General features: G+C 40.6%; 1 protein-coding gene across 3 annotated transcripts; it reads left to right on the forward strand.

The window, feature by feature from the left end:
• LOC109725324 lies at nt 8,148-39,128 on the forward strand. 3 transcript variants are annotated; one of them, XM_020254478.1, is made up of 3 exons: nt 8,148-8,369; nt 8,459-8,551; nt 38,622-39,128. In XM_020254478.1, the coding sequence occupies exons 1-2, from the start codon at nt 8,274-8,276 to the stop codon at nt 8,516-8,518; spliced, it is 156 nt and encodes a 51-aa protein (XP_020110067.1). In that variant the 5' UTR covers nt 8,148-8,273; the 3' UTR covers nt 8,519-8,551; nt 38,622-39,128. The 3 variants fall into 3 exon arrangements, with proteins under 3 accessions (XP_020110067.1, XP_020110066.1, XP_020110065.1); XM_020254477.1 differs by having other exon boundaries at nt 8,459-8,546; XM_020254476.1 differs by having other exon boundaries at nt 8,481-8,546.

Consider the following 61,518-nt stretch of genomic DNA (forward strand, 5'->3'; position numbering starts at 1 on the left):
AACGCGATCTCTGACCCCAATCTCACTAGGGACTGTGAACACACCCGTCTCAGGGACTGTGAATACACCCGTCCCGCCTGTCAAAACTATACAGCTACCTCCACACTAAACAGTCCCTGGAGAGTAAGTCCAACTAGGACACATCGACACCAACGCAACAGCACTAAGTCCGACTTCGGAGTGGCACTCGTAGGCGCTACCCAACCGAGTATGTAAGCGTATCTCTGTCGAGCTCAATCAGGCTCTCACAAGCAATAGTTAAGTAAACATGGTCTAACAACCAAACTCACATGCCCTCGATATAATCTGATGCAAAAACAGCAATCTGGGTTCACCATCAACCTCAACGGCACCCGACAGTCCGGAACAGCCTAATTCTGCTGTAAAAATAAGCTCGACATCCCGGCACGAGCGTAAATACATTCTATACTATCCTGGATATCTACCGCCTACAAACTGCGGTGATACAAACAAATTACGGCTCTTAGAGCTAAATCTGATAGTTTTAACATATGACCGTGTAGAATCAGCAGTTTTTTCCTAAGTCAAATCAAAGTCCAACATATATTATTTAACTAATAGTATAAGCCCCAATTTAGATTTAGAACCTCCGTAAATCAGTAAATCGAGCAATTAAACATGCTGTATAAAAACAGCGAATACATGTCGACAACTACTAAACTTAGGAAGAAATCCGTGTAACTCGGTAAGCATCACATTAAACCCACCTCTAACGCAAAATTCACGGCAGCGAGAAGTTCACGAAGTTGCCGACAACCCTGCTGTAACCAGCCGAAAACACCGAGGACTAGCAACCAAGCAACTTCGAGGATCTAAACACCAAAAATACAAAAAAATGCATTATAACCCTCAAATTTCAGCACCTAAGCTAAAACCTCCACTTCCAATGTGAAAATTCACCTAACAATCTTCAAATTGGGTGAAAAAGGTCCCAATTCCAGTAGACTATGTTGGAGTATCACCCTCTGGTTCAAAATCTCACTTCCTCCAAAGATTGCATCATGAAAACCCAAAAACAACACAAATCAGCTCAAAGCCACCAGCAGCAGAGAAAAACCTAAAATTGACTAAGCTAATCTCAATCAAATTCTGTCAAAATGGGCTCCACGAATTTCTCTTGAAGTTCAAAATCTACCAAACCAAGTTTCGTGGCAAACAGAGCTTTCTACGTCGAACACGAGTCAAAACGCCGAAAGTCGCTACTGGAATTCTGCTGAAACTGCAGTCTTCAAGGTAGAAAGTGTGCAATTTGGAGAAATTAGGAGTAATTTGAGGGATTGCAATGCAAATTGGCCTTCACTGTGAAGAGGAGATGAAAAGAGTTCACTGGGGACGAACTCTAGCTATTTATAGGGAGGAGAAATTGTCAGATAAGCCTAAGGTACAAATAACACAAACCTGCTGTCCCTGCAGAAACGGGCAGTTTCGGGCGCCCGAAACAAGGTTCTGGGCATCCGAAACATCCAGGCTACACACTTACTCCACTTTGGACCCACATCTGGGTGCCCGAAATATAGGATCCGAATTGGCTTCCAGTTCTGCTCAGACCAGCACTCAAGTTCTGGGCGATCCAAATTCAGTTCTGGGCGCTTGAATCTGGCAAAACTCCAGTTTTGCTTATTTGAGTGCGCCGAGTCCATTTCTGCATCCATTTCATGCAGAAACGACTCCGACTCAGATCGACACTCTCCAGATGTGTCGACCAGTCACTAATACTATAGCCAATTCTATCCAAACCTCCGGAACACTACATCGGTGTACAGAAATTAATACAACTGAAAAAGAGGAAAAGCGACAATTATCATCTCTCTACTTCTCTCCTCGTCAAGGTATTTCTCCAAACAATGTGAACCATGCATCATGCATAAGCTTTTTTTGGTATTTCATCGAGCATTTGACATGCACACAAGTAATATGCAAATTGTTTTCGACATTTCATCGAATACTTGGCACGCGTACATGAACAATACAGCATGCACAAATTTTTTTGGCATTTTGTCTAACACTTGGCATGTGCACATAAACTATCCATCATGCACAACTTGTTTTTGACAAATTAAAGCAAATTAAAAACAACGACAATCAATAATTTGATTGGAGCTTTCCGTCGATGGCTAAGCGTCAAGCGGATGATCGCTGTCGTCGTTGTCGTCGTCTATCGCCGACGGCTAAGCGTCAAGCGGATGATCGTCGTCGTCGTTGTCGTCGTCTACCGCCGACGGCTAAGCGTCAAACGGATGATCGTCGTCGTCATTGTCGTCGCCACCTTTACCGCCGATGGCTAAGCGTCAAGCGGATCGTCGTTGTCATTATCCGACGGCAAAGCGTCAAGCGGATCATCGTCGTCGTTGTCGTCATCTACCGCCGACGGCTAAGCGTCAAGCGGATCGTTGTCGTTGTCGTCGCTACCTTTACCGCTGACGGCAAAGCGTCAAGTGGATCATCGTCGTCGTTATCGTCATCTACCGCCGACGGCTAAGTGTCAAGCGGATGATCGTCGTCGTCGTTGTCATCGTCTACCGCCGGCGGCTAAGCGTCAAACAGATGATTATTGTCGTTGTCGTCGCCGTCTTTACTGCCACTTATCGCCGTCGTTGTCGTCGCCCTTACCGTCGACGGCAAAGCGTCAAACGGATCGTTGTCGTTGTCGTCGCCACCTTTACCGCCGACGGCAAAGCGTCAAGCGGATGGTCGTCGTCGCCTTTCTCCACCGCTCATCGCCGTCGTTGACGTCAACGCAACAGCAGCAGGAGGATGGTCACCTCCTTGGTCGATGATGGCGCCACAACAGCAAAAAGGAACAGGCACCACTTCGGCATTAATGACGACGGGGCAACGACAGTTAGCTACGGAGTAAGAATGCCAACGAGCGGTCTTATTTTATTGGTTGGCGACGACCCGGCGTAGTAGAGGTTGATGACGGCATGTGTAGCCCGGTGTGCATAGAAAGCTCGATGTATAAAGTGCCTTGACTAGGAGAGAGAGAAAGAGAAAATAAAAGTGAGAGAATCTAAACCCACCTTTCTATTTGGCTCTTTTTTTTATCCAAGTTTTCTTTTCTCTCTTTTTTTTTTTGTGAGTAGAATCCCCTTCCATATTTTTTTGTTCACTTATCTTTATATAGATAGAGGGTGGTGAAGGTTTATGGTGTAGAGAAGAGTAAATAGTGGAGAAGTGGAGGAAATGATGGAAAAGTGGAAGGAGTGATGGAGAAGTGGAGGGAATAGAGGGAAAGTAGAGGGAATAGTGGAGAAAGTGGAGGGAGTGATGGAGAAGTGGAGGGAATAGAGGGAAGTGGAGGGAGTGATGGAGAAGTGGAGGGAGTGGTGGAGAAGTGGAGGGAATGGTGAGAAGTGGAGAAGGGAGTGATGGAGAAGTGGAGGGAATGAGGGAAGTGGAGATGATGGAGAAGTGGAGGGATGGGAAAGTGACATGGTGGAGAAGTGGAGGGAATGGAGGGAAAGTGGAGGAAATGGTGAAGAAAGTGGGTGGAGTGATGGAGAAGTGGAGTAAATGATGGAGAAAGTGGAGGGAGTGATGGAGAAGTGATCTTTTTTTTATTTTTATTTTTATTTTTATTTTTCTAACATTTGGATTTTAAGCTGACCCAAATATAAAAAAAAGGACTTATAGTTTGTGAATTTCATTATTAGATTAAGATTCTAATTTTTTTTTTCAAATTTCACCCAATAATAGAGTTAACAATCTAACTTTTTGTTCGCGAGCCAGCTAATGTTCAGCTCGTTAATAAACAAACCAAGTGCAAGCTAGATTTTTGAACTTGGTATTTTAACAAATTCGATTCATTTAATAAACCAACGAACACGAACTAGTCCCAGCTCACTGGTGTTCAGCTTGTTTACAACCCTAGTCCTAAACATACAGCGATATTGCTCAACGCATCAAAATTTTGCATACGGAACTGTAGAGAATTCAAACCCATAGCTGATAGTTTCGTGGAAAGGGGGTGGTCTCAAACATTTTGTTTCTATTTTCCACCTGTCTTTGCGAGATAAGGAGGAAATCTATTATGTAGTAGTCACACCACATTATCTATAATCAGTTAATTCTATCTTTTTTTAAAAAAAATAAAAATATAATAAAAATATTTTTTAAAAAATTATAATAAAATAGATAAATTTTAAATATAATATGATTGATTGAAAACATCGTAATTGCAAAATGACTGTCATATGTTTAACTGTTTGGAATACAAAGAGGACAAGGCACTTATTAAAGAAAGGGTACCAGTGCATGTGAATGCCCACTACATTGAGCCAGTGAATTAGCTGCAGCTATGAGTGATGCTTTGGGGATTATGTGTGAGGATGCTAAAGTAGATATTAAGCCTTTGAACTTTGTCCAATTACGCGCCAGTGGTCTCTTTTTCAAATTCAAATAATTGAACACTTTCTTTTATTAAAAAAAAAAAAGCTATATTTGTAAAAAACTTCAAATTTCATTACTGTAGTTTCGTACTTTTTTTATTTTAGTAATCTGTGATTTAAAATATATCAATTTAATACCCTGTTTTTTATTATTTTTTTTATTTTTTTTTTGAGAGATAGGTAGCACGCTATCCGCTTCGTTTATTCCATTTAGAAATAAACTTAGCTGGAAATGTGAATCAACTAGGATTCGAACTTGGGTCTCAGGTACCAACCATCAAGCCCTTTGTCACTTGCTCTAGGGACGGCTGTGTTTTTATTTTTCTCTTTTGTTTATTCTCTCTATTAATTTTTTTTCGTTAAATCAGTGATAAAGTTAAAACTAAAAGATACTAAAGTGAATATTTGATAAACCTAGGTGGAGTATTTGAAGTGTTTTGTATATAATTTAACGAAATTAATATTGACGGAGGAGCTGACGAAAAAAAAAAAGAAACTATAGGATACTAAATTGATACACTTTAAAACACATGGTACTAAAGTGAAAAAGTGCGAAACCATATGAATGGTATTTGAAGTTTACCCAAAAAAAATTAAAATTAAGGCAGTTGTTAGGCTTCATTTAATGAAGTTTAATAACATTTTTATAAAATTAGTGAGTAAATATTAGTCCTTGAATCACTTGAATGTAAGATCTATAACCCTATAAATAGCATTACTTTTTTTATCTTCAAATCTTATTTTTTATTGATGATATACACGCCCTATTCATTCAAATGCTAACATATATTTCAGTAAAAACGTACAAAAATTATTTGAATTATGAACCATTTTGAATTAGTTATCGAACCTTTCAAAAATTTAATTTTACTAACAAATCTTCCAATTTATTTGATTTTAATAAGTCAATAAAATTTTGACTTCAAAATTTGAATACGGTGTATATCTTTATATATTTAGTTAGTATATTTTTTACATTTCTCACAAATATAAATTGATTAAAATAAGTGATTAATTTAAATTTTAAAGTCAAGCTGACTAATTTAAATCAAATAAATTAAGAGATCAGATAATAAAATCAAGATTTTTAAAATGTGGATAGTCAATTCAAAATGATTCTAAAAGGTGCTGTATATTTTTATCTATTCTTTCACAAGTCTAATTAGGTTTGTTTCTTAAAATAGAAAAAACAAAAAAAAAAGTGAACCATTAAATGAGTCCAAATTTATAAAGTGCGAATGTAGTATTTTTCAACAAAAAGATTAGTAAATATTAATTGCACTAATTTTTTTGCTAAATTACAAAAAAATTTCTTGTAACTGGCATTTTATTTTTTTTCTTTTTTTTTCTAATTTTAAAAAATCTATATTTTGCTATTTCAAAATTTTAGAAATATTTTTATAAAATTATGGTGCTAATGAAGAGGACAAAATGATCAAATTACTTTTATATTTATTCTAGAGAAAAAAACATTTCTAATATATTTTTATTATTTTGAAAAATAATTATAATACAAATTATACGAAATAGACGGAATAGCGATAAAATACTGGTAGCAGGGGAGACTTATGTGACTAACAAAATGACCAAGTCAATTCTTTTGCTTATTCTAGAAAAAAAAAAATCTTTTACCGTTCGGGTATAAGTAAGCACTAGCTATTACAGGGATAGATACAAGTATGGGATACGAAAAATAGCGTTTGGATAAATATTGTGTTGTTTTCGGGGATAAAAAAAGTAGCGTTTGGATAGATAATATGGAATAAGAAAAATATTAGATAGTTTTATATAAAAAATGGAGGTGTTGGTGGGAATAGTTATACCGGTTATTATAGATAACTGAGAACTACTATTCTCGGGTAAAAAATTAGCGTTTGGGTATAAAGGGGATAAGGGCCTATCCCTATCCCTAAGTTATAATATATATTTTTATTATTTTATTATAAATTATTGGAAAAACTTCAAAAAACCCTTCTGTGGTTTCGTAGTTTCTCACTTTGCCTTCCTGTGGTTTAAAATGTATCAATTTACTCCCCTGTTGTTTCTTTTTTCTCTTTTTCTTACCAATTTTATTATTTTTTTTCTTAAATCAGTGCTAAAGTTAAAATCAAAGGGTACTAAAGTGAATATTTGATAAATTTAGATGGGTATCTGAAGTTTTTTGTATATAATTTAATAAAATATTAACGAAAAAGCTATCAAAAAGATAAAAACGAAACTACAGAGAGGTAAATTGATACATTTTAAACCACATGGGGGCAAAGTGAGAAACTACAAAACCACACGGAAGGTTTTTGAAGTTTTTCCATTATTTTATATGAAATACAAAAAGCAGTGACGAAATGTGAGAGAAATGAGCTAAGGTATCGTTTGGTTCGAGGATAAGCAAAAAGTGACAATTCCAGGGATATGTATAAATTGAGGTATAAGCGGGGATTAAATCAATTTTGCGTTTGGGTGAAAATTGGGTTATTCTTAGGAATAAAAAAAATAGCGTTTGGTTAGGTAAGATGAAATAATAATTAAAGTGGGTAGTTATAAATAAAAAATAATAATATTACCCTCCCTCTTATTATATTTGAATTTAAATTTTAAATTTTTAAATTTAAGATTTTAACTTTGAAATTTTAAAATTTGAAATTTAAAATTTAAAATTTAAAATTTGAGAGTTTGAGATCAAATTTAAATTTAAAAAATATAAAATATAAAATTTTAAATTTTAAATTACCATGCCAACTTTGCTTAGTGTTTGGCAAAAATTTATAAACTTACTAATTGAGAACCTTTTGAAGCCTTATCCTTAACTCAAGGAATATGGTGCCCACTATTTTATTTTATTTATTAAATTTATTAGATGGGAATGCTTTTTTTATCCTCATCTTTGAAAATGGACTCAATAAAGAAATGTGGGCCCATTTTTTTATTTATTAAATAAGAATGATTTTTTTATTTATTAAATGACAATGGCTAAGTTTAAGTTAAAATAAATTTTAATGTTTCTAGAAAAAGTATATTAATTAGCCGAAAGCTTACAAAATGTTTTATTATTGATCGTCAACATTTTCATCACAAGATACTTGTTTCTTTATTGATTTTTTTTTTACTTTTTCTTTTTAAATTATTATCTTTCTCTTTTTTTACCTGTTATTTAGTAAAATTGTTATAGTTTTGATGATGTGTTTCTGTCAGAAAAATAACTTTCATATTTCTAAGACTTAGTTTGGTATTTATCTAATGCTATTAAATAAAATAGAATTGAGAAAAAAATATATAGAGATATGCACCGATGAAATAGTAGAAAATATATCATAACTAACTCATCGCAATATGCGAAACGTAATATTATGTACGAAAATAAACAGAATATTTTTCTATCGCTCTTTTTCACCGCACATAACGCAATCTTTCTACAACCCCAAACGAAACCTAAGTAGTAAAGAAATTAAATAACAGCCTCATAATTGAGTTAAACACAAAAATTGTAAAACCAAACAAAACTGCTTCCTTCTATTTTAATTACTAAAAACTTGCCTATTCTGTATAGTTTATATTTTTTTTTTCCCTTTTTTGTTAAATTTTCTGTTTTGGTTGGTTTATGTATTTAATAAAACAAGTATGTTGTACTAAAATATTTACTTTGTTTCTTCTGATATTTTTTCCGCATTTATTAAAAAATTTATTTTATAAATAAAAATAGTTTATTATTTTAAATTATTTATTAAAATTTTTTTTTTTCGCCCACAGCCGAACGTGCCCGTAGAGTAGGCAAATCTCCTTCCTCTTTTTCCGGTTGGACACAAAACGGCATAACACCTTTATTATACAAGATTAGGCAAATCTCTGCAAGTCCGTGAGAAATCGGCCATGGCAATGGAGCCACCGACGACTTCTCGTCCGTGGATATCGGAAGCGGTGCCCCTTCTTGTGGTGGTTCTTTTGGCGGTCCACGTCTCAGCCTTGGTATCTCCTCTTCCTCTATACCTCTCCCATGATTTTTAAACCCTTCAGTTTTAGGGTTTTATTTTTAGATTACGTCCCCTTTGATTTAGGTATATTGGATTTATAAGTTAGCTTCGGAGAAGCCGCCCCCGCGGAGAAAGACGCATTGAGATCCCCCTCGACATCGTAGTGTGTACGGTAAGGTACCTCTCCGATCACTATTGGCGTACTCCACGCTCTTATATTTCGTCTAAAGAATTATGGGTTTCTTTTGGCTAGTATATGAATGCTCCTTTTTTTGCCGAGTATTAATGTTCTTCGTCATGCTGCTGGGCAGTTCCTACAATTATGAAGCTATTCGAGTTAGGTGGCAAAGATCATGTGATTTTTTTTCTTTTTTTTTTAATTTTTTTTTAATTTTTTTTTTATGCATGAACATCTATTCCGGCACATCTCTCTAGTTTACTCAAGGGCAACAACAGTAGGAGGTAGATGAGACTTGTGATTAAATGTCTATGACGCCATACATCTCTCACGTGTTTACATTTGTTTTCGAAATACAATCCCAAAATATTTCATTACAATTTCCTTTTTCTTTCATTACATTGTCCAAAAAGGGGTACATCTTTGGAGACCTCACAATGGAAGGACTCTATCTACTAAGTTAGGCTCTTTCCTCTCTCCGTCGCGACCGTCTCAGATGAACCTGAAAAATATTAGAGTGAGTTCCCAATGGGTACGACCACCTAAGTAAAAAAGCTCGACCCACTAGGTTCGAAGGAGGCAACATAAACATTGGTTATTGAATAATGGATAATCACTTAAGCATACAAATCTATACTATATGCATTTAAAAGTAATCATGCTTATACCTCTACTCATGATAATGAAACTTACTCATGTCATGTACACTATCTTTTTCTCACTAGTTTCATTATCCTAATCATATCATCTGACTCTATCTTGAGTCAATCACATATGGAATCGCCGCCTTCGTCTTGGCATTAGGTAGCAGAATCATCGCACCACTTAGCCATAAGTCTACAAGTCGCGGAATCGCTGCGTTCATTGGGTACCGAGGAATGGAATCGCCGTCCCTATTTTTGTTGCAAGTCCATGCGTAGTGGAATCGCTGCTTTCATAGTTTCGTCAAGAGTCCGTATGTCTCACCCTATGTTGTCAACCTCTATGTTTAATGTCATTCATGTTCAAGTATCTATCCTACTACTATGTTTTCCACCTATGTTCAATGGCACTATAGTTTTGAATGTTCACATGTTCTCCACCACCCTAGAAAATGTCAACCTACATTTAGTCCATAACATAGATATGCAATATAACAATGCATACATTACTTGTCAAATCGAACACCAAATCTTTTTTGTTTTGTGAAATCAAGTTGTCCCACGTGTTTCTCTAACCTCCAATTAGAGTTTCAAAGGGTCAAATAATTTTTAAACCCTCCAACAACAAAAATCTTTTTTTTACCCGCGTTTTTCAAAAACCATGGCAAAACCCAAATCCCATGGCAAATTCTAGAATTTGTAGTTTAGATTTGCCTAGGGTTTGATAAAATCTGAAATCCAAGGGCTAAATCCAAAACCATAACTCAAAACCCTAAAAACTCACCTTTGCTTCAGGCTCTCCAAGCTTTTTCTTGCTCCAAGAAGTTTGTTCCACTCCTCCAAACCTCCTAACTTGATCTCTTCCAAGCTCCAAGGTGGGGAATGGTCTCTAGTGAGAAAAAGGGAGATGGAGAGTGAGAGAGGGAGATAAATGTAAATCAACAATATTTGGTAACACGTACTCACAAATAAACATGTTGTCTTCACATAAAAAGATAGATGTAGACATGAAACCAGTTGATTTAAAAACATATAATCACTTGTACACAAAAACAGCAAGAAACATTAATATTTTTACAAAAAAGCCAAATAGTGCGTAGTTCTTTGGTGCATTTATAAATGTTATAACAATATTAACAATGCGTTTAACTATATTATTCCACAACCCGAAGTTCAAAACTTTAACTTCTACTATTCCATAATTGCTCAATGATAGTATTGTGAAGACTCTCGCCACATCTTGAGTTATCCGAGCGTGCAAAATTTGGCGAGTCTTCTTCGTCAACGTCTGGAGGTAGTGGGTCTATCTCTTCATTAAAATATCTATCATTTCTTTGTTGACGTTGAATAAAGTTATGTATCACACAATATGCTATAGCAATTAGACATTGCACTTTATAGGGAGATAGTGTTACGTATTTAAAATCTTGAACCGCTTCTTTAATATGTCAAAAGTCTTCTCGACAACATTTCTTAACTGAGCATTCCGATGATTATATAGATCTCACAGATTTCAATGTGTGCGGGCATATGTTGATTGAGATGATAACGCTCTCCTCTATAGGGCACAGGAAATCTATCCGTGTTTGCGTACTCCTAATTTACTAATTAATATTTATCTGCGAACATCGACAAACAATATTATCACAAAAATTGTAATAAGAAGAATTGATATTCATAATAATAAACATGCAATAGGCTATTTACCTTCTGGAACTGTAAAACCACCATTTTCGCAGGCCTATCGAAGTATGCACATATCTGTTGCAAAATCTTCCCAACCAGTGCATACAAATAAAAAGTTATGATCAAAGGAGACTACAACCATCATATTTTGAGATGTAAACCCTTTGCGATATCGAAATCGTGGTTGTTTGCTTCTTCGCACAATCACATGAATATATGTTCTGTTGACCTCTCCAATTGCATTCTAGAAGGCAAGATGCATAAAATGTACTAATTAGAATAAAAATTGCATCCATAAGAAGCAAATATTGCATATATATTATTGAGAATCAACCTTGAAAGGATGAAAATTAGGATTATCCCTGATTCTTGGATGTATTACTGCATTACTTTGGCGGCATAGTTAGGTATTCATTTTTCAACATCACAATACCTCGTAGCACATTGTTGAAATGCCTACTAATTGTTTTTTCCGAATTTTGGAATGTTTCTGCGATCACCCTATTAGCCACACCATGTCCTATGCAAAATTAAAAAATTGCTAACTGCTCATCAGCAACCATATTCCTTGTGCCTCTTTTCAGCCCCCGGCCAACTAGCACATCGCGGAGCGCAATGAAGATAGTTGTCATCATGCGAAAGTGATTGTACCCTATTTCTGAATGACCATTTAAAATATCACAAATCATTTGATGGCTAGTAAAATATCGAGTACGACATTGTTGTTTGCTCAATATATTACAAACTGTCATATAGTCTTGGTCAATGAGCAACACGAATACTCGATCCTAGTAGTTATCATCCTCATCCAATATTGTCATGCGATTGGCTAATATTGTCGAAGAAAAAACAGAACGATATAATAACTCACCCATGTCCGCTGTAAGAAATACAATGTTATCAAGTAGATATTGCAAACTATAAGACAAGCAGTTACAATGGCATATGGAAATTTAGTACAATACTAACGTAATATGAGAGACAACTTCACGAAAATAACACAAGTATTTAACATGACAGAGAAAACTTCACGAAACATATTATGATAAAATATATAACCTTCACAAATATATAAACCACATGTCTAAGGCAAACAGATAGATAAGCAAATCACGTGTCTAAAACCGACATATAGGAAACGAGTACCATTACATATCCCACGAGTGAACACAACGCCTAAAAATCTAAGACAAATGAACATCAACCAATAAAAGTAGATCGCCTACAAGCCTGGAAAATATTGCTTGTACAATATGTTTTGCATGGCCACTTGGCTGTCTATCCATATGATCGCAAGCTTGTCATTCATGGTTATGAACAGTTGTATATTCTTGTCGTCTTTTAATGCATCACATGCAGCCAGGACTTGTTCATTTGTGATCCTGGCAAGTATAAACTCTGCTCATGCACACTTCAATCGAAGAAATATTTGCCCGATTGATGACCTCGCTTTGATACATTTGGCATACAAGATCAAGCTTTTGTTTTCCTATTTCAACCATTTTTGCTACGGCTTCGGAGGCTATGTTACACTTTTTTCTTCGACCATTGAATGAAGATGCATATTTGCCTGGAGGAAACGAGGACTTTGGCCTGTGGGGATCGAGGTCTTTTACTAGCAGAGCTAAGTCCAGATCCGCTAGCACTTGTTCCAGCATTTGGTTGCACGGTGGGAGGGTTAGGAGAACGTGAGGTATTATTGGCTGTGATGTTAGCGTTCATAGGTGAGCTTGATAACCTTGGTTCAAAGGGACTTGGTAAGAGATTAATTGCTGACATTCAAACTCCAATGATAGTATCATCCTTACCGGACGAAGATAAGGATGAGCTATTAATTGTAGGAGTTGCCACCATTATAGAGGTAAATTCATATTGGCCTGTGGCTGTAGTTTTTTCAGAAAGGAACTCAATGTCCTTATAGGCCGGAAATGGTTTATCCTTACACTTCGAATATGTCGGATTCTCCCGAACAAAGATCATTAACAGTATAATAGTAGAATAATACGCTATCCAAAGAAATTGAAATCAATGTAAATAAATTTTACAGTTATTATTACATCCCAGTCCCTAGGGTCACCTACAGTGGGTATATTATTCACATAATCCCAGCCTCAACCGCTCTTAGTTACAAGACTTTGGTGGGTCATGTAAGTTCTCTTGAAAACCTTGAGGCGATTCCTAATTTGATCCTTCGTGAGGTTCTGGCTTGTCTTAGAGTTGAAATCGCTAATGTAATGATCCTAACCCATGTTAAGTTAGTAAAACTATCATTTACGTAGTTTCCTAATGTATGTTCCTCCATTATCAGACTCAACAAAATTGCATCCAAAATTCCAAATTGTCTGTCCAATTTGCAGGTGCGCGTCCAACTTTGATTGCGCACTCTGCTACCACCTTCTATATCTTGATTTGGGATTGCATTATTATCCGACCCCCCACTTTTCTTAAGAAAGGACGTAGACATTTTCTTGAAAGGACGCATTTGTATTTCAACGAATGAGAATTTCACGAATATTTTATAAAGATCGACTCATGAAGATTATATCAAATATATTATGACAACATAATTGTGGATCAAATCATAACACAGTAGCATCAGATCTGTATGAAATAGAGGTATGTAAAACAAGGGAAGAGGCAACTATATAGCATCGTATGTACATACACATGTTGTTCTATGTCTAGACACAAAAGCATCATACTACATTAAATAGAAGTGACAAATACAATTGTAGACAAATACAATTGTAGAGGCACTCAATATAAAATAGCATCATATCTGCGTTTACATGTTACACCAAATGTCCAACAAGAATCCACAAAGATCTAATATCAGAACTAATATTACGAAGTCCTTGCTAATTTGAGCAAGTACCAGACACAAAAGCTTGAGATATACTTGAAATAGAGGTGGCAAATACAAATGACGAGATAAATAAACATGAAATAACATAAGATGTACATATATAGGTTTTACTATGTCCAACAAGTTAACACAAAGGTTCTACAATTACTAACCCATTTGAAGATTCCCTATGCACAAAAGCATCAGCACATGACATTGAGGTGGCAAATAGAAGATAAGAGGCAAACAAACATGAAAAAGCATATGATCTACATTTACAGGTTTTACTATGTCCAACAAGTATCCACAAATATACATGAAATAGCATATGATGTACATATACATGTTTTAGCAGGTGCTATAAGTTGCCACATAGGTGTATATGTACTTAACCCCTCATTGAATTGAAATAACTTACGAGTAGTTCCCAATGTAGAATTGAGATTACATGGCCGAAGTTTCCAATTATGGTGTATAGGGTCATGTGGCTCAAGTGGTTTCCAACTAGCATGGGGCTGCACAAAATTGTACATTCATGCCATCCATCATATGCTAATAGAAGCCGACATCATCTCTAAAATAGTATTTGGAAACATTTATGTCACGCCCCGGGACCGATCCCTTTGGCCGGTCCGGGCACGTCGAACAGACGCCGAACGGACAGAGCCTCCCCTGTCCGCCCAAGGCTCAACACATGTACAATTCAAGCAAAGAGAATGCACAAGCGAAAACATACATAATAGCTTACACGAGGGTAAGCAATAGCCAAAATGAAAGAATTCTAAACTATACAGCCATACAAGTAGAATGATTAACTTTTAACCATTTACATGCATACAAGTAATTTTCTCCATTACATTGCTTTTCATCATTTCTTTTCTTTACATCACATTTCCTCAAAATAGAATGCTTACATTTACTTCTTTAACATCTCAAATCATCAAATATAAAAGATGATATAAAGGTATGCAACTACAAAATGTCAACCCAACTTGGCGGTCACTGTCTACGGTGCGATACCTTTACCGCGGTCGTCCGTCGGCTCACTCGGCCCCGGCTCTGTGGAAATAGTGGGGTGAAAACTACAACGAAGTTCCCAGTGGGTTCGGCCCCAATCTCGCCGACTTTTTCACTAGGTCTAACTCAGGCATAATAGAAGAAATAAGCAGATAGATAGTAACCAAGCTATACAAATGCAGTTAATATGCTTGAATAAAATAATCATTGATTATGCTCAATTGAATTACACATGATGAATGCAAGTTCTGAATCTCGAAACTCAATCTCATGGCTAACCTGTAGGCGTCGCCCTCAATAAACTCACCAACTCGTAATACCAATTGTCGGGTGAGATTACTACAACCCGACAGGGACCGTCCTCTGGGGAGTATTACACCCAATGATGATTACTCCGGAGCTCATCGCTCGAGGGGTGCAACCGCCCTCAAGCCAAGACGTAAGGCGAGTATAATCCAATCCTTAACTATAAGGATTCCAAGTTCAATCCATTCCCTAGCTATAAGGATGAAATGCTCATATGACCCTTAACTATAAGGTGGTATGTTATAATGTCAATTCTCATATTTTTCTACTTTCTTTAGTGTCATTTACACCACTTGTTCTTTGTTCCCATTCTCTAGCATTCAATTCTCAATGATGCCACATACACTAACTCTAGTGTTCCTTGCATTTTCTAATGCCACTCGATCTACTTGTCATAGTGTCACATTGTTCTTTTCCTCGACTAGATTTTGTTATCACCAATCATGCATACATAGGGTACATAGGTTCTCAACCATCTCATAATGCATTTGTATTCACAACATGCAACCATTGACATGAATATCATCTCAATCACCCTACAATGCATGCAACAATACTTGCTCATATGCTCAATAAGTGACACATTAGACATAAGAGGAATTTCAAAGAGTTTGGAAAGCACCACCCACCTCGTAGGCTTGCTAAGGTGCTCGGGTTCGAATTTCACGATTTTTTTAGCCGCCTACTTCCTTGCCTGCGGCAAAACGAAGCCAAATTAGGCTTTTTCGCTCATAACTTCGCATAGACTTTTCGTATCGGCGAACCGAGCGCACGAACGCGTCGGAAATTCCCCCAATTAGGTTTCTATAAGATCAATTTTAATCTAAACCCATCCAATGCAAAAGCCCTAAATTTGGGTGCCCTAGCAATAGCATACATACAAAACCCTTATTTTGATCTCTACCATAAGCAAAAGAAAGCTTAAATACACCAAGAGATCCTATCAAAACCATTTCTAGGTCCATTCAAACCCATCTTAGGGTTCTACCATGAGAAGGGGTTGAAGCTTACCTCTAAAGCTTCCCTTTCTTGCACCTAGGAAGAAGAAGAAGAAGAAGAAGCTTGTTCCCTCCTTAGCCTTCTTCTCTACCAAATCCTCCTCCTAGCTCCACCTCCTTGAGAGAGAGAAAGAGATTCCTAGAGAGAGAGAGAGTCTTGAGAGGGTGTGTGTGTGTGGGAGAATGAGAGGAAAGAGCTCTCTTTCCCTCCTACTTAACCCCACAATTGCATACTTGCATTTAAGCCCCTCAACTCTCACCTCAATACACTGCCCAAACTGGGCACTTTTCGGGCACGGGGACCGGTCTCTCTAGCAGGGACCGGTCCCCGAGAGCACCATGTCGCAGTCTGCGCAGTCAGGGTCCGGTCTCCCGCTGAAGGACCGGTCCCCGTAAGCACATTTTCGCGCAGACTGGCCTTTTTCACTTCTCACGCGTATGGGGACCAGTCTTCCCTCGAGGGACCGGACCTTCAGGGACCGGTCCTTCCTGAGGGACCTGTCCCCGAGAGCACTTTTGGTGTAGACTGGTTTTTGCACCCCATACGCGTACGGGGACTGGTCTCTCCCACCAAGGACCGGTCCCCGAGAGCTCAAAACTGCAGTTTTGCAGATTTTCACTCTAAATGCTCTCGAAGACCTCCCATAATGTACTTTTTGCATTTTCGACGCATTCGGCCTTCCCGAAGCGTCCCAACTACGCACTTTGGTCGTTTTGACTAAAATTCGATAATTTATACCGAAGTTTCGGTATATTACAATTTATTTATGCTGCAACTTTATAGTTCTCATTTTCATGAAATCAACCAACAGCTCAAATGCTCAAATAATGGAGTCAACATGAACACAGGTTTTGAATCAGGTAAGCATGTACATTTCTGAAGAATAGTACAAATAAAGTTCCCCGATAAGACAATTTTATAGTAAACATAACACAAGTACGCACTATTTTGAAGAATTGCCAGACACATGTACACTGAATAGAAGTGGCAAACACGAGTGAAGAGGCACATAGACATGACATAACATCAGATCTACATATACATGTTTTAAGAATTGTGGCATTCAGAATTTTGTGGCTCATGTGGTTTCCAACTAGCATAGAGCTGCATAGAATTTTACATCCATGCCATTCATCAAATACTAATGGAAACCGGCCTCATCGCCAAAAAGCGATTTGTAAACATTTATTTAGATTTAGGTAGATCATGCTTCTCTTTTGCACCTCACCCTTCAAAAGTTAGATTTTGTCATTGGGTTTTTTTTTTGTGCTTCAGTTTAGCCTACTAAATTTGTCACAAGACCTGAGTCTAGCTACATTTAATTAACTAAAGCCAAATCAATAGGTCTTAAGCTACATCTAATTAATTTTTTTTTCTCCGTGTGCTTTAGTTTAGCTCAATAAATATACTACACCCAGGCAAGCCCAAGCCTAGGCAATTGAGTCTGGCTACATCTAATTAGCTAAGCCCATATCAATAGGTCATAGCTGCAAATAAATTTAGCACACCCTGGCAAGCCAAAGCCCAAATCAGTTGGGCTTCAAATCTTTCTTTTTTGGGGTCCTTTGTTTTATCCCAATAAATTTATTATAAATTTAAGCAAGTTCAAGCCCAAATTACAAATATAAGCAAATTAGAAACCAAAGTGAAAAATTAGGCACAGGTTAAGGACAAATGGTGTAATTAATATGAGAGATAAAAGGGCATGAAGATGCAAACTTATTAGCATTTAATAATAACCTTAAAAAGTGAAACAGTGCAAAGGCATATTAAAAAAAGAAAAATTTTGGTATATGAAAAACGAATAAGGTGGGAAACTATACTATGGCTGCAAAATGAATCGGGTGTGTTGGCATTCGGTTAAACCGAATTGGGTGCGCCTATGATCTGGTTCGATTCGACGGTTATTATGTTGTCTAATTGGACTAGACTTAATTTCGCTTTTAAATTGAAAAACTAATTAGAGATAAATTCTAGCCACATTAGGATAACAATCATAAACCGATTCGGCCTAATCTCTTACTTGCCTATTAGGGTTTTGGGATTCCTTATAAATATACGGGCTATTCTCTCATAACATGAAGAACTAATAGAGAAAAATACTCATAAATTCGTGAGTAATTTGTGAGCCATTTTGTTAGAGAGAGAAATCACATCCTCCATTAATCTATTGCTTCTAGAGGGTCTTGAACGGTAGATTGGAGATCGTGTTCGTTCGTAGTTCGATCTACTACAAGTTTGGAGCTTTAGAAGACTTTCGTGGACGATCCAATCGAGGACACGNGCTTCTAGAGGGTCTTGAATGGTAGATTGGAGATCATGTTCGTTCGTAGTTCGATCTACTACAAGTTTGGAGCTTTAGAAGACTTTCGTGGACGATCCAATCGAGGACACATAAATCAACCTCTACATACCATACGGGCTTATCGCGTTCTAGCTCGAGTCGCTTCGGCAAAAGGTACGAACAAATACTCCCGCTCCATTCTACATTGATATCAGAGACTTATTAGGTTGATTTCGTGCCTCCAATGTAGAATGAAGCGGAAGTATTCGTTCGTACCTTTTGCGGAAGCGACTCGAGCTAGAACGCGATGAGCCCGAATCGAATGCAGAGGTTGATTTACGTGTCCTCGATCGGATTGTCCACGAAAATCTTCTAATTCTCCAAACTAGCTGTAGATCGCACTACGAACGAGCACGATCTCTAATCCACCGTTCAAGACCCTCTAGAAACAATAGGTTAATGGAGGATGTGATTTCTCTCTCTAATAAGATGGCTCACAAATTACTCACGAATTTATAAGCATTTTTCTCTATTTTTCTTATTCTCCATTCTATGAAAGAATAGCTAGTATATTTATAAGAAATTCCAAAATCCGAATAGGCTAGTAAGAGATTTGGGCAAATGGGTTTATGATTGTTATCCTAATATGGCTAGAATTTATCTCTAATTAGTTTTCCAATTTAAAAGCGAGATTATGTTTAGTCCAATTAAACAACATAATAATCGTCGGATCGAGCCCGATCATGGGTGCACCCTATTCGGTTTAACCGAATGCTAACATCTCGTGCTCGCACATGGCTGGATCAATGTTATCGTAATCACTTCCTCAACATTACATTACTATTGATTCCATTCATGCAGGGAAATGAACAGTGTGACTGCCGAGTCAACCTGCATTTTGGGAGCTTTATACCAGAAACCGCATACGGCCAGCATAGAGACATCAACTCTCAATAAGAGAATATTAGTCTCATGCCCTAGATCATTGGATTACATTAGGTTCACCTTCTCTAATCCCTTAAAGATCCATGCTTACTTTTGTTGTGCACATTATGACACTAATGATTGTCTCGCCATGCTGAAGCGCGACAACCTGTCGACAATGAGCCAAAGTGTCTCAACATAATCCAACTAGTCTTTCTAGAGCCCTTATGCCACTGAGTTGAAAAATGATTGCTTTCCCAGCAATGCCTCGCAAAGCCGCATCACTCATAGCTGTCGAAAACATGCCAAAGTAGCAACATCAATTCTTTTACCTAATGACATAGCCAAAAGTCACTAAGGGCATCTGACATATATAGGACATCGCCTTAAAATAATATCCACAAGAACTCGCACGATGAGGAAGCAGGGATCCATTCACTCATTTTCTTCATTTGGTTGCCTAGCACATGTAGTATGAAATGCATGCTATGACAGAGAATCTCAATAAGCGTATGCCTTTCTCATATCATATGGATCTTAGCTCAGTCATACCCGAAGTGTCTAGCCTGAGTCCTCTATTTGCTCGCTGTCCTAAGCGCCAAATGGTGAGTCACATCCGGCTCTTAATGTACAGGCCATATAAATCGTGGGATTATCCGTATGCTGTCTCACTTATGACCTCATTTTGGTGCCAACCAAGAAGACTTTCATTAATACCTTAATTTTTACTCGCTCTCTACAACACTGAAAAGAATGATTGCCTGTGTGAGAGGGCCAATCAATCTGTGACATACTATCATTCCGTTATATAACAATAAAGGATATATATGTACGTGTGCTAATCTTAATAAATATCCTTGCCAATTGAATAATTTGTATTTAAATAACCAAAAATATTACAACAAGAGGCTAAAATAATCGACTGTCTACACAATTAAATCCTACGGAGTCCAAGAGCTTTAATATGAGCAAAAAATAATTCTCTAACAATGGGCTTAGTCAGAGGATCAGCAATCATGCGACTTGTAGAAATGTGTTTCAGGATTATTTTCTTTTGCGCCATTGCCTTATGAACAAAATGATACTTTAAGTCGATATGCTTAGTCTTGCCATGATATTTCGGGTTTTTCGAGTGTGTAATCGCCGCCATACTATCAAAATAGATTGTCACAGGGACGAAACTACAAGTGACAACCCCAAGATCTTGAAGGAACCTTCTCAACCAGATAGCCTCCTGCACTGCTGCAGAGCATGCCACGAACTCCGCCTCCATAGTGGATAGAGCTACACAGATCTGCTTCTTGCTACTCCAAGATATAGCGCCATTATCAAGCAAGAAGGCATATCCCATGGTCGGCTTGCGCTCATATAGGTCACCAGCCCAATTCGCATCGCTGTAATCGACGAGACGCAAATCCGTACCTTGATAGCACAACACATAATTCAAAGTTCCTCTAAGGTAGCAAAATATCCTCTTAACAGCCTTCCAGTGGTCCAATTCCGGTGTCACGCCTCGGGGTCCCTTTGTAGTTTAAAAGCACTGCGGAAGCGTCCAATTTTTTTTTTTTTGAAAACCTGATCTCAGGGTATGCCAGATCCGCCACAAATACAGGAAGTCCACTGTTCACACGGACAGAGTCTCCCCTATATTTGCACGGCATCGCACAAGTACGAAGTAGACAAACAGGATACAACCACTCCCACTGAACATACAAATATCCATACATTCATAAGTTCATACACCATTCATCACAGGTTCATATACAGAGTCTTAATCATAAAACCATGACTATCATTTAAAATGTTTCCTATCCGGAAACCTGTTTTGAATACTAAGTTACAAAACCACGAGAAAACCCTTTTAAAACTGTTCCCACACTGAAACCTTTTCATTTTTAAAACACGCTACCACGAGGGGTAGAAAACCATTTCCAGTTTACAAAACCATAAATCCTTTATTCAAGAAATCCCGATTATTCAAATATAATAACAAAACTGAACCATATAGATGTCCAAGTCATATCCTCAGAAAAAAAGAGATAGTAACTAAACCAACAAACCGGGTTGGAAGCTCTATCGACCGCTACCAACGTGTCTCACGTCTCGTCTCATCCCTCACCGCCCGCAATGCCTGAAAAATGGTGGGGAAGGTGAGAACATGTAAACATGTCTCCCCTTCCAGTGGGTACCGCAAGCCGACGAAGGCGAGGAGCACTCACCGGATCAGGAAGAGATAAACAAAGTCATGAGCAGATACTAAATACAGTAGCAACAATAATACATGAACAGGATGTATAAGAACAACTACCGCTACTGTAAGGAAGAACTGAATGCATACATGGATATCAACTATAGTAGCAAGACAACTGTAAAGAAAGAACTGTAAGTATGCAAGCAACAACCGCTACTATAGTCATATGCGTCAACCAGACGACAAGTCCAAAAATACCCAATCTGAAAACTTCCCTATTGGTCCGCAGACCTCAGGCCCATGCCCACTGCCACTCTACCTGTATATAACCCAGTTTGGACTACGGGGCACCCAGTTCTGACCGCTGGGCACCCAGTTCTGACCGCTGGGCTCATAGGCTGCATATAACCCGATACTAGCTGCCGGGCTCACGGGTCGAACGTACGACCACTTTTCCGGAAAAGAACACTCTCTTGCGGTGGCCAAACCGCTGGTGTACATGAAATGCGAACGAGTCTCGGGCGATCAATGCTGATATGCTCAATAGCCAACCGTCGGCAACCGGCCGACAATCACCGCCTCTCGGGGCAAACAGACCAATGGGTTATCAAACTGTAAGGAAGCACAAGAACCGACCACTCAGGTCAATTAGGATGGAACAACTCAACATCCTCCCAAATGTATGCAAGTACTGCTCAATGTCAACTAAATGTATACTCAAGAACCGACCAACAAGTCACCAGAGTGTATAATCCAGAACTACCGTCAGCCACTAGCCAACAATCTTACCTCTCAGGGTATACCGACCGTATAAGTCATCACACAATGAAAGTCATGAACTGACTAACTAGGTCGCAAACATGTCCAACAGTGGATCTGAGCAAACTATAATCAATCGTCGGCAGCTAACTGACAATCCCACCCCTCAGGGTATATCGACCTCAACGGTCATTGAACGACAGAAGTCAAGGAATCGACCGAATAGGTCGCAGATACGAGATACAACAATCGACCAATCAGGTCACAGATACTGAATGCAACAACCGACCAACTAGGTCAACGATACTGAATGCAACAACCGACCAACTAGGTCAACAGATATCATATGTAGATAAAGCTACTTTACTTCTACTCAGGATACTAAACATGCAAACAACGAGTAGAGTATAACGGATAAACAAGGGTGCAAGGCTCAATATATGTACTATGCAGTAGTAATAACCAAAGAGTAAGGGTAAGAGGATATCACCGAGCGTGCACCACTGTACCGACTTCGGATCGAAGTACCCACCTGTACGAATGTCGCGCCTGTATCCTGATTGCGAAAGAAAGTCACCCGGACCTAAGAAGGTCCACCGGGTTAGAGTCTAACCCACACATAGCAACCACTAAAATCACAACCTCACAACTAATCCCACGGAGATCGGTTTTCCAAAATCGACTACCATAACTCGCTGGAAGTCCCGAAACCGCACCGGGACTCCGTCGGGACCCACGAACTGTCCCGGAACGCACCGACTCATGCTACGAGTCACCCGCTGCCACTAAACACATTTATCCATGGTTCTTGGCAGCAGACACATCGCTTCACGTTGAAACGATTATCGTCGGATAATCGTTCCGATCCGGGTTCTCGGAGGTGTCTATTCCGACACCGGAACCCACCGTCGCTCACCCGTCGTTTCCGAACCCCCGAAACGATGCGGGTGACCAGCCAATAAGGCTCAGCGACACAACACCTCATCACGAAGCACCGTCGGAAGAATTCCGAACTAAAACCACGTTCCGTCGGCGAATTTTGCCGACAAACGCACCAGAAATCACTTTTCGATTTCCGCAAAGGTCTGAGGCCTTGGACAATCAGTCCAGAGGTTACCTACTGCCTGTACACGCTACCCACAACAACCATAACCAGCACATTTGCATAAAAGCTCTCCCGATTACAGGATATTGCATTATTTCATGCGATTTCCGGACTTTTATGGCCTGCTAGAGCCAACAGAGGGTCATTCAACCCGGCCGAGACACCCACTGACAGGTCTCGGCGTGCCGGAGGCCGTGCTCACCTTTCGGAGTAGTCCCGGCCACTGTAGGAAGTGCATGAACGACGCGAAATTTTGTGAAACAGCGCGCACATTGCCTTAACAGCGTTTAATTCACACATCGAGGCTTCGCTGGTCCAAAAAGAGGTGAGCACGATGATCAGCACAGATCAGGGATCATCGTGCTCACTTCCGGGGGAGTCGGGGTGCCTCCGGTTTACCAGAACAGTGACCGGAACCCCGAAAAACTGTGCAGGAATTGGTAAAAGCTTACCAGAGCTTGCTGGAGCCCGAGGGTGGCCGGCGGCGGGCGGGATGGCCAGAGGCGAGTGCGGCCGGTTCGCACGGGCTGGGGAGCGTGTTGGCCGGCGGCGGGAGGCAGTCGGTGGCGCGGCGGAGCCGCCCATGCCCGCACGTTTTGCAGGAGACCGGCTTTGTTCCGGCAGCGAGGGACTCCGGCGGCAGAGGCGTCGGTGGCGGCTGAGTGCGGTATACCTAGGGGAGGCGGTGCTCGGGTCTGCCGGCGGTGGAAGGTAGCCAGCGGGGCTCACGGTGATGCCCTAGCCCGAACTGGCACGGGGCGGCCTCGAGCTAACGGGAGCGGCGATGGCGGCGCGTCGGGCCGACGGCAACCGGCCGGGGAGGTCGCCGAGGGTCGGTGGAGGGCGGTGCGGCCGACCATGGGTGGCGGCGACGTGTAGAGGCCAAGAAGACCCTGGCTCGGCCCAGATCTGCAGAGGATGGCTGCAGGGAGCTTGGGCAGCGGCCGGGGGCCAGCGGCGACGGCGGCGACAGCGGCGGAGGGTTGCTGGAGATCAAGGGAAGGGCGGTGCGGCCGATTGGGGGCAGCGGCAACACGCGAGCCTTGAGCTCCGTTGGGCTCGGCCCGAGCTAACCGAGGGTGGCTGTGGGTCACCTAGGCGGCGCCGGCGGGGCGCGTGCACGGTGGGGGCCCGCGGGGTCGGCTTCGGAGGAGGGTCTCGGCCGGAGGGTGGAGGCCCGACGTGGATGGTGGCCTCCCAAGCACCACGGCCGAGGGGTGCGGCACCTAGGTGGAGAGGAAGGTGGAGAAGATACTGGACTACGCAATTCCGGCGGCCGGGGGAGCTCGCTGGCGGCCGGGATGCGCGCACGGGTTGGGGAGGGAGCAACTGAGTCGGCTAGGGTTAGCTGGGTGAATACGGGTGGCTAGATCTAGGGTTTGGTGCATCTTAACCCAATGCAACATTATATACAAAGTGCGTAATTTGCAGGAAAGTCCCTCGAAGACAAATATTTCCATCCCAGCCCCTCACAACGCGAGTAAAACGCGCGAATAAACCCACATGTCCGATCTCACGCGATTCGATACATAAAATATAATGACTTTTGCAAATTTTCCGAATTGCCACCTTCGACCTCTTAGTGATAACTTTGCAATTACCGGAGATCCGTCCGTCGGATTTTCGATCTGACAGCGCCATCGCGTTCAGCATGACGAGAGCATCAAAACTACAATTTCGCTTCATTCGATTTGATCGCCGATTTGCGACAAAACCCATCCTTATTACATTCCACCATATAACACACATATATATACCATATATATATATATATCCAAAGAAACCCCTTTTTCTCGAAAATCGTGCATCAGATATGAAATCCGTCGGTGCCATTGGTTCCAGAATAGCTGAACCATTCAAAACGAGCTATTGGAACGCTATGAATGGAGTCTGATACGCGCCAGAAGCCAACTCTATTCATCAGCCTCTCCGAAAAACCGAAGTTACTATTCACTTAAGTGAATAGTATTTATCGTGTAACTTCTCCAGTCTAACTCGTTTTCTCCTGAGACTTGACGAGTGCTTTTGTAATTAAAATACACACAAAAACATCGTCAACAGAAGGTTTAGCTACACTGCCAAAATCTCAGTCCTTACATCCGGATTGGATTGAAAACAGCTAATCAGGTCCACTGCATAGCATATATCAGGCCGAGTACACATCATAGCACACATTAGGCTCCCAATCGCATTGGCATATGGAATGCAATTCATTTTATTTTTCTCTTTAGAAGTTTTAGGGCACTGTTTAAGGTTCAAACTCTCACCTTTAACAATTAGAGTATCAATAGGTTTGCAATTGTGCATTTGAAATCGTTCTAAAACTTTTCTTCGGCAAGTCTATTGAGACAAACTTAAAAGTTTCTGTGAACGATCTCGCAGGATCTTGACTTAGAGCTCATAATTCGCTTCATCTATATTCTTCATCTCAAAATTTGAGGACAACCATTTCTGAGTGACGACAATTATCTCCTTGTCATTTCCAGCCAATAGAATGTCATCAACTTATAAAGAAAGAACTAGAAAAAATCTTTTGGACCGTTTAACATACACACAGTGATTTTCTTCAATTATTGTAAACCCATCTTGAGTGATGGCTCGATAAAATCGAATGTACCATTGTTTGGATGACTGTTTTAATTCATAGATGGATCGTCGAAGCCTGCAAACTTTATTCTCCTCACCCTCTAGCGAAGCTTGCAGGCTGATCCATATGGTTCTCATCTAGCTCTCCATTGAGAAATGCAGTTTTAACGTCCATTTGATAAAGTTCCAAATTCAAATATGCGACAATGGCCAAGATTAGGCGGATTAAAGCAAACCTTACAACAGAAGAGAACGTTTCCTTCTAATCAAAGCCTTCTCGTTGGGTAAAACTCTTTGCTACCAAGCGAGCCTTATATCTATCGATCGAACTGTCTGCCTTGTGCTTAACCTTTAGAACCCATTTATTCCCAATAGTTTTGTGCCCTGACGGTAAGTCAACCAAGTCCCAGATCCCAGACATGATTTGACTTCATCAATTCTATTTCCTCCACCCATTGCATCCAACCATTTCTTATGAGTAGGTGATGAGAGAGCGTCTTGGAAAGAGCTAGGCTCATCATTATCATGTGCACCAACCATGAAAGCTTTTCCCTCAATCTCAAAACGACGACGGGGAACACCCACACGTGTGCTCCTAGAAGTTGAGGCTCGAGTTCTAATGGCAAGTCGCTCCCACTATCCCTAGTTGTAAGGTTTAAAGTGCCGTGGCACGAGGGTGTGCCACTGTCTGCCTGGCATGGTACGACATCGACACGCTTTTGTGTCGACACATGGTACGCTTTCGTGCCGGTAAATATGTATGACCTCTTACTGGCACGTTTTGGTACGGACTTATTTTAGTTTTTTGATTTTAATATGCTCTTATAATGTTATTTTGAAAGATTTAATCAAATAATTATGAATATTTGCTATGTATAACTTATTATATTCATCAATTAACATACTTATAAGCTTTTTTATATGTAAAGTACAACTACACCTGAGGCAGGATAAAAATTTTTGTAGGTTAGAATTTTAAAAATGCAAAGACATCTTTCTTTCTTTTTTTTGACTATATTACAGTTTTTCTTTTATAAATACAAAAAATTAATTTTTAAAATAATTTTAAAAATTATTTGAAAAAAAATATTTTAACAAGTATTTGAAAAAATTATTTTTTAATTAATTTTTTAAAAAATTATTAGATCTATCAAAAAAAATTAAGCAATAAATTATATGACAAATAAATTAAATAAATTTAAGTATTAATTAATTTAATTTAGTTTTTAATTTTATTAGTATTTTTAATTTTTTAACGCAAAAATAAATTTTTATGTTTGATGTGTCTCAAAATTTATTTATTGAGTTTGATTTTGTTCTCTTAATTCGCAAAAAATTTTACGGTGCGGCAAATTCTGATAAAATAATTTATGAAAAAAGGGATGCTTGTGGGGGAAGCAGAGGGCTTAGGCCGATAAGGGGGTGCGGGGGGCTTTGCCCCCTGCGGTATGGATCGGATAGGCAAATTAAAAATTTGCCCGTTTATTGATAAATAAAAAAATAAATTATAATTTTTTTGACTTACCTAACAAGTAGATCTTTAATTTGCAATGTCCTTGAGGGGTGTGGGATGCTTCATGGTATCCCAAAGAACAAAACAAAAAGAAAAAAAAGCAAAAAGCAAAAAAAAAAAATGTCGGCACGGCACAGTAACGTGGCACCAAGGTTTAAAGTGTCGCCTCGTGCTGTCTTTCCCGTGGCACGGACCTGCGTATCGCTCTGTCTCGTGTGGACGGAGGGGGGTTTGAGACCTTCCCTGATTGGAGTTGCCTCTACCTCAATTGAAAGGACATAAGCGCCTATACCAGAGTCGTCCATTTCGTGAAACTTAGTTTCATTTCGGAGCTCACTTCTATGAGAAAAATCCTCAAGAAATTTAACATCTTGTGACTCAATCTCAATCAAACTTCCATCCGGCTGCTTTTCAATAAACACGTATTCCTTAGAGTGTTCAGGGTATCATCATAAGATACAATTCTTTCTTCTAGAACCTAATTTCCCATACTTGTGAGAAGTATCGTCTATATAAGCCGTCGAACCGCTAGGATGCAGGTGTTCCAAATTTGGTTTCCTACTTATCCACAATTCGTAAGGGGTGGAAAGTACTGTTTTGGAGGGTACGCGATTAAGAATGTGGGCAGCATTTAACAATGCATCTCTCTAAAAAGAGACAGGCAAATTTGCTTCCGACATCATTGACCTAACCATGTCAAGCAAAGGTGTGATTTTTTCTCTCTGCTACGCAATATTTCAAACTTATGGGAGATCAGATAAACATGACCGGAGCAGGTATAATCATCTGTAAATGTGATAAAGTAAAAAAGCATCATGTCTCGCCCTCACACTCATTGGGCTACAAATGTCAAAATGGATGAATTGTAAAGGAAATTCTGCCCTAGAAACTTATTAAATGGTCTTCGGTTCACTTTTTTCGCTAGACAATGTTCACAAGTGGGCAGATTGACTTTAGTGAGCGAGCTCAACAGCCTGTCTCTAACTAATCTAGTCATTCTATCTTGTCCAATATGACTAAGATGAGTATGCCGTTTAATAGAAACATTGTGATCATTCTTAACAAAACACAACAAGGAAAAAGAACCATTATCATTATTATTATAATCAAGGTCCAAAATCATAAAACCATATGAAGTAAAACCTTTTCCATAATAAATAGTTCCAAGATGAATCTCAACAATGTCATTCTCAAAACTAAAAAAAAGTCTAATTGGAGCATAGCAAGAATAGAAAACTAGTTCTGCCTAATTTCTGAAGTATAAAGTACATCCTGAAGGTATAAAGTGCGACCATCTCGCATGATCAATTTGTACGTGCCAACGCCTAGTACATCGACACTTGAATCATTCCCCATGTATACTCTTCTGCTCCCAGCAGGTACACGACAGTACACGAAAGTACTCGACAAATCCCATCCGATCCCTCGTTATGTGGTCTGTTGCTCCCGAGTCTACAATCCACTTAGGAAGAGATTCAACAACAAACATGCTAAAAGAAACTAAAGAGCGAGAATCAGGATAAAGAGGTATATTCTTCAGCTCAGTGCAATCACGAGCGAAGTGTCCCAGCTGATTGCAATTGAAACAGGTCATTTTCGACTTGTCTTTATTGCTACCTTATTTGCTTTTGGTGTTCTTCGAGTTCTTAGGCGCAGATTGCTGTCTTTGAGGCCTACTAGTCCTCCTCCGCTTGAATCCAGATGTTCTGTGAAAGTTTGACTGAGCAGCATTGGCTGTTGGAGTTTTAATAGCCTTAAGGCGCTCTTCCTCTGAGTCTAGATGCCGCGCAACATCCTCAAAAGTTTTAACACTTTCATTATGTGTCAAATTTACTCGCATATATTTCTACGAATTGGGAAGTGAGCGAATCATAGCTTGAATCTGCTGCTAATTAGTCAAGGTGGCCCTAGCTGATTTTAACTTGCGAATCATATTTGACATTATTTTCATGTGTTTTTTTGTGGTCTGATCAGCATGCTTCTTATAACTATCAAATTGCTAGTCAGGCTACGCAACCCTGTGGCCGAAGTCGCACCAAATTTAGTTTTGAGTCTCCCACATGTCATACGCAATTAGGTATTGGTCATACTCGCATAAGAGATCATTCTGCAACGTGATGCGAGCAATGCGATCTTTTTTAAGCCAATTATTATAGGCTTCCATTATCTCAGCGATCTTGTGCACTGTTGCCCTCTGTGGGTTGGTCCATCTTATTAATTAAGTTTTCCAGGATCTCTTGCTCAGCGAGAATATATTGAATTTTACGGTGCCAAATATCATAAATGTCGCCGTCCAATTTCTTGCCTTTAATTAGATCAGCAACAATATGTTTGGAGGCCATATTATCTCACTAAGTTCATATAGTGTGCAGAAATTTTTTTTAAAAAAATTAGCACACGATACATATATTCAATTTTGTCGCATCTCTAATTAAACAAACTAAAAGTTGGATCATAGGTGCGTAAAGAAAAATTTTGTTGTGCTTATAATCACATCATATACCCTACATCAAATTTTTAATTATTTAATTAAGTTGTACAAAATATTTGGGAGTAAAAATCTATATTTGAGAATAAATTATTATTTGATGGATCAGTTGAAATGAGTGGTTCAAAATGACTGGAGATGAAAATATTACAAAAAAGATAGAGACATTTTCAGGAAGAGGAAGAAAAAGGAAAAACTCAAGTTTTTATAAGTAGTATAGATAAGCTTGGATTAATTATAGATGTGATAGTTTTTCTATATTTCTAACTATTATGATGATAAAACGGGAACACATAAGGTAAATCTAATTAATCTGAATTTAAAACAAAAGAATCAAGATGTATACTCTAGAGATGGCATCAGAATCAGAATCTAACTCACATCCTAAGCCAACTATACAATATCTACAACCTCTACCTACTCCAACTTGACTAAGAAGACTTGACGAACTTAATAGATGTAGCTATCTACACCCCCCATCTTGATCTCTTTTTGCACTTTTCTTCCTTTTGCCGGCAGGGATATTATTTGCCCACAGAGAAACAAAATAGTTAATTTTTTCCGATAAAACAATCCTAAAACATGATTTCCTTCCAAAAATTGTATTATTCTTCTCCCTCCAAATGCACCATCAAACGGCCATAACAACATCCCAATTTGTTCTATGTTTTGATTTGACATTCTTCTTTCTTCAAATTTGCCACAAATCTTTCATATTTTTTGGCCATACCTTTATCTTAAAAGGGTGCATCAATGGCGGCCAGATTAATTTTACAAATCTGCATCTTAAGAACAGATGGTTGTTAGATTCCTCTGCCACATTGCACATTGCACAGCCTCTTTTATTAATCATCCATATTTTTTTTTCCCAATATCACTTCCTCTGTTTGTAGCTTGCTATCAATAGCTACCCTCATGAATATCTTCACCTTAAAAGGAACAGGGCAACCACAGATTTTAAGCCATCGGACATCTCGTTCCACCAAAATTCATTACTCTGTATTGACTCTTCATTGAGAAATTTCCATTTTTGCACCATCTCCATTGTGCAAGATCATCACAATCATTTAACGTGATTTCAGTAAGCAATTCAAGCAGATAAGTAAAATCCCTTAGGTTCTCACAATGCAGCTCTCTTCTAAACATAAGTATTTAAACTCCCAGACCTTGGAAACCTCTCATAACAGCTGCAACAAAACTATTCTTAGGCATGGATAGGTGATAAAGTTTAGGAAATATTAGTGCTGAAGTTTACTCCCCAACCATCTGTCATTCCAAAAGCTTGTGCTCAAACCATTGCCAACTTTTGTCTGTAAACCGTGTTTGAAAACAGCACCTGCTTTACCAGTTCCCGTCCACCAAGTAGAAATTTTTTGCCTTTTAGGCAACTTGCACGAGAACACCTTAAATTTTCGAAAATAATTAAACTTCACAAACTCTTTTCCATTTCAGATTAAAAGATGTCAATAACCTCCACCGCCATTTACCTAACAATGCCTGATTGAGCTCCCTTAAATTTAGAATGCCCAAGCCCCCTTGATATTTGTTGTTGTAAATGTTATTCCATTTCATATGACAGCCCCCCACCGATCTTTTCTTTACCTTTCCACAGTAAATTCCTTCTAACTTCATCCATGCTCTTGATCACCCATTTTGGAACAAAAAAATATGAAAAATAATACGAAGGTAAAGCAGCGAGAACAGAAGTTACCAACACACACCTTCCCCCAATAGATAACAACCTGCCTCTCTAACTATCAAGTTTTCTCTCAAATCTGTTGTTTAAGGGTATCCAATCTCTAATTCTTAGGTTTGTGCTGGTCAAAGGAAAGCCTAAGTACTCAATAGAGAACTTTTTTAAGGCTAAATTACAGAAAACCCTCCTGTAATAACCCGCTTTTTCACTTTCCCCCCCTGACATTTAAAAATCTACATTTTGTCCCATTGTAAAATGAAAAATGTGCACTTCACCTCCTATCGTTAGGGTTCTGTTATAAAATATTTTTTTATGCGGAAAATACCCCTCCACCCTCTTCCTTGTTTCTTCACCTCCCTCAGGCTCGCCGCCTCGCCGCCGCCTCGCCGTCCTCCACTGCCTCGCCCTCGCCCACATCCCCTTCGCCCTCCTCTGCCGCCTCGCCTTCGCCTCGTTGCCCTTGCCTACCTCTCCATCAACACCCACTTCGATTTCCTCCCTACTATCGTCGAAATCGAGGGGCGGCGAGGGTGCAGGAGGAGAAGGGGAGCAGGTGGAGAAGGAAATGGAGAGAAATTGCGGCCGATTGAGGTGGGAATCGCGGCCGATCGAAGGGGTGGCTGAGGAAGATGAAGAAGAAGACGAAAATGGCGAGGGGCAAAATGGTCATTTTACACACCGTAACCCTCCTGTGAACATTTTTCATTTTACAAGGGGGCAAAGTGTAGGTTTTTAAATGTCAGGGGGGGAAAAGTGAAAAAGCGGGTTATTACAGGGGGGTTTTCTGTAATTTAGCCCCTTTTTAATTTAGATTGCATGATTGCTGTTAACATATTCCCCAGTTTTTCATTTTCATGTAGCATAACCATACAAGATTCAGAGAAATTTATTTTAGGTTAGAAGTTAACTTGAAACATCTGAGAAGAAATTTTAAATAGATGATTTTGGCCCCGTTTGGCCTAGCTCCTGAAAAAGTAATTTCTGAAAAAGTGATTTTGGTTGGGAGAAGTAATTTTGGTTAAAAGCTGTAGAGCGTTTGGCTGAGTTTAGATAAAAACAATTTTTCTGAAGTGATTTTGAAAAGCTGTTTAGCAAAATTTTTTTGATGTTTGCATAAATTACTATTTTTATTAATTTTTATTTTAAAATAATTTAAAATCTTAATTTAAATTTGAATTAAAATTAAAATATTTAAATTTCAAAATTTTACAAAACTTAAAATTTGGTATTTTAATTTAAAAAATAATTTAAAATTTTAAAAATTTAACATTTAATATTTAAAAATATAAATTTAAATTAAAATTTAAATTTAAATTTAAGTAATTTGAAATTTAAAAATGAAAATTTAAATTAAAATTAAAAAATATAATTATGAAATTTAAAATAAAATAATAATATTTAAGAATATTTCTTTAATAAAATTTAATTTAAAATTTAATTAATTATGAAATTAAAATTTGAAATTATTTTTTCAAATTTAAAAATTTAAACCTTAAATTTAAAAAATTCAAAAATGAATCCAAAAATAAATTTAACATTTAAAATTAAATTTAAATTTAAATATTGAATTTAAAATAAAAATAAAAATTTGAAGTTTGAGTTCAAAATCAGAATCAGATTTCAAGAAGCAGCTTTTTTCTGGTTCTTATTTTGGGGCCTTCAAAATCAGTTTTCTGATTCTAAAAAGTAGAATCAGATTTTAAAAGTGAGATTGCCAAACGCTCTATTGAGCCGAAATCACTTTTCAACTCAAAAGTGCTTTTTAAAAGCTAGGCCAAACACCCCTTTTATCTATTTCTTCTTTACAAAACAATACAATATCATCAGCATATTGTAAACTGCAAATAACACTACTTGTACCCGCCTTGCTGAGCGCATTAGCGTACTCCTTTGAATTCACCAAGTTGATAACGCTGCAAAGAAAACCAGCAGCTAATATAAATAAAGGAGCCAAGGGATCATCTTGCCTAAGACCACTCTTGCAAATTCTCTCTTCCGGCGCGACCAGTCAATAGAACTTTCACCTTACAGGAGTTCAGAAGAGATTTTAGCCATCCAATCCACTTTGAACCAAAGCCCTTCACCTTAAGAACTAACCACAAAAATTGCAAATTCAATCTATCATAGGCTTTCTCAAAGTCCAACTTTAAGAGAACCCCATCCTTCTTCACAGTGCAGTCTTAAGATCGTCTTTTGAGCTGTGCCTAAGCAGTCGAAAATAATTCTACCTTTAATAAAAGCTGACTACGATATATCCACCAACTCATCCTTAAATGGGGATAATCTGTTTACTAGTACTTTTGCAATGATCTTGTGCACACTATTAAGAAGGCATATTGGCCTGAAATTACTAGGTTGATCAGATTGCTCACTTTTTGGTTTCAGAACTATGAAAGCATAATTTAACCTCTCCACTTCAGCTGACCCTGCAAAAAATTCATTAAAAATTTTTACCATGTCGTCCTTAATAGCATCCTAGAATTTTGAAAAAACAATATAGGGAAACCATCCGGCCCAGGCGCCTTGTCAGCACCCAATTGAAAAGTCGCTTGCTTAATTTCTTCTTCAGAAAAACACTTTTCCAACTCATTGCTTTCACAATATGATCTGCAAAAATATCCTCCCACCTCACTTCCAACAACATTTCTTTCTCAGTTCCAAAAAGAGCCCTGAACTACTGATTGAAAATCTCCACCACGTCTTTGTGCTCAGAAAATATCTTTCCTTCTTTAACCAAATATCTTATTTGATTCCATCTTTTTCTAGAACCTGCAGAAGTGTGAAAAAAGGTAGTGTTGCTATCTCCTGAGCTAAGCCTTTTCAATTTTTCCCTCTGCTCCCATAGAATCTCCTCTTACTTGCCGAAGGTAAGAATTTCATGTTTAAGCTCTTTTCTTCTATCCCTCTCCTTTGCAGATAAACAACACTTCCTCCTTTTTATCCAACTTATCAACTTCAGAAACTATCTCAAATTTTCTTTTTAGTTTATTACCAAAGCTATTTCTGTCCCATTCTTTTAATTTTGATCTCAAGTGTTTTCAATTTTCTTACCATGGTTTTACAAGGTGACCATAATCTTCACTCTATTAGTTTCGAATAAGATTATGTACTTCTTCATTTTCAAGTCATATTTTTTTTTCCAAATGTAAACACTTGATTTCTTAAAGTCACAAGCACCCGTGTCTAAGTCTATAGGGATGTGATCAGAAATTATATTCATATTTTCTAGTTGCATGGTATTAGGGAATTGGCTCAACCATTCTAAAGTGATAAGAAATCTATCCACTCTTGCCATGCTAGGCTTCTCTCGTAAGTTTGCGTGCGTGAATTTTCCTCCTTTCAATGGAATGTCTATGAGCGCGTGAATTTTCCTCCTTTCAATGGAATGTCTATGAGCCGCCATTTTGCAGTGTAAGTCATTGAATTTTGTCATTAGTTTATCATCAACCCTCTGTTCCGTTTTTCTATCCAAACCTGATTAAATTTAAATCCCTTGCAATCACCCAACCATTAACACCCGCTCTACCAATATATGTTAATATTGTAAGAAAGTCATTCACTTGGTTCTTATCATTTGGTCCATACATAGATGTTAACATCCACTTAAAATCTTTCTATTTTTCTTGTAATCAAGGATTTTAGTGCCGAGGCACTGGGTTGTGCTGAAATCTTGTTGGCATGATATAAAACGGTGTGTGTCGGACTGTGCCGATGCGTGTTAGTCACAAAAAATACATGTGTACCAACACATAATGGTATGAAATATTTATTTTCTTTAGAAACAATATTCTAATTGCTTATTATGCATCTTTGTCAAATCTTTTAAACTTTATTGAGAAAATTACTTACAAATTTAAAGAAAAGAGGGTTTTGAGCTGTGTCATCGGCACGGAGGCTGTATTATGCCGATATCATGTTGGCACGATACGACACAATGGATACGCTCTTGTTGATGGGCACTTAAATCCTTGCCTGTAATGTAAGTGAGACAGAATACGTTCCATAGATTGTACCAAAGTTCTATAAATTTTTCTTTATTCCATCCTTATCAAAACTCCACCTGGAGCACCATTAGCATTTAGAGTTCTCCAACTGTTGATAGTTTTTCCACCAATTGACTGAAGTGTTTGTTTAGTGTATTCCGTTAATTTGGTTTCCGAAGACAAATTATGTCTCATTTATGCTTACCTATAAAATCCTTGATAATTCTTCTCTTACCCGAATTCCCCAAACCTCTTATATTCCTAGTTGCTATCTTCATTACTTGTTTTCTTTTAACCAATATAACCCCTACACTCTCGTTCATTATGGCCCTGGAAATATGGATCTCCCAGGTACCCCATCTGCTGTTTGATTTGACCCTTGCATGCTTCTTAGAGTCATTCAAACCCTGTCTCCTTCGGACAACTTGAACCCACAATCCCTCCCTAATTTTGATAAATCCCTTTCTTTTGCAAAATTAAAAAGAGAAACACTAATTGAGCCTAATGGGGAAGATGACTCACCAATGCTCGATGAGTCTTGATTAGTTTTCTTCTTTTTAACCTCTAAAGCTTTAATCTTCGCTGCTGATGCTGCCGTCTCACGGATGGTTTGCGTAGCTTCCAAACCGTTTGAGGTAGACCATGTTGCTATCTCGACCACATTTCTTTGCCATGTGGAGAGGGGACAAAAAAGAGATTGGCTTGATTGTTTCGAGTTGATTCAGAATAGACTCCCCAAGCTCGTTTGAATTGTCATCGACTTGATTTGGTTCAGCCCATTTAATTAGAGGATCTAAGTTATAAATCGCATGTAGCTCACCCTGTGCTACACAGTTGAACTCACCTCCCTCATCAATATTAGGTGTCTTCATTTGAACCAAGTGATTACACATTTCTTCAAGGCACATCCTCTCGTCAAAGATGAACCTTTCTTTTTCCGCAATCTCCTCACTGTCTTCCTTGGGACTGGCAATAGCCACCTTAGCATAATCTTTTTCTTGTGAACATACACCTCTTTAATGTGACTTTTAATTTCCTTAATGATTGCCTTGATGTCGCCCCCCGAGGTAAGTCTGGTTTATGTTGGTTGTGCATCACCTGTTCAACCCTCTGTCGACCAGCTTGCCCTGTTGCCAGTTTGCAAAGAGCAGTCGTCAACAGCTTCTTCGCATGAACACTGAAAGAGCAATCACCTCCCCCTTGAATTTTATCCTGACTATTATTCTGCCTCTTTGGCACCCATTTTTTGTTGCAAGTTAGCTGTTTCTCCCAAACAATCGGCTTCTCTTTCAGTTATGGTTCATGAATGGAATCAATCTCAACCTCATTTAAGTACTCAATTCCATCAACAATGTATCATCGATGAGCTAGTATAGAGGCAAAACTTTTACATTGAACGAACAGTCTAACCAGCAACCTATCAAAGTCTAACTGTGCATTGACATCCACTTTTTGTAACTTACCAAAACTAGAAATGAGGTAATCCAAGTTCTCAAAACTTCCAGCAAAATGTTGGGATATTTCTTAATATAATCCGTGCCCTGATTTCCTCTTCTATGGGACACCGTTCTTCAGCCATTGACCAAGTTCGCACACTAATAGAGAAACCCTTAAATTTGAAACTTTGATCTCTTTGCAAAGCTCACTACCAACCTTAGACATGCCGATTATGTCGTTCTTGTTTAAGATGCCCTCCACTACCTCTATTACACCCCACTCACCCAACTTGTGATACTTCTTCTCCCTAATGGTCCCTAACATCCCTTGATATATAGTTAATGTGCTTGGCCTGTTCTTTGCCATTTTTGCCGATCTCCTTATATACCCTTCTTTTCTATGGCCACTTCCACCACACTGAAACACAAGATGTGTGTTGTTTTTACTCCTGCTTATGTCCCACTTCTCTGCAGCAGTAGCAGTAAACAATCTTACCACGTGCATACGAATGATCTCACCAACTAACAGCACCACGGTAACGATGTTCCCTGTTTCTCCAATTTTATCTCTTGTAAAACCAGTTTCTAGAGTAGGACGAGGAGAGCACATTTTTCCGACCAACACCACCAGGGGGTTTATCCTTGTATGGTGGAAAAGACCTACTTTGTCCTCCTGAGAACAAGGGTATATGGTGGAAAAGACCTACTTTGTCCTCCTGGAAACAAGGGTGATTTGATGTTGGAAGGTAGTGAAGTTATTTTATGCAGTAGTCTTCTTCCAGGAACCATCGCTCCCCCCCCATCGACCAAGTTCCCTCCCATCATCTTCTTTCAGGAAGCATTAGGATCAGGCCCACTCATCCCCTTTGATTTAGCTCAGGCCTATTAGATAAACCGCATGCAACAGTTAGATCTACATGTCTCAAGTTAACCAGCCCATTTTATAACCTCTTCATTCGAAAAAATCAAAAGGAACCCAAAAGCTCTGAAGGAGAGAAAGAGACATGCTGCCGGTCCCATGCGGCATGACTGTTTGCAGGCATAGCCTCGCAAGGTAAAGCACGGGCCGCACGGTGCGGCGTTAGCAGTGCGGGCAATCCTTGTTTACACTATTATTTATTTTCACGTTTTCAAGACTAGCGCTAGCTTATGAGTTAGGAGGCGTGCCTATAAAAATAGTACAAATATGAGATAAGATCTCTCTTCAGATAATTAATTCTGGAGCATGTCATTATTGATTAGCCTTTTCATTGTGATATGTAAGTTAATTTTGTTGTTTGTTTGTACATTTTTAAATTTTTGCAGTGATTTTTCGATAGTGATTTGAAGAAATGATACAGTGTGGTAGCAATAACATATTTATCTTCTAATATATTTCTGAAAATTTGAAGTTAATCTTACTATTTGATAATTTAGACATTGTATTGTCGCAATCTTTTTGCTGTTGTTTTATAAAATTGTTTAATTGTCCACCTAAGTCTTTAGGTGGTTAAACTTGGTTTTAGTTACTAGTGCAATGTAGAAACTAGTGCAATGTAGAAATGGCATTTTGTTTCCCAATTATTTTGTATCTGTTAACTGATTTTTAAACTGAATACTCATGTTTTCAGGTGGTCGTCCTAAGTGCCTGCGTTATGCCTAGTTGGTCGGGGGGTTCAATCTGCCTACAGATCAACCGTAACAATCTTATCTATGTGAACTCATAGAAAACAAATCAATTGTCAACAGACCATATAAAGTTGGAATGAAGGCGAACGTTACATTAAAGAGTTTAAAGTGATTTTAACGTTACATTAAAGAGTTTAAAGTGATTTAAACCTTTGGTGCGAATTAATTTGGGCCAACTATAGGTATTTTGTTTCTCCATTCTGCTCTGTTTGGGGAAAATTATTTGCCTAATACTTTTAGGTGCATTCATCCTTTTATGAGTTCTTCATCTAGATTTAATGCAGAGGGATATTAGGTCTTGTTGTACTCGTCAAGAAATCATTGTGAACTCGAGGCTGTAATTTTTATTGAAGTCAGCGTCAACAATTTCAAGTTCAATTCTGTTCTGATGATGTTTAATATATATTGTTCTCATGACCAGAAAAGATCTTCCTAGCCTCATATATATATCTGTTCTAGCATGTGGACTATGAAGAATATTACTTTCTCCCCAACCAAATCCTTCCTCTTTACCTTTATTTTGACACCTTGTAGTGATACTAGGGGCACCACCGTCTTGATTGTAGAGATCCAACTGTCGTGCCCAGCTCTCGTGAATCCCTCCCTACCTCCCTCATATATATATATATATATATCTGTTCTAGCATGTGGACTATGATGAATATTACTTTCTCCAGTTCAGAATGGGAATATCTTGCTTTATCCTTTGTAAACTGGTGAATATTCTTCGATATTGTGGTTGGCTACTTTATGCGTATATTTGAAACTACAAAAATGCACAACTCTTACGGTGCTTACTGGGACATGCATATACAGAAAATTCTGGTGTTTGACGATGCATTTCTAGGAGTTGATAAAACTTGTCTAAAAAACCAGTAGGTAATTTAGTATGCATGAGGTCAACTGTTAAGGCAAGGCAATAGGTTTCTAGTTGTTTCAATGAAAGGTAGAAAATTTAGACCAAAGAGCTTAATACTAAATGATTAGACCATTGGCTAGATGATTTTTTTACATGTATCATGAGATATTTCGTAATATCTTGCATTGATCCTTCATGTTTATCAATATATGAGTAAGTTTGACTAGATGATAATCTTTCATTGTTTATATATGTAACCAATGATCCAGTTGTAGCACATTGGCCTAGTTGAGTAAACTAAAATGACAGCATGAATGATTGTATGGAGATCGGTATGAATGCCAGACATATTTAAGCTTCATTTGCTGGAGACTTCAAATTATGATTTGTGTCTTTAATATTGTTCGACTAGTTATTTTACATATAGCTTTGCATAAATCATACTTCAAATTATGATTTATGTATGTCAAAGTTAGTTATTTTACATATAGCTTTGCATAAATCAAGCATTTATGCATTGTACCTAAGGAAGTTCATACTTGTCTTCTTCAACGACATTCTCGTATAAAGCAAGACCCTTGAGGATCATGTGGGGCAATTGAGAGAAGTGTTGGACACATTGAAAGGCATCAGCTATATGCAAATAAATCAAAGTGCATGTTCGGGCAGCGGAAGGTTGAGTACCTGGGCTATATGTAAGGACTGAGATTTTGGCAGTGTAGTTAAACTCTCTGTTGATGATGTTTTTGTATGTAATTTAATTACAAAAGCACCCATCAAGTTTTGGGGCAAAACGAGTTAGAATGAAGTTTTTACGCGATCTTTACTTTTCACTTAAAGTGAATAGTAATCGGGTTTTCGGAGAGGCCAATGAGTAGAGATGGCTTCTGGCGCGTATCGGACTCTGTTTATAGCGATCCAATAGCTCGTTTTCAACGGTTTGACTATTTCGGAACCATTGGCGCTGATAGATTTTAGGTTTGACTTACGAATTTTGAGGAAACTGGAGATACATGTATTCTATGTATTCATGCGTAGTTTTGCCTATTGGAGAGAGAGAGGACGGGTTTTGTCCTGAATCGGTGACCAAAACAAGTGAGACAAAATTGTGGATTTGTTGTCTCTGTCGTGCTGATCGCACTGGTGCGATCCGTTCGCAAATCTGACGGACGGATCTCCTGATATCGCATATTGATTGAGGAAGGGTCTTAGATGGCAAAACGGTAATTTTGCGATAAGCCCTACATTTTATGTACCGTTTTGCGTGAAATTGAACATGGGGGTGTGTTCGTGCATTTTACTCGAGCTGTGGTGGACTCAACTGAAAATACTAGGTTTCGGTGGACTAGCTTGCAATTATACATCATATGTATATAAGGTCACCTAGGGTTTGCAATATGCAAACCCTAACCCTAGCCCCCAACTGACCCCCACTTGCTTATGCTTCCTTCCTTGAGTGCGCCGCATGCGCCCTGACCGCTTGCGTACGCCTCCGGCCGCCGGAGAAGGCTGTCTTCTCTCCCTCTCCCTCACATTGCATGTACTCAGCTTCCCATCCCTGCCGAGAGCAAGTGGAGTGTCCCTTCCCCTCTGGCCCTTCTCCGTCGTCATCCTTGGAGCCCCGGCGACCCTCCTCGTCGACTGCCACCGTCCCCAAACGCCGCAACCGCGCTGCAGCTGCCTTGCGGCCAGCTCGGGCCGAGGGAGCTTTAGCTCTCTCCCCTCGCGCCGTCGCCGCTTGAGGCCGCCTCTGCCGCCTCCCCCGGAGCCCCGGCGACCTCCCTCGCAGATTGCCGCCATCGCACTGCAGCTGCCCTCGGGGCTCCCTGGGCGAGCTCGGGCCGAGCTGAGCTCGCAACCTGCCCCCTCGTCGCTGTCGCCCGGAGCCGCACCGGCGACCACCCTCGCGGCCCTCTGACACCCCCGCTTTCGGTTGGTGCGATCGTCGCCGTCGCGGCCCTCAGATCGAGCTGAGCTCGGGCGGCCGCGCTTGAGTTGCGGGTCGCCGCCGCCTCCCTCTTCCTTGTGACCCCGGGGAACCTCCGTCGCTGATCGGTGTCGCCCCGAGGTAGCAGTCACCAGAGAAGATAAGCCAAGCTCCCTTCTCCCGTACGGGCAAGGGCATCGCCGTCCGCCTCTCTGGCTGGCTCCCACCGGCGTCTCGCGTGAGCGGCGACCTCCCCCCACCGGCCGCACCCTTCTGCAGCTGGCGCTCCCGCCGCCGAGCCGCCGTCGGCTGGATCCAAGCCTTTCTGCTCGGTGAGATTTTTGTAGTGCTGTCTGTGCATGGTTTTAGGTTTGCGCTTGCTTTTTCGGCGATCCGAGGCTGTCCCGATGCCTCCGGAGGTGAGCACGGTGATTGCTGGTCAGTGCTGATCACAGTGCTCACCTCACTTTGGATCAGCAGTTTTTGAATTGGCAGTTTTGGCGCGGTTTTTCCCGAGTGCGCGCTGTTCGCTGAATGTTCGGGTCGCTCCCGCGCCTCCCATAGTGAGCCCTTGTGCTCCGGATCCTGAGCACGGCCTCTAGCACGTCGAGACCTATCAGTACGTATCTCGGTAGACCTCGGAAGCCCTCGGTTTGCGTTAACGAGCCACAAAATCACCTTATTTACGTAAAATAATAGGATTTTATATAAATGTAGGGACTTTTATGCAATTGTGCATCTTGTGGCTACTGTGGGCAGTACGTATGTGTATGTGGTAACCTCTGGATTGATTGTCCAAGGTCCGATAGCCTTCGCGGAAATCGAAAGTCGATTTCAGTGCGTTTGTCGGCGAAATTCGCCAGCGGAACGCGGTTTCGGTTCGGATTTCATCCGACGGTGTGTTTGCCCTGTGTTGTGTCGCTGAGCCTTGTCGGCTAGTCACCATTGTCATATCGTGAGTTCGGAGATGACGGGTGAGTGATGGTGGGCTCTGCTGTTGAAATTGACTCTTCCGGAAACCAGGATCCGAACAATTATCCGGCGATAATTGTTTGGTTGCGTAATCTTGTGTTTGCTGCCAAGACATCCAAATCGATGTGTTTGGTCAGCGGGTGACTCGTGACACAGAGTCGGTGAGTTTGGGACACTTCGTGGGTCCCGACGGCGTCCCGATGTGATTTTCGGGACACTTCTATATCAGTATCGTAGTCTCTACATGTCGGTTATCTTTGTTTATCGTTTGTTCATCTATATCTTGTTGCTTGCATGATGATAGTTGTTGATAGACATGTAGAGCAAGCTTGCATATGTTGTATATCTGTGGACCTTGGGTCCAGGCAACACGTCGACTCCTTTGTCGTGTATTTCGATTTAGTTGATCGTGGTTCGGCGTTGTATGCCCTTGCATCTGGCTTCGGCCAAGGCATCGGTCTTCTTGCCGGTTTTCGTATTGAGCATATCATCATGATAAAATCATAGCACTGTATTCTAGACACCGATTAGTTTTAGCCACCGACTAGGGGGTGTACGTATCCAGATAGGTCGTTAGTGGACGCATGAATCAAGTCAGTATATGCTCTGTGAGAGGCAACGCTTGAGGTCTGCGGACTAATATGGCAGACACCAAATTGGGTTTGGTTTTGGATTATATACCTTCAGGCATCTGTTCAGTTGAGTTTTTGTTACAGTAGTAGTTGATTCTTACTCATTTACTATCCTGTTTCTATTACTACTATAGTTGCTCTTATATCATACCATATTTGTTGTTCTATCTCCTTTGTTTTTTAGTGAATACGATTTGCCTTCGTGGCTCTGTCGTACCCACTGGAAAGCTTTGATTGTGGTTTCTCACCCCCCATTTCTCCAGATGGTTCGGGCAAGGAGTTGGCTTTTGGGCACGACGGTGAAAAGACATACTAGCTAGACTGCAGTAGCGACCGTCACCCGGGTTACTTTATTTTCACCTTTAGTAATTTAAATAATTAAATGGTTCAGTTAGATGGTCAATATTACTATTTGAGTATTTGTGAACTTGTTTGAGTTGATGTTTCTTTATAATGCATGCAATTGGAGATTTATGGATTTTTGGTATTAGATTTATGCATCGTGGTTTTCTACCCCTCGGGATAGTCGGTTTTTAAAATGGAGTTGCCGAGTGGAAAACAGTTTTAAAAAGATTTTCGAATGATTTTTATCAATGATTAAATAGAGTTTAAAAACAAAGCTTCCGGGTGGGGAGCACTTTTAAATAGGATGACTGTTGTATTGTGCATCGCATCATCCAGCGCCTAAGGAGTGTTTAGAGGCATGCATCATTTCTAAGGATCGCTAGCTGTATGGATATGCATTGTATGAATTGTTTGTGGATTGGTAAATGTAGGTTGTTGTTGTGATCCTGATGTTATTGTTGGTACGCCGTGCAAATACAAAGGAGATTCTGTCCGAGTGGCCAGAGGAATTTTATATTTGTGGCGGGTCTGTACGTCACGTGGGCCAGGTTGAATAAAAAAAATGACTCGTTTTTCGCAACTCCGTTATTAAAGATTGTATTCATATTAAAAGGCTTTTAAAATTCGCCCCGGGTGTGACACTATATAATCACCATAGAAGGAGTTGCTATAGATCCAAAAAAAATAGAGGCTATGGTTACCTAGCCGCGGCCAACTTCACTAAAGGGTCTTGAGGGCTTTTTGGGGATTACAGGGTATTATAGAAGATTCATTGAAGACTACGAAAGGTTGAGTAAGCCACTAATAGAACTCCTAAAGAACGACCAATTCAAGTGGATTGAAGATGCACAAAATGCCTTCGACATATCGAAGGAGACTATGATTTGAGCACCAGTGCTTGCAATACTTGACTACATCCAACCTTTTACGGTCGAAGTGGTTGCTTCTGGATAAGGAATAGGAGCTGTACTATCACAAGGCAGGAGACCAATAGCTTACCTAAGCAAGGCTATTAGCGGCCGCAACAGGAACCTATCGACCTACGAAAAGGGGTTCTTGGCCATCTTGTTGGCAATTAACAAGTGGAAACATTACCTAAGCCCCTGGCAGTTTATAATCAAGACTAATCATCAGAGTCTTAAATATTTATTAGAGCAAAGAATCACCATGGCCATGCAACAAAAAAGAATGGTAAAGCAGGTGGGGTTGGATTATGTGATATATTACAAAGCAAGAAAAGAATCAAGTGGCGGACTCATTATCCAGGAGAGGGTTCGAAGATGGGGCCAATCTTGCCATTACTGCAGCCATACCTAACTGGGTATTGAAAGTGGTTGAAAGCTACAATGGGGATAAACAGTGTCAGCAAATCATAATGAACTTGCTCCTACGACCAACTCAATTGCCAAACTATTCCTACACTAAAGAATTGCTGAGATATAAAGGGAGGATATATATATGGAGAAGCAAGGCAATATGCAACGAAGGGTATTACAACAGCTACACTCATCAGCCATGGAAGGGCACTTAGGTATTTCTCACACTTATAAATGAGTGAAATAATTTTTCTATTGACCGGGCCTTAGACAGGATGTGGGGGATATGGTCAAGGGGTGTATGGCTTGTGCGCAAAATAAGGTGGACAGTCAGCCCTACGTTGGACTGCTACAACCCCTACCTGTACCAACGTAAGCATGGCAAGAGATCACAATGGACTTCATAGAGGACTTATTGAAGTCCGAGGGCAAGGATACTATCTTAGTAGTGATTGATTAACTCACAAAGTATGCTCACTTTATCTCGCTCACCTACCTGTTCACTGTCTCTGGTGTGGCCAGGGCCTTCCTCGACAGTCTATCAATTGCACGGGTTGCTGAGAATCATATTGATCAACCTGGACAAGATGTTCACCAACCAAGTCTGGCAAGAGTCTTCAAGCTAATGGGAGTTAAACTATTAATGAGTTCAGCTTACCACTCACAAACAGATGGGCAATCCGAGAGACTCAATTGGTGCTTGGAGACATATTTAAGATGCTTGTGTTTTCAAAGCCCCACAAGTTTCACAAGTGATTGACGTTGGTGGAGTGATGGTATAACACCAACTATCATAGTTCACTCAAGATGACACTTATGCCCCCTATAACTGTTTAGTAGTGAACCTAGGAATGGAGGTGTCACCTACTGTGCAGAGTGGGGAAAGGAACATGAAAACATGGTGCAAGTGCTAAGGGAGAAGCTTCTACAAGCCGGAATCGCATGAAGCAAAATGATGAGACACAAGGTGGACAAGGAGTACCAAGTGGGAGAGTATGTATATCTGAAGCTGCAACCTTACCGCCAAACTAGTGTCGCGGTACAATACAACATCAAGCTCACAACGCATTATTATGGGCCCTTCAAAATTGAGGAGAGGATCGGCAAGGTGGCCTACTGCTTGCAACTACCAGAGAGGCGAAGGATCCATCTAGTCTTCCACATTTCTCTACTCAAGAGGAGTCCCCCACAAGGTTCCCTTGTAACTCCTACAGCGCCTTTCGTAGGAGATAAATGCCAACTACTTGCGTGATTGGAGAGGATCTTGGACCGACATATGATCAGGAGGGGAAATCAAGCAGTAAGCCAAGTGCGGGTCGAGTGCGAGAACCTCGGAAAGGAGGCCGCGAGCTGGGAAGACTATCGGTTCTTGAAATTCCAATTCCTGGACTTCGATCCTTGAGGTCGCGAATCTTCTCAAGCGAGGGGGGATTGTAGCATCTGCCAAATAAAAGGGGGTTCGTAAACATATACAGAGATATATACATAGGGGTTAGTAAACATATATAGAGATATATACATATATAGAGTTAGGCTCTTATATTATCGATAGTGCCGGGGCTCTGTTACTATAGTCCTGTTTTCAACCTTAAAATGTTCAAATTAACGATCCACATCATTAAAACTGATTTAGAATATTTGAAATTTTTAGAAATAAAATTTTATATTTTTTTGACATAGTTTGCTTTATGATCAAACCGTTTCAAAATTGTCAAATTTCAATGGTTACTTTCGCGAATTTGTAGTTCAACGATATAGAAGAATCTAAATTTATTCAAATTTTGATAAAAAAAATATTTTAAACTATCTAGATCAAGATCAACATTCTTGATCTTGAATTCAAAAGTCCTATACTCAAATTTTAAAAATTGTTCAATTTTTACCGTTCATTTTGGCGTGATTTACTTACTAAGTAAACGATGTCGAAAAAAATAAAAATTTTATTTCTAAGAACTTCATGTACTCTAGATTATATTTGTTGGCGTGGATCATTGATTTGAATGCCCTAAGATCGAAAATAAGGCTATAGTTTTGAAGCACCGGTATTATAGATAGTATAGTAGCATCATTCTACATATATATATGTACATATGTGTATGTATATACATACATACATACATATATATATATATAGGCTACTATACTATCTGTAGTACCGGAGCTCCGGTACTATGTCTTGTTTTCGATCTTAAGGTGTTCAAATTAACGATCCACACCGTTAAATATGATCTAGGGTATGTAAAGTTCTTAGAAATAAAATTTTAGTTTTTTTCGACATCGTTTACTTAGTAAATAAATTATGTCAAAATGGACGGTAGAAATTGAATAATCTTTAAAATTNTTCAATGGTTACTTTCGCGAATTTGTAGTTTAACGATATAGAAGAATCTAAATTTATTCAAATTTTGATAAAAAAATATTTTAAACTATCTAGATCAAGATCAACATTCTTGATCTTGAATTCAGAAGCCCTATATTCAAATTTTAAAGATTGTTCAATTTTCACTGTTCATTTTGGCGTGATTTACTTACTAAGTAAACGATGTCAAAAAAAATAAAAATTTTATTTCTAAGAACTTCATGTACTCTAGATTATATTTGTTGGCGTGGATCGTTGATTTGAATACCCTAAGATCGAAAATAAGACTATAGTTTCGAAGCACCGGTATTATAGGCCCTAAACCTTAAACCCTACATACATACATACATACATACATACCGTTATATATAGAATTAGGCTACTATACTATCTATAGTACCGGAGCTCCGGTACTATAGTCTTGTTTTCGATCTTAAGGTGTTCACATTAACGATCAACACCGTTAAATATGATCTAGGGTATATAAAGTTCTTAGAAATAAAATTTTAGTTTTTTTCGACATCGTTTACTTAGTAAATAAATTATGTCAAAATGGATGGTGGAAATTGAATAATCTTTAAAATTGGAGTATAGGACTTTTAAATTCAAGATCAAGAAAGTTAATCTTAATCTAAATAGTTTAAAGTATTTTCTATCAAAATTTGAAGAAATTTAGATTCTTCTACACCGTTAAACTCCAAACTGGCCATAGTAGCCATTGAAAATTGACAATTTTCAAATGCTTTGATCATAAAGTAAACTATGTAGAAAAAATATAAAATTTTATTTCTAAAAACTTTAAATACCCTAGATCAGTTTTAACGGTGTGGATCGTTGATTTGAACACTCTAAGATCGAAAACGAGACTATAGTACCGAAGCCCCGGTACTATAGATAGTATAGGAGACTATATATATATATATATATATATATATATATATATATATAGAACTGGGTTGGAATACTATCGATAGCACTAAGAGCTTGATGCTATCAGTTTTTTAGCCCTTGGATTGAGAAATGTACGGTTAGGATGATGTGGGCCCCCTAGGGTTGAGTGGGTGGGTGGTTGGTTGAATAGTATAATTTAACGGATAAAAATAATCAAAGGGTTAAATCTAACGGTGGAAAACTCGATAGCACCAAGCCCTTGGTGCTATCGATAGTATCNTATATATATATATATATATATATATATATATATATATATATATGTCTGCAGCGAACGAACCGGCCCCATCGTAGATATTTCTAAGATGAGTGGTCATTCATGGTACAGATTAAATTTGTTTAAATTTTATTTTGAAATCAGGATTATAGGTTCATGACTTTCAACAGACTCAAAAGTTTGCTGTTAATTACCCCACACTTTCAGTGTTAAGGAATCCTCGATTAAGAGACCGAATATAAATGCTGATAATAAAAGAGACCAAACAGGCAAATAAAATTTTATTAATATGATTTGCCATGCACATGGCTTAAGCAGGGGCATTCCCCCACAGTACATAGATTTTATAAAACTAAATACTCAGTTTATATAGACTTGTTGGTCGATTGGGATCAGATTGCTCAGTTTAATAACATAGCGGTCGTTTGAAATAGGTTGAGGTTAAGTTTAATTTTAATTTGCTCAGTTTAACGACATGGAGGTTAAAAGGAGTTTAATTTTAATTTGCTAAGTTTAGCGACATGGCAGTCAAAAGAGTTTGAAGTTGATTTGCTCAGTTTAACGACTTGGCTGTCAAATTTTCAGTTTAATGAATTAACAGTCATTTGTTTAGTTTAACGACTTGACGGTCATATCTGAACTTGATTTGCTCAGTTTAGCGACTTGGCGGTTGATTGAAGTTGAGATACTTAGTTTAGCGACATGGCGGTCGGTTTGAGTTGTGGTGCTCAGTTTAATGACATGGTGGTCGATTAAAATTGAGATGCTCAGTTTAGCGACATGGGGGTCGGTTTGAGTTGTGGTGCTCAGTTTAATGACATGGCGGTCGGCTTGGATTTTGGTGTTCAGTTTATCGACATGGCGGTCGGTTTAAGCATTGGTGCTCAGTTTGTCGACAAGGCGGTAGGATTGTGTTTGAGGTGCTCAGTTCAATGACATGGCGGTCGGTTTGAATTGTGGTGCTCAGTTTAATGACATGGCGGTCGGCTTGGATTTTGGTATTCAGTTTATCGACATGGCGGTCGGTTTAAGCTTTGGTGCTCAGTTTATCGACATGGCGGTCGTGTAACGTATCGCATTCCTATCGAGTTGTGCCGAGCTTCCATCCAAATGAGCGGAGCGCGGAGTCGGACGAGTTGGAATGGTTCGCAATGGGTTCTAAGTGTTTTGGAGCCATTGCATAGGGTGTATGGACCCAAGAGAGCAAAGCTGTGAAATTTCAACTAAGTACTGAAATTCGTGCTCTCGGGGTTCGGATGCAGGGTCCGGACCCCGTAAGTGAAAATTGCCTAGTTTGGGCAGTGCACAATTTGCATTATTTGGGGTGTTTTGTGCAATTGTGTTATGAGAGGGGTGTATAGAAGTGAATGGCTTGGTGTTTAAGCCTCATTACTCTCACACCTACCAAAGAGAACCTTCTCCCTCGCTCTCTCTAAAACTTTTCTCTCTCCTTCTCTCTCTAGAGCTTGGGCGAGAGAGGGTTTTGGAAGAGCTTGGGTTGGAGAAAAAGCTTCCTACAAGGTGGTGGCTAGCTTGAGCAAGAGCTTTGGGAGGAAAGCCTGGAACCTAAGGTAGGTTTCCATTGTTTTAAGCTAGGGTTTAGCTTTTTGCTTCTAGTAATAGCATCTAGAGGTTACTATGGTGGTTTGCTTCATGCTTCTCCATGTGTTAGGGGTGTATTTGGAGAAGATGACATTATATAGGGTTATGTTGGGATTTATATTAGGGTTTGGTTCAAATGAGATCCAAATGAGGGATTGATCTCTTGTAACCCTAATTAATAGGTTTTCTGACGCGTTGGTGAACTCGGTTCGGCGATCCGACGAGTGTACGCCGAGATATTGAGGAAAAAGCCTGTTTTGGCTTCGTTTTGCCGTAGCGAGCGGCGTAGGCGTCTAAAAATCGCGAGAATTGAATCGTAGCATCTCGACATTCCTACAAGGTAGGGGGTGCTATCCGGAATCTCTGAATTTCCTTCTATGTCTATGTTACCTTTACTTGAGCATATATGTATGGTAGGAATCATGCATCATAGGGCTATGTGATATGTATTTGTGGTTGGGAATCAATTGTATGCTTCTAGGCTAGAGAATATATGAATTGAAATGGACCATGTGTATTGGAATCCTATGAATGTGTGATATAGATTATGATAATAGTAAACAAAGGTGACATTGACATTAGCGAACGAGATTGGCACCGAGAACATGAATTGCTAAATAAGGTATAACCCTTGAGCATTGTGACAAATGTGGCCTAGATCATTGTGATATGTCGAACTATAATATTAGTGACATTATGACAGGTGGCAAGTGTGGCCTAGTATGTGATATTGAACAAGGTATAACTTATTGTGGCATTGTGGTGTCGAGGCAAAAGTGGCCTTGGGCTTTGTAGCATTGTGGCATTGTGGCTTATGACAGGTTTGGCTATACGTTCTCAAAATTGAGGATAGAATTATACTCACATTAGGTCTTGGCTTGAGGGCAGTAGATCCCCCTCAAGCGGTGTGTTTCGGAATTGACACCACGGGGAGAGCGGTCCCCGAAGACGGTCCCTCGGGTGGTAGTGGTTGGAGCCTCCCCAAATCGAAAGGGATTTTGGTTGTGAGTTGGGGGGTAAACTATGTGAACCCCGGGATGATTGGGTAAAAAGCCAAGTGAATGTAAAGCATGCATACATTATCATACATATGATTATCTATCTGTTTACCAATTTTCTTGCAGGTATAGTATTATCATTATTGTGGTTTGCTATATCTATTTCCTTTGCATACTTATGCCTGAATAGACCTAATGGGCGAGTCGGTGAGGTCGGCAGTCGAACCCACTGGGAACTTCTTTTAGTTCTCACACCACTAACCCTGCAGATCCTAGCGCGAGCCGGACGGCGGAGGATCGGGGCAAGGGTATTGCGCCGTAGTTAGCGGCCATCGGAGTATAGTCATTCCTTATGTAAGTTTCAACTTTTGTATGTTTAATCATGATGTATAGAGATGTATGGATCCATATATTTTGGGTTGAATGACTATGTGATGTATATTCATGTATGAAAAAAGAAGAATGAATGTAATAATTATAGTTTATTTGTATTTGGTTAAAATGTAATCAAATGACATGTATGTGGAGTGGTTTAGTTTAGTACATAGTACTTTCACTTGTTGTTGGTTGTTGCTTGCATTCGAGTAAGCCGTGTATAATTGCATTCATTTTGTATTGAATTGCTATGATTGTACATATTGGTGGAGTCTTGGGCGGACAGGGGAGGTGCTGTCTGTTCGACGTCTGTTGATGTGCCCGAACCGACCAAATTGGCGGTCGCGGGGCGTGACAGATATAATGGTATCAAAGCGGTGAAAGTAAAAGTTTAGGATGGACTTAGGGACCTTAGGATTAGAGACCTTAGGGACTTCAGGAAACGTTTAACGTGAACTTGGTTACTGCGGAAGCTAAGTGATTGGGTTGTTGTTGGTACTTCTCTAAAAGGAGTTAGAGATAGATTCAAGTGCTTATTTGTTTTCTACTTAAGGGATTATGTGGGGCGGCCGACTATATAATGCCGAGAGTTGAGAATGAGTACGCTCGATTGCTTTTGCTTGATTTGGGTAGTTGATTGGAACGTATAGTTGAGACGCGTGTGTCACGTGTGTCGAGTGCTAATGTGTGTGTTACGTTTCAGGACGTGATGGCACCACCTCGACGTTCAGCGAGATCCGCTCCGGCATTGCCTACTGAGGTGCCCGAGCAATCTGGATCGGATGAAGTGCGTGAGTTGCGAGCCCAAGTGGCGGCTTTGGCCGGGGCTATGCAGTGGCAGGAGAAGCAGATCGGGAGGCTCCATGAGTTGGTGGCACGACAGGCGGCGGCGGTTACACTTGTACCTTAGGACCCGCCCGCACCTGTGGCACCTATTCCTGCGGTGGCGGCTGCTACGGTGACGGCTATTCCTCCGACGGCTTCGGGTTCTTCGGCTCTTGATCTAATACACTTGAGGCCGAGAAGAAGCGGTCGTTGGCGGTGTTGACGGCCCTTAAGCGGTTCAACCCTCCGACTTTCAATCGTGATGATAAAGACCCTTGGGTGATGGAGGCGTGGCTTACCTCCATGGAGGCGTTATTCGAGGATATCTACACCCTCGAGAGAGATAAAGTTCACCTGGCGGCTCACTGTTTCGAGGGGTCGGCTCGGTTGTGGTGGACGCGAGTGAAGAAAAGCAGGTCATTGGAGCTTTCATCCATGACTTCGGAGGTGTTTTGGGAGCTGTTGCTTATGGAGTATTTTCTCGAAGGTGATAAGTGAAAGATCAAGGAGGACTTTCGCAAATTGAGGCAAGGAAGCCGATCGGTGCGGGAGTATGAGAAGGAGTTCTCGCATATGGTGAATTGTGTTCCGAGCTTAGTTCATGGCGACCGGGACCGTGCGGAGGTCTTTGAGCGCGGGTTGCGGCTGGAGATAAATAAGGTCATTCATGCATTCCGGTTGAAGACCTATGAAGATGTGCTCGATCGCGCGTTATGGGTGGAGCTCGGCAATGGTACTGTGCGAGAGCAGCGCGATGCATTCGAGAAGGACAAGGACAGAGATAAGTCCAAGAAGCGAGCGGCTAGTGGTTCCGCGGGGCAGTCGAGTTCTAAGCGACCCCCTCGGTATCAGCGACCACCGTGGCGAGGAGCTAGGAGCTAGTCGAGGAGTCAGACGACACCCTTCCCCTGTGTGATTTGTGGTGGAGATCATAAGGTCGTGGGCTGTCCTCAGCGTGAGGGGCGGTGTTTCAAATGCGGCCAAGCGGGGAATATCAGTCGGGATTGTCTGGGTGGCGCATCACCGGCCCCGTTAGCTGCTTTTGTTCAGTATTCTCCGAGATAGTTTGCGGGGCTACCGCCAGTTATGTCGGCGGGACGTTCGTCCGCACCGCAGCAGCCAGAGGCATCACGAGCGGCACCGAGTGGACGAGTTTATGCAGCCCAGGCGGAGGAGCCTGTCGTGCTTAGCGACGTTGTGGCAGGTATAATTTTAATTAAAGGCATAAGGGCTAGAGCTTTATTTGACACTGGTGCATCAAACTCATTCATCGGTGTGTCATTTGCAAAGTCGCATGATATTGAGATATCGGATAGTCCAGTTCCTTGGTGGGTTTATGCACCTGAGCACACTTTGTGTCACAAAGGAGTGCTTGGCTTGTCCGATATAGATTGGCGAGTGGATTATGCCGGCAGACTTGCTTGTATTGAAGCGGATGTGGGGCTTCAATGTGATCCTTGGACTTGATTGGCTTTCAAAGTATTATGCCAGTATTGATTGTGAAAGCAAGGTGATCACATTTCGTGAGCCTGGTCAAAAGGAGTTGGTTTATCGAGCTTGTTAAAGCTCGCGCTTCGCGGCGACAGTATCGGCGTCGCGAGTGAGGAAGTTGATCAAGGGTGGATGTGTTGCCTATTTGGCAACGGTAGTGGAGACTCAGAGGGAGCTTCCTACACTTGGAGACATTCCGGTAGTGAGCGAGTTTTCGAATGTATTTCGTATGGAGTTGCCGGGATTACCACCGGATCGGGAGATTGAGTTCGTTATCGATCTAGTTCTCGGGACAACGCCGATTTCTAAGGCCCCGTATAGAATGGCACCGGCGGAGCTTAAAGAGTTGAAGACACAATTGCAAGACTTGCTCAACAAAGGTTTTGTGAAACCGAGCGTGTCACCGTGGGGTGCTCTGGTACTGTTTGTGAAAAAGAAGGATGGATCACTTCGGCTTTGCGTAGATTATCGCGAGCTAAACAAAGTAACTGTTAAGAACAAATACCCGTTGCCGAGAATCGATGACCTATTTGATCAGTTGCAAGGGTTTCGGGTATATTCAAAGATCGATCTTCAGTCGGGGTATCACCAATTGAAGATTAAGCAGGAGGATGTGCACAAAATAGCGTTTCATATGCGATACGGCCACTATGAGTTCACGGTAATGCCGTTTGGGCTTACCAATGCCCTAGCAACATTCATGGACCTGATGAATCGGGTATTTCGGCCGTTGTTGGATAGTGCGTCGTGGTGTTCATCGACGACCTGTTGATTTACTCGCGGAGTGACGAAGAGCACAAAGAACATTTGAGAGCCGTGATGCAGATTCTTCGTGAACAGAAGCTCTATGCTAAGCTGAAAAAGTGTGAGTTTTGGCTTCGCGAGGTTGCTTTTCTAGGCCATGTGATTTCGGGAGACGGTATTTCTGTCGACCCGAAGAAGATTGAGGCGATAAAGGATTGACCTCGCCCGACAAGTGTGGCGGAAGTCTGCAGTTTCATCGGATTAGCAGGCTATTATCGGCGATTTATAGAGGGGTTTGCAAAGTTGACTACTTCCCTCACATGCCTTACGCACAAAGGAATGAGATTTGTGTGGAGCGACGGTTGCGACCGAAGCTTCCAAGAGCTAAAGGAAAGGTTGACGTCGACCCCGGTACTTGCCTTGCCGACGCCGGGGGAGAGCTTCGTGGTTTATAGTGATGCCTCATACAGTGGTCTCGAGTGTGTTCTTATGCAAAATGGGTGAGTTATTGCGTATGTTTCACGCCAATTGAAGAGCTATAAGAAGAACTACCCGATACACGACCTTGAGCTAGCCGCGGTCATTTTCGTGCTAAAATTGTGGAGGCACTATCTTTATGGTGAGCACTGCGAGGTGTATACAGATCATAAGCGGCTCAAGTACTTGTTCACCGAGAAAGAGTTGAATATGCGACAGCGGCGGTGGTTAGAATTGTTGAAAGATTATGATATCACTATCCTTTACCACCCAGGGAAGGCCAATGTGGTTGCCGATGCACTGAGTAGAAAGTCGGTGGAAAATCTAGCGACGACGATCACTCATCAACTGTTGTTGCAAAAGGAGATGCAACGGTTTGGATGGAAGTGGTAGCGCCCGAGGTTCCGACCATTTTAGCAGCGCTAGTGGTTCAACCGACCTTGTTGGAGAAGATTAAGGAGTGTTAAATTGAGGATCCATATCTCCAAAAGGTCCGGAGTGATGTTGCGGGCGGAAGCGCCGGTGACTTCGGCATGGGATCCGACGGTGGACTTCGGTTCAGGAACCGGTTATGTGTGCCCAAGGACGATGAGATCCGCAAGGCGGTGTTGCAAGAAGCGCATCATTCCCTATATAGTGTACACCCCGGCGGCACTAAGATGTACAAGGGCCTAAAACTACGTTATTGGTGGCCGGACATGAAAAAAGATATTGGGGAGTTCGTGGTGCAGTGTTTGACGTGCCAACAGGTGAAGGTGGAACGTCGGTTTCCCGCGGGGAAGTTCAAAGCTTATCAATACCCGTGTGGAAGTGGGAGGACATTGCGATAGATATTCTGGTCGGTCTACCCCGATCGCAAGCCGGACATGATGCAATTTAGGTTGTTGTGGACCGTTTGACAAAGTCGGTTAATTTCTTGCCGATCCACACCACGTGGTCAGGAGACAAGCTAGCGCAAGTGTATTTGGACGAGATAGTGAGATTGCATGGGTTTCCATCATCGATTGTGTTAGATCGAGACCCCCGGTCCACTTCTCATTTTTGGAAGAGCTTGCAAGATGCTCTAGGCACGCGACTCGACTTCAGTACAGCGTTTCATCCTCAGAATGATGGTCAGTCGGAAAGGACAATTCAGATACTCGAGGATATGCTTCGGACGTGTGTACTTGATTACAAAGGTGGGTGGCACGAGTATTTGCCGATGGCGGAGTTCGCTTACAATAACAGTTATCAGAAAAGTATAGCGATGGCGCCATTCGAAGCACTCTATGGACGAAAGTGTTGCTCCACTATCCATTGGAGTGAGGTGGGTGAAAGAGTCACCCTTGGTCTGGATGTGTTGCGAGAGGCGAAGGAAAAAGTTTGTCTTACTCGCCAAAGACTGTTGATGGCACAATCGTGGTAGCGAAGTTATGCGAATAAGTGCTGAAAGGATTTAGAGTTCGCAGTTGGTGACCGTGTGTTTCTCAAGGTATCGCCCATACGTGGAGTGAAGCAGTTCGGAATTCGGGGGAAGTTTAGTCCCCGATACATTGGGCCGTATGAGATTTTAGAGCAGATTGGATCGTTGGCGTATAAGCTTGCGTTACCACCGAAGCTTGTGGGGGTGCATAATGTATTTCATGTATCGAATCTCCGCAAGCATTTTCGCAACTCCTCACATGTGTTGGAGTATGAGCCAATAGAGTTGCACGAGGATGTCACCTATGAGGAGTTTCCGGTGAGTATCCTTGCTTGAGAGGAGCGGAAGCTACGGAATCGAACCATTCCGTATGTGAAGGTCCAGTGGAGTAATCACTGGAGGCGTAAATCCACGTGGGAACTCGAGGAGAAAATGTGCGAGACCTATCCTCATTTGTTCGAGCAAATGAGCTAAGGTATGTGTTAAGTTTCACGGACAAAACTATTTTTAAGGGGTGGGGAATGTAACGTATCGCATTCCCGTCGAGTTGTGCCGAGTTTCCGTCAAAATGAGCGGAGCGCGGAGTCGGACGAGTTCGAATGGTCCGCAATGGGTTCTAAGTGTTTTGGAGCCATTGCATAGGGTGTATGGACCCAAAAGAGCAAAGCTGTGAAATTTCAGCTAAGTACTGAAATTCGTGCTCTCGGGGTTCGGACCCTATGCAGGATCCGGACCCCGTAAGCGAAAATTGCCCAGTTCAAGCAGTGCACAATTTGCATTGTTTGGGGTGTTTTGTGCAATTGTGTTATGAGAGGGGTGTATAGAAGTGAATGGCTTGGTGTTTAAGCCTCATTACTCTCACACCTACCAAAGAGAACCTTCTCCTTTTCTCTCTCTAAAATTTTTCTCTCTCCTTCTCTCTCTAGAGCTTGAGCAAGAGAGGGCTTTGGAAGAGCTTGGGTTGGAGAAGAAGCTTCTTACAAGGTGGTGGCTAGCTTGAGCAAGAGCTTTGGGAGGAAAGCTTGGAACCTAAGGTAGGTTTCCATTGTTTTAAGCTAGGGTTTAGCTTTTTGCTTCTAGTAATAGCATCTAGAGGTTGCTATGGTGGTTTGCTTCATGCTTCTCCATGTGTTAGGGGTGTATTTGGAGAAGATGACATTGTATAGGGTTATGTTGGGATTTATGTTAGGGTTTGGTTCAAATGAGATCCAAATGAGGGATTGATCTCTTGTAACCCTAATTAATAGGTTTTCTGACGCGTTGGTGAACTCGGTTCGGCGATCCGACGAGTGTACGCCGAGATATTGAGGAAAAAGCCTGTTTTGGCTTCGTTTTGTCGTAGCGAGCGGCGTAGGCGTCTAAAAATCGCGAGAATTGAATCGTAGCATCTCGACATTCCTACAAAGTGGGGGGTGCTATCCGGAATCTCTAAATTTTCTCCTATGTTTATGTTACCTTTACTTGAGCATATATGTATAGTAGGAATCATGCATCATAGGGCTATGTGATATGTATTTGTGGTTGGGAATCAATTGTATGCTTCTAGACTAGAGAACATATGAATTGAAATGGACCATGTGTATTAGAACCCTATGAATGTGTGATATGGATTATAATAATAGTAAACAAAGGTGACATTGACATTAGCGAACGAGATTGGCACCGAGAACATGAATTGCTAAATAAGGTATAACCCTTGAGCATTGTGGCAAATGTGGCCTAGATCATTGTGACATGTCGAATTATGATATTAATGATATTATGACAGGTGGCAAGTGTGGCCTAGTATGTGATATTGAACAAGGTATAACCTATTGTGGCATTGTGGTGTCGAGGCAAAAGTGGCCCTGGGCTTTGTAGCATTGTGGCATTGTGGCTTATGACAGGTTTGGCTATACGTTCTCAAAATTGAGGACGGGATTATACTCACATTGGGTCTTGGCTTGAGGCCGGTAGCTCCCCCTCAAGCGGTGTGTTCCGGAATTGACACCATGGGGAGAGCCGTCCCCGAAGATAGTCCCTCGGGTGGTAGTGCTTGGAGCCTCCCCGAATCGAAAGGGATTTTGGTTGTGAGTTGGGGGGTAAACTATGTGAACCCCGGGATGATTGGGTAAAAAGCCAAGTGAATGTAAAGCATACATACATTATCATACATATGATTATCTATCTGTTGACGAGTTTTCTTGCAGGCATAGTATTAGCATTAGTGTGATTTGCTATATCTATTTCCTTTGCATACTTATGCCTGAATAGACCTTGTGGGCGAGTCGGTGAGGTCGGCGGCCGAACCCACTGGGAACTTCTTTTAGTTCTCACATCACTAACTCTGCAGATCCTAGCGCGAGCGGGGCGGTGGAGGATCGGGGCAGGGTATGGCGCCATTGTTAGCGGCCACCGGAGTATAGTCATTTTTTATGTATAGTTTCAGCTTTTGTATGTTGAACCATGATGTATAGAGATGTATGGATCCATATGTTTTGGGTTGGATTACTATGTGATGTATATTCATGTATGAAAAGAGAAGAATGAATGTAATAATTATAGTTTACTTGTAATTGGTTAAAATGTAATCAAATGACATGTATGTGGAGTGATTTAGTCTAGTACATAGTACTTTCTTGTTGTTGGTTGTTGCTTGTCCTCTTGCAAGCCGTGTATAATTACATTCATTTTGTATTGAATTGCTTTGATTGTACATGTTGGTGGACCCTTGGGCGGATAGGGGAGGTGTTGTCCGTTCGGCGTCTGTTGACGTGCCCGAACTGACCAAATTGGCGGTAGCGGGGCGTGATAGGTCGGATTGAGTTTGAGTGCTAAGTTTAATGACATGGCGGTCGGTTTGAATTTTGGTGTTTAGTTTACTGACATGACGGTCAGATATTTAGTTTAACGGCTTGATGGTCAAATATTCAGTTTAACGACTTGATGGTCATATCTGAATTTGATTTACTTAGTTTAGCGACTTGGCGGTCGATTGAAGTTGAGATGCTTAGTTTAGCGACATGGCGGTCGAAAGGGTTTGATTAGATTGCTTAGTTTAACGACTTGGCGGTCAAATGTTCAGTTTAATGACTTTATAATCATTTGTTCAGTTTAACGACTTGACGGTCATATCTGAACTTGATTTGCTCAGTTTAGCGACTTGGCGGTCGATTGAAGTTGAGATGCTCAGTTTAGCGACATGCGGTCGGTTTGAGTTAAATCGCTCAGTTTAATGATATAGCGGTCAATTGAAGTTGAGATGCTTAGTTTAGCGACATGGTGGTCGGTTTGAGTTGTGGTGCTCAGTTTAATGACATGGCGGTCGATTGAGTTTTAGATGCTCAGTTTAGCGACATGGTGGTCGGTTTGAATTTGGTACTTAGTTTACCGACATGGCGGTCAGATGTTCAATTTAACGACTTGATGGTCAAATATTCAGTTTAACGATTTGATTGTCATATCTGAATTTGATTTGCTCAGTTTAGCGACTTGGCGGTCGACTGAAATTGAGATGCTCAGTTTAGCGACATGGCGGTCGATTTTAGTTAAGTCGCTCAGTTTAACGACATGGCGGTCGGCTTGAGTTGAGTATCTTAGTTTAACGACATGGCGGTCGGTTTGATTGGTTTTTTAGTTTAGCGACTTTGTGGTCGTTTGATTTTGAGTTTATTTTAACGACTTTACGGTCGTTTGTATTTGGTTGTTTAGTTGTCACGTTCGGGCCCAGGGGAAGCCCGCCGATTGCGTGCACAGACCCGCCGTGCACACCAAACAACCTTGATGCACACAAGGCGTCTACTAAAACAAGAAATGAACAAGAGTAAAATCCTAACAGGGCTATCAGAGCAAGTGATATAAAATCACTAGTAGTCTAACATCAACATCCACAAAGTATGCTAAAGAATATACAACTGAATCCAACAGTCTAAAAGATCTCTAAAACAAATACATCGTTTCTACAAATACAAAAGGAAAGATGACATTGAGCCCATCTAATATAACTTCGTAGAGGCTCTAGCTAGTCGCTAACCCCTTGCCACGATCTCTAACCTCTCCCGCCACGGAAGGCTCTGAAACAAAAACCAACAACAATGGGAGTTAGAACTATTAAACAATAGTTCCTAGTAGGTAAGCCGCCGAGAGTGGCGACATACACCACTAGGTCAACTGAGGCATGCTATAAGGTGATAAGTAAGCATCATATGAAAAGCGAGTAAATTAAACAATTTAATTAACAAGTCATGCCTCTACCAAAAGATTTACTAACATATACATGATGTTTTAATCTCACATGTCCAACTATATGCCAATGTCGGTTTATATGCATGTTCTTCATTTCCATAATGCTACAAATAGTAAATTATGCTTTTCATTTCTATTCTATCCATGCATCTATACTAGTCAACATAGGTGTAGGTACACTGCCTCTAGAGTTAACAATGCCATTTGTAATATACCGAAAATTCGGAAAATAAATATTGAACTTTAGTCAAATTGACCAAAGTGCGAGGACGGTACACTTCGGAAAGTCCGAAGGTGTTAAAATGATTAAAAGTGAGTTACGGGAGGTTTTCGAGAGCTATAGAATCAAAATCTGCATTCAGCAGTTTTGAGCTCTCGGGGACCGGTCCCTGGTGGGAGAGACCGGTCCCCGAACGCGTATGAATTGAGACAGGCTAAGTCCTGAAAAACTAGCTCTCGGGAATCGGTCCCTGCCCGAGAGACCGGTCCCCGAGAGACCGGTCCCCTCAAAGAGAGACCGGTCGCATTGCGCGCAGCAGCTCTGGCTGCGCTGGGAGAGCTCTCGGAGACCGGTCCCTAGTCGGGGAGACCGGTCCCTGAGCCCGAAATCTGCCCAGTCCAGGCAGTTGAATAAAATGAAAGTTGAGGGATTTATTAGCATTTTTGCAGCCCAATGGTTATGTATGAGGGACATGAGGGCTTTTCTCTCATTCCACTCCCTCTCACACTCTCACCTCTCTTTCTCTCTCTAGAAGACAAAGAAGGAGAAGAAGAAGACAAAGGAAAAGAAGGAAAAGAAGGTGGAGGAGAAGCCATCGGAGTGAAGCCACTTCATCTTCTTCCTCTCTAGTGCAAGTTAGGAAAAGTTTTGAGGTAAGCTTCAACCCTAATCATGTTAAAACCCTAATGTGAGAGCCAAATGACCTAGAAATGATTTTTAAGGAGCTTTTAGAGTATGTGAAGCTTTTCTTTTGCTTCCTTTGAGATCAAGACCATGGGTTTGGTGTTGGAGGTAAAGCTTGAAGGAGAGCTTGACCCCTCTCATGGTGAAATCCAAACTAGGGTTTGGAATGAGCTAGGAATGGTTTAGATGAACTCTTTAGAGTATATTGAAGCTACTTTT

This window comes from Ananas comosus, linkage group 20 (assembly GCF_001540865.1).
Source record: "Ananas comosus cultivar F153 linkage group 20, ASM154086v1, whole genome shotgun sequence".
NCBI classification, from domain to species: Eukaryota; Viridiplantae; Streptophyta; class Magnoliopsida; order Poales; family Bromeliaceae; genus Ananas; species Ananas comosus.

Excerpts from the sequence above, each read along its gene's own strand:
- LOC109725324 (XM_020254476.1), top strand. The coding sequence starts at position 8,274 with ATGGCAATGGAGCCACCGACGACTTCTCGTCCGTGGATATCGGAAGCG. Across the intron at positions 8,370-8,480 it reads CGGTCCACGTCTCAGCCTTG|CTTCGGAGAAGCCGCCCCCG; the intron begins GTATCTCCTCTT and ends TTTATAAGTTAG. Across the intron at positions 8,547-38,621 it reads TCGACATCGTAGTGTGTACG|GTGGTCGTCCTAAGTGCCTG; the intron begins GTAAGGTACCTC and ends TCATGTTTTCAG.